This window comes from Silene latifolia, chromosome 6 (assembly GCF_048544455.1).
Source record: "Silene latifolia isolate original U9 population chromosome 6, ASM4854445v1, whole genome shotgun sequence".
Lineage (NCBI taxonomy): Eukaryota > Viridiplantae > Streptophyta > Magnoliopsida > Caryophyllales > Caryophyllaceae > Silene > Silene latifolia.
In genome coordinates this window covers 86,145,250-86,217,338 of record NC_133531.1, presented here as the reverse complement: position 1 = coordinate 86,217,338, position 72,089 = coordinate 86,145,250, and the positions used below count along the sequence as shown (strand labels likewise).

The window sequence follows — 72,089 nt, the reverse complement described above, 5'->3', positions numbered from 1 at the left end:
ATTATAATATGTAAGAACATGCTCAATTTTATGCTAAATCGCCTTTTAATTAGCCAATATCGTATATTACTCGGTTTTTACGGATTTGCGTGATTTCAACATTTTATAATCACAAAAATACATAAACTCATATTTATGCATAAGTTAATTACCCTAACCTCTTAGGACTCAAAATTTAGTCTTCACTAATAATTTGACCATAATTAACCCATATTTTATAAATTGTTCATAAATGGACCAAAAATTACAAAAATAAGCTATTAAACTTCAAATAAATCACAAAATTTCAAATAAATTCAAATTTTGAAATTTAAACTCATGAACATTCTGGAAAATTTCCATGACACTCATAATGTTCAAAATCTTAGGTTAAAAATTTCGAAAATTTACCGGAAAAACAATGTTGCGGTTTATCGATTTTTAATAAAATAATCATAAAAACATGGAAAAATTACTTTCACTAACTTTTCAATTTTAGATCTGAAAAATATAATAAAATGCAACATTAGACGTTTTTCCTAAGTCATAGATTATGTTTTATTAATTTTCCACTAATAATGTCACTATTTATGCTATTTTTCTTCAAAAATCCATAAATCATGCAAAAGACTTCTTTATAGCAAATTATTTTACACACATCTTGTAAAATTGCATGTGACAACATATTAATTTTATATGACCAGATTCGAAATTTAACTCATATTAACCTATTTTTCACCTAAATCCGAATTTAATAATGAAAAATTCATTTTTCGAGCATAACAAGTCCAAAAATTATGAAAATTTACAGGTTATCTCAAAATAATATATGTAACAACATATCCAAAAATCAACTGAAAATTCGAAGTATAGCTAATTTTAGACCAAAAATGACATTTTTACTCATAAAATCACATTTAAATGCCATTATTGTATAATATGAACAATAAAAATCCGAAAAATTAACCAAAATATCCTAAAACATTTTAGGATCAGAAATATTAACATGCATGGATTAATTTCGTGATATCTCATAATAACACAAATTTTACAAGTTTTATTTGTTATTCTTATAACTCGGAAAAACTATTAACCGATTTGCATGCAAACAACCGTGGCGCTCTGATACCGATTGAAGGAAAAGTATATCTTTATACATACTAACATACTCATATATGTCGAAATTAATTTGTCATAAAATTAAATACGAATTTTATGCATGCAAACAATATAATAAAATAGAGAAGAAATCATATCCTTACATTGAAATTTCGGTTCAAATGGGCACAAAAGAAATCTCCTTTTCTTTTGTTCTTGAGCTTTCCTTTAATGGAAGAACAAGATCCAAGTATAGGATCTCTCCTTAGGAATAATACCCAAAGCTAACTCTCAATCTAATTAATATTATTTGAGCTAGTATAATATTAATCTTGTGAAAAATTGAACCAAAAATATTTGGTTTTAGGTTCTCAAAACCGGTTGAGAGAAGAGGAGAGGAAGAGGAATTATTTTATCTCTCTAAAATAATTATATCAAGTGAATGAATAAATTATCTCACACACTATTCCATATAGTGAATGATAAAAATAATAAGTAAAAGAACCCTTGTTCTTTCCAAGGGAAAACCGGGTAGGGTGAAGGGAGATGGCCAATGCATGGTCTTTGTGTTCTTACACAAAAGACACTAGGTGTGCATGCCTAAATTAGAGAAATAATGATGAATTCCACTAATCTAAATTAACACAATATGTTAATTATGCCCAATATTTCGGTCCACATTGTAATATGGATTCCATATTATTTTTGTCAAATGTCAATATGTCACATGTCACATGTAACATAAATTGTTTATGTATTTTTAACATATTAAAAATCAACGTATTAATAAAAATACGTCATATACAACAATCAACTTAGTAATTCAAAATTACTTGTACCAAAATATTTCACCAGTTTATAAATCGTATTTATAATAATTCATTCAAATTCAATTGTTTCTTTAAACAATAATTTCATCCGAGTAATGATACAATTCGATTACTCAGACCGTATCTCATTTAATCACATTTCAATTTGATACGTAAATTTTACTTCCAAAATCGTCCGTCAATTTTTCGTAAATTTAATTAACTCGTAACATTATACGATTAATTAAATGATCAATTAAGAGTATTGCCCTATAGGTATGACCTAGGGGGTCAACTGATCACCACCGTCGCACGACATTAATGTCAAACTCTAGTCAGCCAATCATTACCGATATATGTTGACCAGTTGACAGTATAAATACTTCCCAATTGTATTCTTTAAAATGAGATTTAATAATGATATTTAAATCATACGATCGCACTATTGTTGAGGACACATTTCCCAACACCACCATCCCTCATTTTCCTTATCTTATCTACCCAAAATCTCACATCATCATCTTTCAAAAACCCCCATCACAAAATCAACCCAAAACCCTAGCTTTTCCAATTAAAAATGATGAACCTAAAAGGAAAAGGCAAGAAGTCCGTTGAGACCGCACTCAAGAAGCGCAAGGGCAATTCTTCATCCTCCCAAAGAGAGGCAAGAGGCCATCGCAATGTGATGATAGGAGGGGTGGAACAACTCGAATACTTCCCAGAGGTGATCTTCACTTGCAATGAACTTCGCCAAAAATTCATCACATTGCTAGGTAAACATTATGAGCCAACTCAATTCATTGATACCAATGTTTTAGAGGTCCTAGGTATAAGGTATCAAACTGAAATGTTCTTTGATGGAATGGGTCTCGAAAAGCTATTATATGCCCATGAGGAAACCTACCTTAGCCTTAACTTATAGTTCTTGTGTAGTCTCCGCATCGTCACAAATATTCGGAGAACTGTTTGTATGGAATTCTGACTATGCAATCAAGACCATAGGTTAACACTTGATCAATTTGCAAATGTCTTTGGTCTTCATGTGCCAACGAAAAACACCGACAAACCCGCTGACTTCAATGTTATCCACATTTGGAGAGCTATCTCTGGGAGGGACCTCATTCATTTGAAACAATTCTATACCTTCGCAATTCAACATCCGGTGATTCGAATCACCGAACGCTTCATTGCCGGCACTATGAATGGGAGATTCGAACAAGATAGGTGCACTCTCCTAGACTTGACCTTTTTAGAGTCTTATCTAAATGTTCAAGGGACAAGGCCTTATAATTTTAACATGCCCCTTGAGATGCTCACAAGGTTCTTTGATTATGCTCAAGGAAATTCCCACATTAAGACCTTCGTGATGGGAGGCCTAGTCACAATGTTGGCTAATGATCTTTGTCTCGGGTTTAACTTTCATGGGACTTATGTAAAGCTCGAAGGGAGCACCTTGATTTATGAGGATGCCATCTTCAATCACCACCGGTGGTGTACCTACACTCAAACTGGGAGTGTGGAATGGTTTACAAAAGGGTGCTCTTCTATTGTCCTCACGGGGTGAAATGTACCAATTACCGAGCCACGATTGAGTCGGTACTCGCCTACCCCGAGCTACCTCCTCGACATTGAGATCCACCCCAACCCACCTCAAAGAGAAGAAGCACCTCGCCAACCTCAACAACCTCGTGGGATTCCGGTAAGGGGTAATGCACCACCATCTTATGTACCCATTCCACCCTACCCCACTCCTTATGTGCCATTCAAACCACAAGTTCCCAATGCTCCGGATGTGAATGATTTGATGAGCCTTATACAACGGGTCGATCTTGGAGTACACCGAGGACAAGAGGACAATTACTTGGCCCTCTACCTCAATACTACCAAATGGCACAACAAGGGTATATCGACCCTTCCTCTTTAGAATTTGCTTGGAATACTTAAGTCGTTTGCTGGAGGGAGTTCAGAGAATTAAGGGGTTTAAATATCATCTCCTCTGTACTAGAATTGGACTTATACACTTGTGCTTTGCTGATGATCTAGTGGTGTTCTGCAGAGGAGATCTGACATCTATAACATTGGTGTTAAGAGCCTTTGAGACTTTTTCTAGATCTTCAGGCCTGAAGATGAATGAAGAGAAATCAAACTTGTATGGTAATGGCATCTCTGAAACTCTTATGGTTCAGATTGAACATGCTACTAGTATGAAAAGAGGAGATATCCCTTTTAGATACTTGGGGTGAATATTATTCCAAAGAGATTGGGGATTATGTGTAACACCCCCATACTCCGAGTGCCTTACCAGGACCACTCAGGTATGAAGACATCACCATCTCGGTCGCCCGAGGTATGATAATCAAATAGACAAAACAGAAACAACATTTATTGTAAATAGTTTAATGAATAAGTACAATCCTCGAAACCAAACTGAAAGTACAATACATTATTCCAAACTATCTGTTCTCAACTGAAATGTAAATAAATGCTAAGCTACAGCGGAAGACTCTATCGTCATGTCGTGGCCATCCCAGCTATCCCAGTACTCATCTCTATACCTGCTCAATATCTGCTCACCATCCCCGAATGGATCACCGCAGGTTTTACAAAACAACACCGGGGTCAGTACTAATCACACAATCAATATAAACAGCAATAACAAGACAAACATACAGCTGAACTGTCACACACACACACACACACACACACACACACCACCAACTCCCATCATCTCAATACTGACTCTCCACTAGACCAGCCCTGCCAGTGGGGGACCGCAGCCGTTCCCACCTAAGCCCCGCTCATCGTACGAGCGATAACCCTGTCCATTAATGTGCACATCCCCTTTCGTGGCGGGTTCCACGAAGGGCGAAACTAGGGCGTGAGATCACTCCCGCAAGTGACCCCACTCAGCCGAGAACGCATCTCGAGAGCCATAGAAACCAATCACAATCACAATCACAATCACAATCACAATCACAATCATCATATTAAACAACTAATACAGCACATCACCAATATCCCATTATGGGACTAATACGAGTAGAAATCCTACCCGAAAGCACAACACGCAGACGGTATCTACAGCTGTATCAAAACGGCTCCTCTACGAATTCTCCTCCTACCATACAACACATAGATGCTACCATTCAAATACTACTCATAAAAACCCCCAATTCCTAAATTAGGGTTTCATCAATCTTAACAAAACATTATATAAATTATATTAAAAGCTTACCCTCGACGCAAGGAATCCAACGACACGAACTACGATACGAACCGACCGTCTGAACTCCGGGAATTGTCAAGAACGCGATTAGGAAGAAGAACTAGTTGCTTTCTCTCTTAAACAGGTTTTAGGTTTTGTAAAAAGTGATTTAAAACAATTACGAATATGTTTAAATACCTTAATCGCGTAATTAACAAAACCCGAGAAAACTCCCCCGTAAAACCGGACACTCGATCGAGTACCCAAGGTACTCGATCGAGTACCCCCCTACTCGATTGAGTGCCCCAGCTACTCGATCGAGTACCCAACAGGTCAGAAACTATTTTGTTCCGCACTTGCCCATACTCGACAGAGTAAGGGCTACTCGATAGAGTACCCCCAAGACATATAAATACGGAGTATTACAGTCTTCCCTCCTTAAAAGGAACTTCGTCCCCGAAGTTCAAACCACTACTAAAACAAAGGTACTCCAAAACGTTCCCGACTCAACACCCAAAACAAAACTCAACATAAAACACGCTACTTAGCCACTCATCCCGACAACCTACCGACGCAACATACAAAAAGGTGTATAAAACTCTTAAAAACTGCTCGCGATCATCTCCTACCCCCCTAAAAGAAACAAGGTTACGTCCCCGTAACCATACATACCTGATCAAAAAGGAAGGGGTAACGCTCTTTCATGATACCCTCTGCCTCCCATGTAGCTTCCTCGGTCTCGTGGTTAGACCAAAGGATCTTGAGCAAAACTGTCTCACCACCCCTAGTCTTTCTAACCTTTCGGTCTAGGATCTGCTTAGGTACCTCAAGATATGATAAAGACTCATCAAGCTCTAAGTTCTCTGCCTCCAACACATGTGACGGGTCACTCACATACTTCCGCAGCTGCGATACATGAAACACATTATGCACTCTCTCTAATGCAGCTGGTAATGCCAGACGATAAGCAACTTCCCCGACTCGCTCTAAGATCTCATAAGGCCCTATAAACTTCTGACTTAGCTTGCCTTTCTTCCCAAATCTCATAACTCCACGCATCGGAGACACTTTCAGAAGAACCTTGTCCCCAACTTGAAACTCTATGTCCCGACGATGTAGGTCTGCATAACTCTTTTGTCGATCCTGGGCTGCTCTCATCCGTTCCCTGATCATCTTAATCTGTTCCACCATCTCATGTACCATCTCTGGTCCTAAAACCACTTTGCCTCGGCAAAGACTATCGTCCCAACAGATTGGACTCCTACATCTCCTCCCATACAAAGCCTCAAACGGTGCCATACCAATACTAGTGTGATAGCTGTTATTGTAAGAAAACTCTATCAAGTCCAACCTCTGCTCCCAGCTACCACCAAAATCCATCACACAAGCTCGCAACATATCCTCAAGGGTCTTGATTGTTCTCTCGATCTACGCCCATCCGTCGCGGGATGAAAAGTCAGTACTCATCTTCGATTCGTTCCCAACGATTCCCGCAACTCCTTCCAAAACCTCGATATAAACCTCGCATCTCCGTCGGACACTATGTCCTTAGGGACTCCATGTAACTTCAAAGACGTTCTTTGGATAGGCCATAGCCAATTGTGCCTTAGTCCATGTATCTTTCATTGGAACAAAGTGAGTGACTTGGTCGACGATCCACTATCACCCAAATCATATTGTTACCTTGTTGACTCTTAGGCAAACCCACAATGAAATCCATGGAAATGGATTCCCACTTCCACTCCGGCACCTCCAAAGACCGAACCTTACCTTGTGGTCTTCTCTGTTCCCCTTTAACTCTCGGCATGTCAAACAATGGGACACAAACTCAAATTTGTCTCTTTCTTCATCCCATGCCACCAAAACGTTTTCTTCAAATCTTTGTAAAGCTTGTCTCCACCGGATGAATCAATATGGTGTGCAATGCGCTTCTGTCATGATTGTCTTTTTCAACTCCTCGTCATTAGGAACACACCACCTACCATCAAACCTCAAACTACCATCTGTATGAATAGAAAAGCGGGACACTGTCCCTTTCTCTACTCCAGCTCTCCACTCCACTATCTTAGGATCCAAAGCCCGCTTATCCCGAATGTCATCATAAAACTCAAGTCATCTTGTCATATCACCCATGGCATCTCCTTTCCGCATCATATGTATCCCAAAGCTCGCTACCTCATCCCTCACCTCATCAAAGATAGAGCCAGTACACGAGAATGTACACTCTTTCTACTCAAAGCATCAGCTACAACATTGGCTTTCCCTTCATGGTAGATGATTTCCATGTCATAATCGCCAATCAACTCCATACACCTCCTCTGTCTCATGTTCAGCTCCTGCTGCGTGAAGATGTACTTGAGACTCTTGTGATCAGAAAATACCTTAAAGATTGCTCCATAAAGGTAATGTCTCCAAATCTTGAGAGCAAACACCACTGCACCCAACTCCAGATCATGAGTAGGGTAGTTCTCCTCATAAGGCTTCAACTGCCTAGAAGCATAGGCAATCACTTTACCATTCTGCATCAACACACATCCCAACCCACTCTTCGAGGCATCCGTATAAACCTCGAAATTCTCGCTCCCTTCAGGCAATGCGAGGACAGGAGCTGTGGTCAAACGCTCCTTTAATGTTTGGAACGCCGTCTCACAACTCTCATCCCAACGAAACCTGTTCTCTTTCCTCATCAACGCCGTCATCGGTCTAGCTATCTTGGAGAAATCTTTCACGAACCGTCTGTAGTATCCAAACTAAACCCAAGAAACTCCTAACCTCAAAGAACATTCTTTGGTGCTTCCCACTTTGTCACTGCCTCAATCTTCGCCGGATCCACAGCTACCCCATCTTTAGAGATTACATGCCCCAGAAAAGCAACTTTCTCCAACCAGAAATCACACTTGGACAGCTTAGCATACAACTCATGATCCCTCAAAGTCTGCAACACGATCCTCAGATGCTCCTCATGCTCCTCCTTAGTCTTAGAGTAGACTAAGATATCATCGATAAACACCACCACGAACTGGTCCAAGAACTGTCTGAAGATCCTATTCATCAAATCCATAAACACTGCCGGCGCATTAGACAACCCAAACGGCATCACCACATACTCATAATGGCCATACCTCGACGTGAAAGCTGTCTTCGGTATGTCCACATCTCTAATCTTCACCTGATGGTACCCGACCTCAAATCAATCTTAGAAAAGACTGTTGCACCACTCAACCGATCAAACAGGTCATCTATCCTTGGCAAAGGATACTTGTTCTTTATCGTCACACGGTTCGGCTCCGGTAATCTATGCACAACCTCAAACTCCCATCTTTCTTCTTCACGAAAAGAACCGGTGCTCCCCAAGGCGATACACTTGGTCTAATGTATCCCTTCTCTATCAAATCATCCAACTGCTTCCTAAGCTCCTCCATCTCCTTAGGACCCATACGGTACGGTGCCTTAGAGATTGGCCCCGTCCCTGGCTTCAACTCAACGGTGAAATCTATCTCCCTCTTCGGTGGCAACCCCGGAATCTCCTTTGGAAAAACATCTGCAAACTCTCCCACCACCGGTATCTCGTCAATCACGGGCTCTCTATCCGGTCATCTCTCACATGGCACAAAATCGGAGGACATCCCTTCCTCGGATACGACTTCAAGGTGACAAATTTAATCAACTTAACTTTGGGTTTGACTAGAAACCCACGGTAAGACACACTAACACCCTTAGGGCCTCTTAGGGACACTTTCTTTTGATGACAGTCTATCTTAGCTTTATACTTTCCTAATCAATCCATCCCAACTATCATCTCAAAACCATTAAAAGGAAACTCTAGCAAGTCTACATGGAAATCGACTTGCCCAACTATCAAAGATACATCTCTAAACAACCTCCCACACGATACGGACTCACCCGAAGGTATGAAAACTTGCTCCCTAACGGACTCATATACTCTCAAACCCAATTGTTTTACATGACTCGAAGACACAAACGATCGAGAAGCCCCGAATCAAACAAAACAAACGTAGGAATACCATTAACAAGGAATGTACCGTGATAACGTGCGCATCCTCCTCACCGCCTTCTTGTCCATCATGAACAACTTGCCATCGGTCTTCCGCCCACCTCCCGGACAAGATCTTGGCTGATGCGGTCGGCTTAGCACCCGACCCCTGATTGTTGTTGTTGTTGTTCGTCGGTGTCTTCTGATAAGAATTACCGCCGTTGCGGTTGCCTCCACTCTGGTAGCTCGACCTCCCGGTTTGGCCATGACCCAGTGGTGCATTTGCTCGCAAAGATCCATGCGGGTCTCGAAAAGATCCTGGTGCACTCGTGCACTCATGTCTCTTGTGGCCTACGCCACCACAACCAAAGCAGTCACTCCCCAGCTATTGCTCACACTCCCACGGCCTCTCCCAAAGGAAGTTCCAGCACTAAACCCGGACCCAGAAGAAAACCCCTTAGATTGATTGTGGTTGCCTTTCTTGAAATTAGATTGGCCACCACCCTCGCTCTCAGACTTCCTCTTCTCTCCACCTGACCTCTCCTGAGCCATCTCCACTAGTCTCTCAGCTCTCCCACCCTCTCATACGCTTCCTTTACATCAGTAAGGACTCCCACGGGTAACTTATCCATAATTTTCGTGGTTAGTCCTCTCTCAAACCTCAAAGCCGATTCTCCTCACTCAAACCCATATCCTCGGATATCTAGATTTCTCATTGAACTGCTGTAGTACTCGACCACGGACATCTCGGCGATCATCTTAAACTTGTCGAACTCCTCTCTCAACTTACTCCTCACATGTTCTCGCACGAACTCCTTCCTCACACCCTACTACGAAACTCCTCCCAAGTTATAGCAGGTAACCCCTGGTTGGTATATATCTCCTTGGCACTCACTTTCACCGAATCCCACCACTTGCCAGCTGCCTCCCTCGGATAGAATGCGGCTGATCCACTCTCATCTCATCGGGACAAATGAACTAAATCTAGTATGTTCTCCATCTCCCTCAGCCAACTATCAAGAAGGTTAGGCTCCTCAACTCCCTTGTACTCCTTCGGGTTAAACCTCGCAATATAGAGGCTGACTTTAGCATGGTCAACCTCCTTCTCCTTACTCTTATCCTTGTCCTCATTCACTCTCTTCAGGGTCTCAGTGAGAGCATCCTGGTGCTCTAACATCTTGACGATGTCGTCCGTAGTCATAAGCTCAGCTCTCGCATACAAAGCATTTCTCTTGGGCGGCATCTTGAAGCTATATAAGAAAGGGTAAACATAAACACACGTACTAAACCCCAAAACACGAAAACGCGCTGCCCAGAACCTACTCGATCGAGTATCCAAACCCACTCGATCGAGTAACGGGCTACTCGATCGAGTGCCCCCATGTACTCGATCGAGTACCCAAACTCCAGAACCAAACAGGCCTTCTGATCTCTAACCCACTCGATCGAGTATCTAGGCTTCTCAATCGAGTGACCCCATACTCGATCGAGTGCCCCTAGATACTCGATCGAGTGCCCCAAAACGCGATTCTGGACTCAAAATCGCCAAAAACCTACCCGATCGAGTCAGCCTCACTCGATCAAGTACCACCAAAACGTAAGAGCTACCCGTATATTACGTCATATACTAACATGCTAACTTTATAAATCACATTATATCATAACAATCATGCTATTAATTGCCACGTTGTAAAACATTCCATCATGCTATCATTTCATCAACAATGTCTATATATATATAACATCACTTTTCTTTTATCTCATCAACTTCCAATTCGAACATCCAACCATCAACACATTCCATCACATTGTTACGCAAGTTACTAAGCACACACATGACTCAACACACACATTTTCCCCCATGTGACCGGTTCAAAGTTGTAGGGCGACCCCCGCGACTTTAGGACGTCTCCCAAGCCTTTGCACTAGCTCCTACAACTTCTACCCCGGGTTCTTTTTAATTGACTCCCTATGTTCATTAAGTTCATTGGTTACAGGTTTCAGGATCGTCGCTCTGATACCATTTGTAACACCCCCATACTCCGAGTGCCTTACCAGGACCACTCAGGTATGAAGACATCACCATCTCGGTCGCCCGAGGTATGATAATCAAATAGACAAAACAGAAACAACATTTATTGTAAATAGTTTAATGAATAAGTACAATCCTCGAAACCAAACTGAAAGTACAATACATTATTCCAAACTATCTGTTCTCAACTGAAATGTAAATAAATGCTAAGCTACAGCGGAAGACTCTATCGTCATGTCGTGGCCATCCCAGCTATCCCAGTACTCATCTCTATACTTGCTCAATATCTGCTCACCATCCCCGAATGGATCACCGCAGGTTTTACAAAACAACACCGGGGTCAGTACTAATCACACAATCAATATAAACAGCAATAACAAGACAAACATACAGCTGAACTGTCACACACACACACACACCACCAACTCCCATCATCTCAATCTGACCGTCCACCGACTGGACCGCCACCAGTGGGGGACCGCAGCCGTTCCCACCTAAGCCCCGCTCATCGTACGAGCGATAACCCTGTCCATTAATGTGCACATCCCCTTTCGTGGCGGGTTCCACGAAGGGCGAAACTAGGGCGTGAGATCACTCCCGCAAGTGACCCCACTCAGCCGAGAACGCATCTCGAGAGCCATAGAAACCAATCACAATCACAATCACAATCACAATCATCATATTAAACAACTAATACAGCACATCACCAATATCCCATTATGGGACTAATACGAGTAGAAATCCTACCTGAAAGCACAACACGCAGACGGTATCTACAAACTTTGTATCAAAACGGCTCCTCTACGAATTCTCCTCCTACCATACAACACATAGATGCTACCATTCAAATACTACTCATAAAAACCCCCAATTCCTAAATTAGGGTTTCATCAATCTTAACAAAACATTATATAAATTATATTAAAAGCTTACCCTCGACGCAAGGAATCCAACGACACGAACTACGATACGAACCGACCGTCTGAACTCCGGGAATTGTCAAGAACGCGATTAGGAAGAAGAACTAGTTGCTTTCTCTCTTAAACAGGTTTTAGGTTTTGTAAAAAGTGATTTAAAACAATTACGAATATGTTTAAATACCTTAATCGCGTAATTAACAAAACCCGAGAAAACTCCCCCGTAAAATCGGACACTCGATCGAGTACCCAAGGTACTCGATCGAGTACCCCCCTACTCGATCGAGTGCCCCAGCTACTCGATCGAGTACCCAACAGGTCAGAAACTATTTTGTTCCGCACTTGCCCATACTCGACAGAGTAAGGGCTACTCGATAGAGTACCCCCAAGACATATAAATACGGAGTATTACATTATGAACTGTCAGCTGCTAATTGACAAGGTGACTGAGAGAATCAGGGCTGTGGGAAGCAAGAAACTTTCTTATGCTGGCAGAGTTACTCTTATCAAAGCTGTACTTAGCACATTGCATAATTATTGGTCACGTATTTTTATCCTCCCTAAGGCTGTGCTGAATAAGATTGATGCCTTATGTAGAGCGTTTCTTTGGCATGGAAATGATGCTAAGAAAAGCCCTACTCTGATGGCTTGGGATAAATTATGTAAGTCAAAGAAAAATGGTGGCTTGGGACTTATCATGGCATACATGATTGATCCTATGGCTGATGCATAAGGAGCGCGACTCATGCGGTCGACCCCTTCTGGTGTCTTGGGTGACTGAGACTTGCTCAAATGCATCCCAGAAGTCATTGGAAGGTTTCCCTTCTTGGAGTTGGTCCTACTGAACCTTTCAAGAATCTTATCTAAATAACACTCCTGACTCAGTGATAACATCCATCGTGATCTATCTCGATAGATACGGATTCCCAATATGCGTTGTGCCTCACCCAGATCTTTCATCTGGAAATGGTTCTTCAACCATCCTTTTACCGAAGATAAGAGAGGAATGTCATTCCCAATCAAGAGTATGTCATCGACATACAATATCAAGAAAACAATCTTGCTCCCACTCGACTTGACATATAAGCATGGTTCCTCGACGGATCGAGTGAAACCATACTCTTTTATCACCTGGTCGAAACGATGATTCCAACTCCGAGAAGCTTGCTTAAGTCCATAAATGGAACGTTTAAGCTTGCACACTTTCTTAGGATTTTCAGGATCTATGAAACCTTCGGGTTGTACCATGTACAATTCCTCCTCCAAATAACCGTTTAAGAAAGCGGTTTTCACATCCATCTGCCAAATTTCATAGTCATGAAAAGCGGCAATCGCTAAGATTATCCGAATGGAACGCAGCATAACTACGGGTGCAAAAATTTCATCATAATGCAATCCGTGCACTTGAGTGAAACCTTTTGCCACTAGTCGTGCCTTATAGGTATCTGGTTGCCCTTCTACAGAATGCTTTATTTTGTAAAGCCATTTGCACTGAAGAGGTCGTACCTTGTTAGGTAAATCAACAAGATCCCATACGTCATTCTCATACATGGAGTCCATCTCGGATCGCATGGCGTCAAGCCATAGCTTAGAGTCAGAACAGGTCATGGCACCTTTATAGGTAGCGGGTTCATTACTCTCTAGGAGCAAAACGTCATTTTCCTCGACCATACCAATGTATCGGTCTGGAGGATTAGAGACTCTACCCGACCTCCTAGGTTCCTGAGGAATATTAACCGTATCATTAGTTGAAGGAACATCTTCCTCCATCTGTTCCTCGGTTGTTGGTTCTTGAACCTCCGACAACTCGAAGGTTCTATTACTTGACTTGTTCTTGAGAAATTCTTTCTCTAAGAACTTTTCACTAGCCGCAACAAAAACTCGATGTTCGGTAGGCGAATAGAAGTAATGACCAAACATTCCTTTTGGATAACCAATAAAGTATGTCTTGACCGATGGCGGGCCAAGCTTATCCTCGTGTTTCCACTTGACATAAGCCTCGCAGCCCCAAACCCGAATAAAGGACAAGTTAGGGACCGTTCCCTTCCATATTTCATACGGAGTCTTGTCGACAGCTTTAGACGGACTTCGGTTAAGTATAAGAGCAGCTGACAAAAGAGCAAAACCCCATAATGAATCAGGTACTACCGTGTGACTCATCATGGATCGAACCATATCAAGTAGTGTTCGATTTCTCCGTTCGGACACACCATTTAATTGAGGTGTTCCAGTGGAGTTAATCGCAAAACTATTCCACAGTCTTTAAGGTGTTGATCAAACTCATTTGAAAGATATTCGCCACCACGATCTGAACGGAGTGCTTTAACCTTTCTTCCCAGTTGGTTCTCAACCTTATTCTGGTATTCCTTGAATTTTTCAAAAGACTCACTTTTATGCTTCATTAAGTAGACATATCCGTATCTACTCAAATCATCCGTGAAAGTGATAAAATATCTATAGCCGTCTCTTGCGGTGATTGACATAGGTCCATATACATCAGTATGTATGAGTCCTAATAGGTCATTAGTGCGCATTCCAATACCTTTGAAGGAAATTCGAGTCATTTTGCCGATAAGACATGATTCACACGTGCCAAATGATGAGAAATCAAATGTAGAGATAGTCCCACTCTCAATGAGTTTCTTTACACGTTTTTCATTTATGTGTCCCATTCGACAATGCCATAGATAAGTTTGATCTTTGTCACCAACCTTTAATTTCTTATTATTCACATGTAATATCTATGTGGTTTGATCTAAGATATAAATTCCATTCATGGAAACTGCTTTGCCATAAACCATTTCATTAAAAGAGAAAATACAGCTATTGTCCTTTATTGAAAATGAAAAACCGTCTTTATCAAGTACGGAAACAGAAATAATATTCTTAGATAAACTGGGTACATAGTAACAGTTATATAAATATAACTCAAAACCACTCGGGAGCTGGATTACGTATGTTCCCATTGAGAATGCAGCAACTCTTGCTCCATTGCTGACTCGCAGGTCCACATCACCCTTTACGAGGGGTGTGATGTTTTTTAGGCCCTGCAAATGATTACACAGATGAGAACCACAACCAGTATCAAGTACCCAAGTTCCGAAACTTGCATGGTTAATCTCAATCATATGAATATAAGATGACATACCAACAGGAGTGACGCGGCCTGCTTTTATGTCCTCACGGTACACGGGACAGTTCCTCCTCCAATGCCCAGTCTTGTGACAATGGTGGCACTCAACATTACCGTCCTTGATCTTTGCCTTGCCTTGTGAGCCACTAGTCTCACCAGGCCCACTCTTACCGTTTCCTGACTTCTTAAACTTTGGCTTTCCTACAGTTAGGTCGCCGTGAGCTTTGCCCTTACCCTTATTCTTGTTGGAAATCATGAGAACATCTTGCTTCATACTCCCACTCAATGTCATATCCTTCTCGGTGCATGCGAGAAGTGAGTGTAACTCATGAGGACTTTTCTTCATGTCATTCATGTAGTAATTTGCCCTGAAAAGGGCAAAACCATCATGAAGTGAATGAAGCATACGGTCAATGACTATGCTCTCACTGATTTTGCAATCAAGTGCCTCCAGTTTCTCGACATTCTCAATCATGTTAAGAATGTGTGGGCTAACCGGTTGGCCGTTCTGGAGTTTCGCCTCAAAGAAGCGACAGGTATGCTCATAAGTAACGAATCTCGGTGCTTTTGAGAACTCATTAGTGAGCGTGGTGAAAATCTTGTTTGCACCTTGGGCAATGAAGCGTCTTTGCAAATTGGTTTCCATTGCAAAAATGAGTACGTTCTTTATCGCACCTGCTTCCATGACGAAGTCACTATAAGCAAGTGACTCGTTAGCTCTTGCATTGGGGCCTGGGTTTGGCGGTATTGGCTCAGTCAAGTACTTGAGCTTACCGTCAGCAATGGCAGTATTCCTCAATGATGCCTCCCGATCCATAAAGTTGGACCCGTCATTCTTCAATCGTGTGGACTGATTCATGTGGTCCATGAAAGTTTTGAGCCAGGACTCGCGTGCAAGTGTGGCACTTGGCATAGGGATATCATTATTTCCGACCATTTGTTGTAAGCGATATTATCAATATAAAACGAATTCTACACTGCGAAAAGAAGAAGAAAAACATAATAAGCATACTCATCGTTATGATTTAAGTCTAATGCAAAACTTTTATAATGCGTAGACTCAAGCACTTATACAATTGACCTCCCTCAAGAATTATATAAATGATCCCAAGACTCAATTATCTGTAAATTGATAAGCCAACCTCTTGGCTAATTCTACTGTTAGAATTCTTGGTTGATAAATTTCTGTAAATTCTATCTATAGTCCATCATAATCTCGAGAAACTCTTCGGATTATAATGTTGAGGTAAAATAACTCAACACAAACTACTTACCCAACGTAGAAGGGGTCATATGGAGAGTAAGGTCCTATATGCCTACCGACGAAGAAGGGATTCATAGTTGTTTGGCCTATAAAGACTAGTCTCAATTTTAGTTTTAGAGGAAGATCCCATCAACTTTGTTTTAATACATTTTAAGCGAACTAATATCTAGCATGCGAGAATGAATAAACTAAGATGATGGCTTAAAAAGTGTGACATATTTATGTCCATGATAACTAACATCCAAACTATATGAGTCAATTTTCATGCATATAAGTAGGTGGTTTGGTTTAGGCGGAATATGATGCACTAATTATCATGCGAAGAAAAGCAACAAGAATGGAAAAACGTAAAACAAAAACAAAGTCCTAGTGTGGCCTATCTACCAAAATGAACATAAATACAACTTTGGAATCCTTCCTAGGACCCGAGAAGCTTGTCTTGATGTTCCATCTTGGTCCATGTAGCGGGAGTGAGCAATCCAATCTCCATCTTTAGTCTTCTCAAAATTACAATTAATAAATTACAAAATAAACCTATTTACATTCTAATTTCAAAAACATAATATAAAGAAAACCAGAGGAGATTCGAGATCTCAAAATTACATCAAGATTATGTTTCCATCATTACGAAAACATAATCAACTAAGGCCACACTAGGTAATACAAAATTACAACCGATTGCAAAAATACGTAAATAAACCATTCAACAATTCATACAACTAAATAAAAATGCATCAACATTAAATTAATCATTCAAGACATAATTCCTTAATTATGTAGAGTAATTTATCCAAACCACCTATTTTAAAATGATCAAAATTATGTGACAATTCCTCAATTACTCACAATCATTCTAATCTTAATACACATTAACTTGTAATATGAATTAATCTAATATTATTTTAAACCACTTTAAAATAATTGGGTATCTAAAATTTGTGAACTTTTTCACAACAAACAACCATACATTATAGATTTAATGTATAATAATTAATGGCCAAAACAAAAAAAAAATTATTTTAAAATGCTCTCGGCATTGTACCCTAAAAACAAAAACAGTTTTTTTTTATTGCTTGCGGCATTTTGCCCGAGATTTCGAAAAAAGCAGTTTTTTTTTCCACGAAAATAACCCTTTTTATGTGAACAATTTGTTTAATGTTGCTACTATAACAAGATTGACATAATCATCAATGTTTAATTTAAACATGGATCCAAACTAGATGATTCAATTTAACCTCTTAAAATGAATATCTAAATTATGATTAAATCGATTATCTGAATATTTGATTCATCACAATTGATTAGAACATTATTAAATTAATGAATCATGATTCTTAAACAACAATTTAACACCATGTATGCCAAAACTATATAGCAAAAACAAATGAACATCATCAATCAAAACAATTTCCATTTACATTTCAATTTAATACTTATTAAATCAAAACATCTACAAATTTATCATATTATCATCTTAACATATTAAAACAACAATATCAATAAATCAAAATAGAAACAAGGCATCAAAAAAACAAAAAAAAATCTCGGCAAGAAAAAAAATTGTGCGGCCGAAAGTTTTTTTTTCTTTCAAATTTTTTTTTTTTGTTTTAATCCATTTATGAAAATCATATAAAATAATTTTGTGGCCTATGCTCTGATACCACTTGTGGGAAATCTCGGTATATCTCATCAAGAAAATTTGGATTATAATGAAATTATGAAATATGAAATACGAGTCATAAACGAAATTGCATAAACAAAAGAATGGAGATTAGAATTAACCTTCGGTCCTAGCAAATTTGGCCTAAGAACAAATATCGAGATCGATATTCTCCTAATCGTTGTACCCAAGATGCTCCGAGAAATGCCTTTCTTTTTGCTAGAAAGAGAACCCCAATTGCTAATGATTTTAGGGTTTTTGTGATGAGAGTTTTAGGTCAAAAATCAAGTGAGAAAAATGATCCCCTCTATCCTCTTTTAACCGTGCAAAAGGGAGAGGAATAGGGAAGATATTTTTTTTTCTCCTTTTTTTTCTTCAAACCGTGAATCCCAAAATAAGGAGAAAAATCTTCTTATTTTAGGTTGGTTTTATATTGTATAAAATGTGTATAATTATCAATTGTCATTTATGTCATCACGTATTTAATAAGTCCACACACAACAGTTTGTAGTCGATTTATTAATACCGGTCTATCTTTATTTATTATGACAATTTCGTATAATATATACATTAACTATAAATATCGCATATTTATAATTTGCTAATTAAATATAACCGTTTATGTTTAATTACGAATTAACATCTTAATTCGTTTAAGCTAACATTATATACATTAGTTAAATATAACAGTTTATATTCAATTTATGAATTAACAATTAATTCGTCTCAGCTGATATTATTTAATTGTATTAAATAATCGTCTCATCATCACATTGACTAACTTTTTAGTCAAATACATGGACTAACCTTTTAGTCATATAAGGCATCAATGTGATTATATTTTCATATAATCACATCTCTCAAACACATCCTTTAGGTGTGACTTTTAGGGACCAGTTGATCACCGCCATCAGTATGATAATAACGTCAAACTTCTAGCAAGCCAACCGTTATTAGTAAACGTTAATCAACTGATAAAATACTAAGTATACCCTGTGAACCTATAAGAGCTTTATACAAGTTATCACACTAACTGTGGAGGACACTAGCTCCAACAAAATCTTCATAGTTGGAACATAGTTGATATTGGGAAGTATGTCTGGTGGGTTGAAGCTAAAGCTAACCATCTTTGGGTCCGTTGGGTTCATGCCATCTATATAAAACAGCAGGTGTGGCAAGATTATGTTCCTCCTTCTTCCTCTAGCTGGGCTTGGCATAAGATTTGTTGGGTGAAGACCTTGTTGAAACCGTTCTTGTTTAATGAGCAATGGAGAGGAAACAATCCTCATTACAAAATTAAGTTAGGCTATTCTTGGTTGGTTGATGAGGGTATGCCGGTTGGATGGCATCCCTGGGTGAGTAATAGGATGCTATTGCCAAAGCATTCTTTCTTCATCTGGTTAACTACTCAGAATAGACTTTTGACTCAGGACCGTCTGCTCAAAATGAAGATCATCCAGGAGAACAGGTGCTTTTTGTGCGGTGGTGAAGAGGAATGCATTGAGCATCTTTTCTTTGCTTGTATGTTTAGTAGGAAATGTTTGGCTTTGCTTAATACTTGGTTGCAGGTGGACATCCCTCTGAACGCAGTGATTAACTGGTGAGTGCAGAGGAAGATGAAGTCGTTACTGATAAAGCATATTATTGGAGCTGCATTAGCAAGCATGATGTATCACATTTGGCATTGTAGGAATCAGAGTCGAGTTGATCAGTTTGTTCCTAGGCCTAAGAGAGTTTTTCAAATTGTAAGAACTGACTTGTTAGCTAGAGTTAGAAGCAGAAATGATCTGATTAAGAGTAGTATAGCTAGAGATTGGATTGATACTAGCTTAAGTCGCGTAATATGATGAGGGTGTAACTCGTGTATGTGTATGTTGGAAAATTGGCATTAATATATAACTTACCTTTTCCCCAAAAAAAAAGGGTATATCGACCCTAGAGGCCCTCATCCATCTTGGGCTCAACCGCACCTTTTGTTCCTTAATCAAGGGAACCAAGACGGGAACTTCGACGGCCAAGGTGGAGGATTCTATGGCCAAGGAGGAGGGTATGACCAAGGAGGTTCTAGCGGGTATGGATACCGCAGTGATGATGATGATGACGAGTGAGAGATGCCTACCACACCACCCCCAATTGTATGATACCCCTTATTTCCCTATCTCTTATGTATAGTTACATTGCATTTTAAATTACTTTGCATTTAGATTACTCCTCACCTGCATTTGTATTATATTTCATATCTCATTCACATTAGTTAGTTCATATAGTATAGTTGCATTGTAATACATCTCACATGATTCATGTAGTTAGTTGCATATAGATTAGAATTCATGCATAGTCACTAATGACCAATCCTATACCTTTCTAAACTAAAAATAGTGCTTAAATCGATTTGGGGAGGTTTGATCATAGGTGACCATAGCTTGATAGAAAACATGCATCATTTAGTGTAGTTTAGATTGCATTCATTTGTTATATATGACATATAGAATTGCATCTAGTTAGAGCATGCATTCATTCATATCATATCATTGCATTTGTACTTCAATTTCCTTAAAACTCTAAAAATCCAAAAACATGTACTTTCCTTTTTCATTCCTATTCCTACATGTACATTGAGGACAATGTCCAAAATAAAGTAGGAGATGGGAATTTATATTCCAAAATGTATAAAAAATGAAAAATTTCGAAAAATCCCAAAAATATGTTCTTTAATTTCATTAAAACAAAACCCATAAAAATTTGAAAAATTCAAAAAACACAAAAACATGTTCATTTCCTTTGTAGTGTAGTCTTGTATATATTGTGTTTGTTTATCCTTTTTCACATTGATCGACTACGCCACATCCGAGACATGAGGATATAGAAGACCGCATGGTATGATCTTTCCAATCTCCTTTTTCCTCTTTATGTTAATGACTATGTGGCTTCATTTTGATTGATGCGGTATAAGCAATGTGATTATAGGATTGCATCTAGATTATTTGGCATACTAGTTGGTAGAAGCATATGCATTTGATTTGTATATATGTTAGTTACATCATGCCATGTAGTTTGCATGGTTAGAATTTTTTGTGACAATGTCTAGTTGAGACTCTTGACAAGTGTATATAAGGCCCTTGTAGATAATTTTTCTCCATGAGACTTTGTTTGCTAGAATACTCTCAAGACACCCTAGGATGTATCATACTAGTATCTTTTGACCCATGAACTAAGACCTAGTCAAGAGTACCTTGTGGTATGATAACTCCTTGGTTACCGTTTATTCCAAGGTGACCCTTGAAACCATGCAACCATCCTTCACCATCTATCACATTTTTGTCATCAAAAAGGGAATGGGCACAAAAAATGTTCAAATTTGAGTTCAAGCATTGAAATGAAAGTCAAAAGGTTTGCAATTTGCATCAAAAGAAAAGAGGAGTAACAAAAATGAAAACTCCTATGCTTCAAAAATAAGCACCCTCACTACAAATGGGGTAACTTTGAAAATGCTCAAAAGAAAATGCAATCGGGTCAGTCGTGTTTGACATGACTAAAGTCGGGTCGAGTCCTATCTGGTTTGGGATATTGGGTCATATCGAGTCACCCAACTCTTAAGCGTAGAGTCGAGTTCGGTGAGGTCGTTATCTCCCATAGTGATAATAATGAACAATCGTATTTGTGATTTCCTTGTTAAACACATAATAAATTCTAAAACTACCCGTTTCCACATTAGTAATTAAACTGAGGCGTGTAAAAAATAACGACAATAAGCGGATTTACTTGCGATACATTTTTTTACCAATCTGGCACTTGCACTTCACTTTTTTTACCAATTTGTCGCATGTATAGTTTTTTTTACCAATATGTCACATACTTGCTACTTTTTTTACCAATATGGTCATTTGACCTTTTTTATAAATCAATTAGTTAAACGATCAATGTTCCATTCATGTTTGTCCATAAAAGAGAACAACGTATTTTAATCATGGTCGATATAAATTTATTTGTTGTCCACTGTGTTGGGTGCCATATGATGTTTTTTTTTTTTTTTTCGGTCGGTTGGTGCCATCACCATTAATTAGAATTTATATGTTATTGTCTAAATACAACTTAGAACTGACCCAATAAACTTCTTCGGAAATCCCATCTTATTGAGGGTAACTTCCATGTAAATCCCAATCCATTGTACGATTCTACCATAGGCTTTAATGATGACAATGACCTCTATGTAGCAAAATATTGCGAATTGTATATGATGCCACTATATCCATTTTAGATGTAAATTGTGGGTTCGTGTTACACGGTGGGTATGCAACGTATCATAATGAGCTACCCTCATCTGTTATAGCACTTATATAGGTGCATATAAATTATGAATGACATTAAGTTCACTTAAGGCACATGTCATAAACGAACCCATCAATTTCACGGAAAATTAGACTAGTTTTAATGTTAAAAGGTAAATAAATTACAAGTACATTCCTCCTCTAACCTCTATATTCTCGTCATACTCTCACAAAACCTATTCGTTCATTTCGTCGAAAACCTTACCACATTTGATGATGCAAAGTCCGTTACTGATGCAGGTCGTACGCTTCTCTAGTCACAGTCAAAAATTACAGGAGAACTAGGGCGAAATGTAGGCTTCACTGCCACAGTAACGAAGCTATTAGACTATAGCTGAAGCAAAACACCTTTTCCCGATAGCTTTGAGGCCTGTCACTTGCCAACCACAACCCTCCTCGTACTGTTCGACCTGTCAGCACACCATATGTTAAGCCATAGTGATTAGTTGCTCAATTACCCGCATAGCTCGGTAGGAAGAACAACCCTTAAGAATTAAGATAAACATACAGCACCGGGCTTTAACATGCACAACTAAAGATGTACATGAATAGCAAAAATGGTTATGAAAAATCTCGCCAAGAAGAGAGTCAGTCAATCAACTAGCAGCAGCGCCAACTTTAGGCTAGTGCCCCAGAGGGGTTTTGGGCCCAGCAATTTCTGGACTTCTCTCTCAACTACTACTCTCTCCATTGCAATCATTTGACCTTTAATAAAAATACCGCTTACAAAGAACAAAAAATGCAAGCAATTAACTGGGACAGAGAAAGTACTTAGCTAAAGATTGTATAGCTCACTGCTTTTTTTTTACTCAATATAGAAAGGTAAACTATTCACCAAAAATGAAAAATATAGGAAGGTACCAAGAGTCCAAGACTACCAATTATTCCCTACCTGAATTTATCTAAACCTAAAAGACCCAGATTAAAAAGACACAAATCACAATTATTGTATAAAAATGACCTCATATCCTTTAATTTCAAACTCCACCACTACAAGAAGGAGAAAGTACCTTGTCTACAATGTTCTGACTGTGATCCAATCCTCCAATCACATATATGTTGTTGTTTAGAACTGCAGCGGCAGCGTATCCCCTTTGATAATTCATTGGTGCATCAATCATCCACGTCCCAAGTCGAGGATCATATACTTCAACACTTTCCACCATTGCACTTCCATCAAAACCCCCAACTGCATACCTATCAGACAGGTTTAATCATTTAATAGCCATTGACTAGAACTGACGAGCAAAATTCATGTTTGTTGTCAGGCTTCACTAGACTTCTTCCCTTTTCTAAGAGGTTAGTGATAACATAGTAAATGTGTTTGGATGAAGGAATTCAAGGGAAAGAGACTAGCAATTTCCCATAGATAGAATTCGAAATGGGCCTGGCCATACGGGAAGGGGGAGAGAGAGAGTACCCGCTTCACAAGCCAAGGAAAATCCATTTTTCCTACAACCAATTGGAAACAGAAGGAGAACCCCTAGGCCTTATACAGCGAGCAAAAACTCTACTCCTCACATGTCAGTTTCTTACATTCCAACATTACTTGGTTTTATAAAGTAGTAAACTCCTTTTCATTTTGTTAATATCGAAAACTCAAATTATAAACTCAAATGAGGTGGTAGTCAATTCTCAGCATAAACGACAAAGATCACCAATAATCTTAAACATTACACCATCATACTCTAATCGAAAATAATTCCGTAAGAAAGTATATTATGAGGACACTAAAGGGAACATGAGAGAACGACATATTAACAAAAAAAAAAAAAAAAAAAAAAAAAAGAATACTCCCCCATCCCAGTTTATTCGTCTAACTTTCAAAATTCCCTCACATATTTCGAATACTAAGATTAACCAGGACAGGTACAGTGGGAATATGCATTAAGCCATTAACAACTAGTTTGCCGAAAATAACCACCATCTATTTTTTTTTTATACAAGTCATTTGCACATTTCAAGACGCTCACTTTTCTTTCATTATCTATCAAAATACAGGAGTAAATTTATGAAATGTATACTCATGAAAGAACATATGGTAAGAAATTTAATATTTTCATGACATAACTATTATTTTTAATTAAACTATTATTTTTGTAAAAAGTAGTGTCTCAAAAAACGAAAACACTTCATGCATAAAAAAACAGAGGGAATATTAACAAGAGCGTGTCACAAGTTCTAAATCCAATCAATTAAAATTATAAGAAAAAAAATTGCTTACAGTTTTTCATTGAGCACAACCATCGCATGACATCCCCTCTTTGAATTCATGCTTCCAAGTCTGCTCCAAGAATGTTCTCTAGGGTCAAATCTTTCAGCAGAACTGAAATGAAAAGTGGCAAGTCAGGTATTTTTCTTAGCTTCCATTTCATGTATTTTCCTTTGGCGTTTTTCAGATTTTAAGCTGTTATTTTCCACCAACAGAAATATAAGTCATATTTGTTGGATTATTCCTTAGCCTTCTATCCCATGCACAAGTTTCGAAATTAGCGAGAGCCTTTGAGGCATTGGGTTAACCTCAATGTTGTTGATGTTGATGGGTAGGTCTTGATAGTAACTTCTATCTTGTTAAAAATTTCAAAAATTTCGAGGCACTGAGTTCCCAAATATTAAATACTTAATTCTTCACATCCTTGTGTCATGGAAAAAGTTCTGCACAATCAGGTTACTCTCTCTAGAAGGTTTTTTCATATCAATGTTTTATCCAATGTGCTATAAAATTGATTTGAACAATCGATATTGCTAAATTGAGTATGTATGTTATCTATGCTTTTTACCAATGTATATTGATGTCATGTAATAAAAGGTGGGAGAGCAAAGAACATGGACAAAAAGATTATAGACATCTTTCCCAAAAACCATAGAACATTGGTAAAAGCTACCCTAACAATACACATCATAACTGCAGAATGACGATGAAACCAGCAGGGAAACAATACATCTACACGAGGGGCGCTTCAAAATTTGAAACTAAAGGCTCACAAAAATATCATTGTTATTAGTTATATTATTATGTTGATAATTAATAGGACAGTTGAATGATTATGAGTACAGCTTGATGGCTTACAATACAGTTGGTGCATAAAGGAGATTGTTTATGCTGATGATTAATGATACAATTACTTGTCACCATTGATCATTTTTTTAATAACGGAACTAACAATATTTTCAACAAAACAAAGAATAATCAAAACTGGCACTGGAAAGAAACCAACAAGAGAAGATTTGTAATTTACGCACAGACCCCATTTGCTTTTGATCCCACCGGAGAGTTAGTGCAAAAAAAAACGAAAATTATTGCAAGTGAGCAGTTTCCTCAATGCATGTTAAAGCATCCTTTTATCAGATTTTTTTTATCTAATTGAGAAGTTGAGCTTGAGAAATTTTGAATAGAATAAATTAGAAAAGCTAAATCCATGAACTTGAGGGCTACTCCACTACTGCAAAACTTATCAGTTATCATGGGAAAGTCGGATAAGCATATCTGTATAAGGAAATGCAAGCCGAGTACAATAGGCATGAAAGAATACTGAAAAGAAGTTCATCACATATTAATCAGGCTCGTGTACGGGGTGGCGAATAAGAGTACATATCCAAGTTCCAAGTTGGACTCGCCGAGACAAAAATTTCGAGACACGGAAACTCTATCCTAACATAAGGGTAAAGGTACAGGGTGTCGGAACATGCTTTCAAGACAAACATATAAAAACTATTCCTCATTTTCATTGATTTCTTGCACTTACTTTTTCTTGGTCAATTTCTTTGATTTCTTCTACTCAACTCTTTTTTGGTATTTCATTTCTCTCACATTCATGTGGTCGACCTACTTTATCTTCTCTCTACTTTTGTATAGTGCTTTTCTTATCTTAAGAAAGATAGTCATTTTCAAGTGGTACGGTGTTAAAAAAAATGAAGTATCTTATATGTAGAGTTTTAACGTGAAATAGAGATATGTTTGACGCATATGCTTAAAAAGGCTAAAATCAAATAGTCCCTCTGAGTTGGGATTTTGCTCCCTTGTTCCTTATTGGGTTGAGTTGACTTTTGTTCCGTATTTCCATGTGGTAAAGTTTTTAACATGTAATAAGATTAAAATACATCTTTCATTTTCACTACTAACAGCCATTACCACTCAATTAATCACATGAACACCAATAACCTCACCCATTCCCCATCCACAACACAATCCAGACGACGATCAAACCCTCTCTCCACCATCCACAACCCAAACCAGCCCACAACCACCAAAACTGACACGCCCTTCCCTTCAAGAAAACCACCATGTCTGGCCGCAATGACGGGGGAGGGGGTCGTCGAGGACGGGGAGAGGGTGGAGAAGGTAGTGGGTTAAGTTGGGGTTGTGACACAGTGGCTGTGGGTGGTGATGTGCTAATTTGGGTGGGTGGGGTGTCGGTGAGGTGGGCTAGTTGGCAGGGGTAACGTTTGAGGTTGGGGCCGAGGTTGATGTTGTTGGAGGTTTGGGGATGGCATGAGAGGGACTTAGGTTGGGGGCTTGGGGTTGGGGCTGATATGCGTGGATGTAATGGTTATGGGGTTGGTGGGTGGTGAGTGGTATATTACTTAAGGTGAGGGTAGAATGGTGAATCAATCACAATTTTACCCATTCCTTATTTTTAGAGCCAAAGTAAAAGGGAACAAAACCTAACTCGGCAGGAGTCTATTATATAATGGTCTATTTCTCCACTTTTGCCATGCAAACCTCGCTATTAATCTCAGCAGAAGTGTCAGATAAGGATTTCATACTCCTATCCTTCCTGGCGGACATGGGCATAACCTCAAAAAGGAGTAGAAACAACACAGGATCTAAGTCCAGTGAAGCTAACACAGGTTATGAAGAGATTAGCTCCTGTAGATGTTTCATCACCATGCAATAAGGCAGCCGTTGAGGCGCACCGCACACATCAATGGGGTAGTAATGGAAAACCATAAAGGCATTACCTCAAGTAATCTTTCCCGTCAAAGCCACCAGCAGCATAAAGAGCACCGTTAAGCTCAACTGCGGCAAGAGCAAACCTCTACACAAAAAATGAATTTGCATAAATTTGACAACAAAATTAATAAATATGAAGTATGAACAGATATACACATTGTTATTTACTTGAGAAATCAAAGGATGCCAGCGAGTTCAAATTCAAAAACTGTCCTCAATATACTAAGGGGCCGGTTGGTTCGCATTAGGGAAAGGGAAGGGGAAAGGCAATCGGAAAGGGAAACAAGTGGAAAGGAATGCGATTAACCACAACTTTCCTAATTGTTTGGTCCGTTCATCAAAGGAAATAACACAAACTACAACCACCACTCAATTCAACCACAACTATCAAAAACAGCCAAGACTACACCCCCACCCTCGTCGGTCGACGTCACCAGCGACCCTGCCCCCATCGCCGACGTCCACCTCAATTTCAATATTGTGCTCCACCGTCCAGCCGTTCTCTATTCCATATTGTGCTCCGCCAACGTCCACCTCAGGTAATGGAATCCCATTCCCTTGGGAGTTGAGGGGTAAGGAGTTAGAGGGATTTGGGGGTAAGGGAGGGAATTCTATTTCCTTTGTTTGTGTCAAACAAACACAAACAAAGGGATCATTAACTTTGTTTCCCTTTCCCTTTCCTTTAGACCCCTAACCAAACAGCCCCTAAGTGGTGGCAAGTGGCAACTGAAAAGAGAAAGTGCAGTTTCAACAAGTTCACCTTTTGCAACATTGATCTAGCACATATCCATCTCCCAACATCGAGATCAAGCATTTCGACATCAGAAAAGCAATCAACTCCATTCCCACCACCCAATGCATATATTTTGTCATGCAATGTAAGTGAAGCTAAGCTCCCCTTCTTCTTGCTCAAACATGGGAGTGAAGTCCAAACATTATTTACAGGATTGTAGCATTCAGCTGCAAAGAAACACAGCCATATCAAGAGCTACTAACATAACAAATCAAAAAACATTAAGACATTACCCCAGCGCCAGCTCTCAGAGCTACTAACATGACAATACAGACCTTACCCTTGTGTTGGTTAACAAAAAGAGACTGGTTTGGAGACCCATAATAAATTAAAAAAATTAAAAAAAATTAAAAAAAAAAAAAAAAAAAAGGAAAGAAAAGACAAAGGGATCGGTAAACACCTCCTACCTGTATCATACCACAAATCCTCATGTCCACCAGGACCACCCCCAATTACATAAATTTCACCATTAAATCTCGTCACAGAAGCATACGAGCGAACTGAGTGCATAGGGCACAGAGGTTTAATAATATCTTTTGATGGATAATAGGATTCTAGAGATGCCAGCCATGATTTCCCATCATGACCTCCTGCTAAATATATAAAATCATCTGCGTCCAGTGGCTGGTCACTGCCCGACTCCATATGCACCACCGTCCCATCATCATAACTTTGTGAAAGATTAACTGATTCTAACTTGACCTGTGAAAATCACAATGAACCATGTACAAGAAAGAAAAGAAATTGTCCATAAATGCGAGATACCAAAAGGAATATCAATAAGTGAGCAAGAAAACGACATATTAGAATACAAAGGAGGGTGATTTACCAGCTTTTGCTCCAGTTGTCCCATCTTATCAATGGATTCTTTCTTAAATGCCTTCAGCTCTTGAACTTCTAGCATCAACTGTAAAATAGCAAAGAGCCAAACTATATAGACTCGTGGTGATAAGGTATGTACAAATCATGACATCAGATAAATCTTGTCTAACAACCTGAGTTATAATGGACTGATAATCTGGTGGCAATAAAGTGCTATCCTTGACATTATCATCTTCAACACTTTGTTTTTCTTGTGAACCACCAGCCTCAAAATGCATCGTATTGCCATTTAAAGGCTCATAAACTTGGGTTTCTGAAATAGAGTCTAACGGTTTAAAATTCACAGCCAACTTTTGTAACTTTTCATATATCAGCTCCATGTCATTCTTACCAATTACTTCCATATCATCGCTTAGGCAATGGTGCTTTTCCCCATTAGATATAGAGGGGTCTGTAAGAATCAAATGCTCATTTGAATCATCATCAAAGTTAGGAGTAACAATTGCATCAGATGACATGGTACCATCACTCTCTCCATTTAGCAATCTTAATTGTCGTGGATTTAACATCTTCCGATTCCCTGTATTTTTTATCACAGACGAAGATGGTGCAAGCACTTGCATTGAGAACAAGGCGATCAACTTGCTGGCTTGAACATGATCTAGCTCAAACCGGAAATGGTTTGGAGTATAGTAATTTTCTTTAATTATTGGTGAAAACTGATTCTCTAGCAAAGGGCGGCAATTCTTCAGGGTGTGTATAAGAACCTGTATCAATTAATATGACAACTGAGGGTGGAAAGCTTCATTGAACCTAATTACACGTCAGTCTGCAGCAAATGAAATGGTTAATATTAAACAGCTAGCAAACCTACAGTACCTGAGCAGGAAATGCAGTTCGCTCTGAACCATCTCTAGTCCAACCATATGGATCAATATTCATCTGACCAGTACTAGCAGCCTCATAAATTCCATGAAGTGCCCTTTTCGAGTAGTTGAATAGAAACATTGGCAAGCCAAGATCAATATTCTTTACATACGTGAAGTGTTGAGAAGGTAAACCTGTTAAGAGATCAAGGGATAACACATTAACTGTCAACAAAAGTAATAGAGCAGTCTTAATAGAATGTACAGCCCAAGATATGTTACTTGTAAAGGTAAGTATCAAATAATCAAAAGGAGTTTATACAAGTGAAAGGCGTTTCAGATACAAGATCATAAAGCATTTGGGAATAAAATTGCAAGATTAAGACACGAATTTAAAAAAGGAAAAGTTAAATGGTAGCCTGGTAGGTAAAGAGATAAATAGGCATAATTCTTCAAAGCTATAGACGAGTAAAGTAATGACACACCAAAAAGCTGCTTAGAGAGACATTCGTTAATGGTTTTATCGTTGCAGCCAAATATGACACCGCCTAGATCAGCCTTATCCAAATTTCTAAATAGACTTGGAGTAGAGTTCAGCGTTCTCTTCCGATTACCCATTCTGTAAGCCAAACAACATTAAGCTCAAGTCAGTGAATTGAAAGAGCAAATGATAAACAATACGCGGAACAGAAAGTAAGCAGACAATCTTGCTGTAGTAGGCTGAAACTGTGAAGCAGTGTGATAAATAACCTTGTCTTGACTCGTCTAAAAGATGGTCATAAAATTTTATAGCGGGAAATATCATACTAAACCCAGATTCACAGTGGACAACTGAAAAGGTAAAAATAAGGAATAAAGCCAAGAGGCACCTGAGTTCACAAAATCGAGAGGTTGGTTCTAAACGTTCCTTCAAGGTTAGGGACATCAAAATGGTAAATGAGATTAAAGAGAGACAATTTGAAGAAATCATCCTAGATAAGAAACTCTTTTTCTGACACAACCCCCTTTTCTTTCATTTTGCCAATCTCAAAATCCACCACCTGAGAACTAGTGATCCTGTGGTATGTCAAGCCCCAACCACACCCCTAAAAAATAATACTAAACTCCCTTCCACTTTGATTTTTCCACTTTTCTAATATAATATGTGAGGAGTATTTTAATAAAGTGGGAAGATCAAAGTGGAGTGGAGGTTAGTAATAAAATAAAAAAGATGTAGAAATTGAGACTCATACTCTGACAAGAAAAATAAAATCATTGTAAATGCATGATAAAAAGCAACAAAAATTAAGGAAAACGGCAAAGCTATGAAATCCATCCACATAATGGATTTGAAAGGGAACTTAAAAAAGAACACTCTAAAGCAAAAAAATGCAATCCATGTTCCGAAAGCTAAGAGATAATCAAGGTAAATGACAAAGCTAGTGACTCTTGCTACCACCAATCCACCGCAATTTCCCACTTGTTTGGTGGTTTTGAACTATAATGAAGGTGTTTGGTCAACTTAATTCTATTGTCCAGTAACATTTACCTGATACAGATCGAATTGTTTCATCAGCCTATGTGACTTGTCTACATTTCAAATATCATAGACGATTACATCTATATATCATATAAAGTTATAAACCACGCTATAAAATCATATACAAAGCCTTTGGTGGGTAAACAGTAATGTACTATACAAAGGATAGCAATGAAGCCTGTGGGATGCTGTGATTTGCCATCAATTATACTGTGATTGCCAGGCGTTGTCTTCTCTATTAAGAAGGCATTACATCTCCATTGAGAAAGAAATACTCAGCAGATCTAACTCAAAACCATCTCACTACCAAGTGCTACCTATTATTATCATATTTTCATTAGAATTTTTCTCCTTACAAAATATGAAAATGAGGAGTTGAAAAGGGAAGGCTTGGCAAAGGAAGCTAGCATGACAGAGGATGCCCATAAACAAGTCTCAGAAACCACAAGAATTCCTCTCCACTATAAGAAATCCACCAAATTTAATATTCACCCCAAGAGGCCCACCAAACTCTTTGGGAAGTTGAAGGCTTCAACTGTGATGACCTTGCTCAAGGAAGTGCGCGAGAATAATTCTATGTTACATAAACTGAACTTTCGAGAGCATAGAATTGTCTAGCAATTTGAGATACAAGCACCGATTTGTTTTAGTGGTTAGATTTAGTTACTGATATATCCATATACTTGTCATTAAGTGTCAGTTCTTACCTTGTTAATTCGTAGTGATAATTTTGATTCAACTGCTAAATTATAAGCATAAACGCTCAATGACATGTATATAAAGAAGTTTCTATAAATCTTTAACTATATGTACACCTATATTGACTGCTATATGTAACAACCGAGCAAAAAGAATACGTATCCTGAATAGTAAGACAAATTTATGTCCTCAAAAAATCAAATTTTGAAAGATTTTACACTAATGCACCTCCTTGAATAGGGGAATCGTGAATTTATATTTCCACTTTCCAAACAGTTTGATGGAAATGGAGTTTGGTGGATTTCTTAGAGTAGAGAGTGGTTCTTTTGGTATGGGGTTGTTTCTGCATCATCTGCCATATGGTAGCTTCCTTTTGCCACACATTCAGTTTTTACATTGCCCTCTTTTCGATTTTTCATCTCGCCCTCTTCTGCATCAATTGTGATTTTTATGTCCATCTACCATTGTCGTAATGCTTCAGCAAACAATAAAAGACCCAAGTCCAGAAAAGAAAAAAAAGCTAATCAAACTTGAACTATCATTTTAACTTAAAAGAGAAAAAACAGAAAGCAAAATTCCAATAATTTATGCAATGATGCAGGATTCTATTTATTTAAGGATTGTTCATGAAAATGCAATAGATTGGAAATAATTGGTAATATAAGAACATTCACTCAAGAAAACTACACACATATATACTCTCTTTCCGTCCTACTCATTTGTTTATCTTTGATTAAAATACCTTCGGAAAGAACAAAAAGGTAAACAAATGAGTGAGACCAGGAATTAATAAGAAAATAGGAACACAAAACAAAAAGTAACGCAGCAATTTCCAAATTACAACCGAAATTAAGAAATTCATCAACATAAATGTAATATTCTGAATGTAAAATCATCAATAAGAAAAACAGCAGAAATCCAGAACAGAAAATTCGCTAAAAATATAATGTAAATTATTGGTCTGCAAACAATGTAAGACGACTAAGGAAAATGCAGGACTCATACTCGACAAAATATATGAAAAAAAAAACATAAAATTCCATAACAATCAGAGGTAAAACAGAAGTTTAGAAAAGCACAAAAAACATAAGACAAAGGAGGAAGATAGAGGAAGATAGAGGAAGAAGTTTACATGCGTGTGGAAATGGTGGAGAATCGCGTAATGTTGCAGAGATAGTGACTGAAAATTCTCTGAGGTCACGCCATCATCTATGCCGTCTCGGCAAATGCACTTTCTTCTAATTTTAATTTTTAAGTGGGCAAGTGGAGAAAGCCGGAAAGGGTAGTGAGAAGTTATAAGCTGACTATATGGGCTGCCCTTTTTTTTATCTAGGAGTACACATTTTTTTTTTTATCTTTTACCCTAGTCTTAAATTTGTGCAAGTTGTACGGTTTGTCTTTTCAATTTCCAACTTATCATGTGTATATTGGGTACATGATAAAAAAACTCTTTTATTTATAGTTGATTTTTCTTAAGATGATTATATTCGTTTTAAAGAATGACAGTATAAAACGGGTTAAATAACACTCACTTTTATAAATGCGATAAAATTTTACAAATTTCATTGCATTTTATTTGTATCTTATCTTATGTGTGATATTTGGCCTATGTTGAATAGTCTCATTAAAAACTCATGATTCACAAGCAACGGGAATGATTTTGCATTAAAAGCAAAGAACATCCTTCAAATATGAAGTTGGCATTAGATTTATTATTACATCGGTTTGTCTAAGTAAAGAAAATCATGATAAATGTAAGTATTAAATTATTTATAAAACATTTAGTAAAGAAATTTTTGATTTTTTTTTTACTTTATTTAGAATTACAAAGGTACACGTTAAAAAATCCATTATTATATAATCAAAAATAAAAAAAATTGACCAGAGTAGTTTGCACGAGTTTAATGAATACAATTACCATATATCATTAAATTCTATAATAATGCTTTTTTATACATCATCAAAGATATATTACAAATATAGTTAGCTAATATAATACTCCTATTTATGATATTTCTACTACATTGTTAAAGTTATATTACATATATAATTAACTAACATAATACTACTGATACTAGAGATATATTACAAGCCACGGGTCACAAGTCTAAATCACAGGATACAGGTAATAGGTCGCGGGTCTAAGCAATGAGTTCATAATAGAGTTTTGAGTTAAGGTCCCAATACGTAAATTTTTTACACAAAAAAAATCAACTAAATTTACTTTACAAGTATTTTAGACAAAAAAAATGACGTGAAAAAATCCAATTGATACAAATCAATGTAAAATTTGACAGAAGAGATTATGTAGATGATCAAATTACCCTCAAAATATTTTCAATATAAAAATGTAAACAATAAAATGAGACCCCATAAATGGAATAGGTAAACAAAGAGGAAGGAGTAATAAATAAACAATTAGTCTCCCTTGTGACGGAGTATATCCGTCACAAGGTGAAGACGGGCCAAATCAATACCATATTGAGTAATATGGATACTAGTGGGACATGTCTGCCTATTATTAATATATTAAAGTCTTGGGAAAGCAAACAAAAAAATAGAAAAAAATTGGGGAGTACCCAATATTTCGTCTGGTGTCAGGGATATTATTATACCTCACCCTCTCCCATCACTCTCACATCCATTTTTATATTTTTTATCACTCTTTCTCTATCATCTACAATAATTGTCCTTTTTCCATTTCAGTCGCCATTTTAGCAGTCTTTAAGCTTCGACATCTCCGTCATCAGCTTCATCTCTTCAACATTTGAACTTCGATGGGCAAGAAACAAATGGCGAGAAGAACACCCCCGAAGAAAAATATGGAAGGTATGATATTATTGCATTTGTTGAATGTTGTTTATTGTTCAATGTCAGCAGGTCGATTAGGTAAAAAAAATGGTCTTTATTGTTCAATGTTGTTGATTAACCATGCATGCATGAGTAGATGTGATCAATGGAGTTAACAGAAAATGTTGATTTTTAATTACTAAAGAATGGTGACATTAGCAGATCTGGTTTTGTAACTGTTGTTTAGGTTGCAATAATGTCAGGTGAAGTACCATTCTGTTAAATGGAGTCAGTTTTATTTAGTAAAGACTGGTGACATTAATGTAATTAAAATGGGTAAAACGAGGTCAGAATTGGTTTTGTAACTGGTGTTTAGGTTGAAATAATGTCAGTTGATGTCACATTTTGTTAAAGAAATTATTTTGGTTGATAAAATTGATAATACCAATATTCATGGATATGTAGATGAGAATAAAAGAAAAGGGAAGCAGACGATGCAGAAGGGTAAAGAGAAGGTGAAATGTGGTATTTCTGTTAGAGAGCCACTGGAAAGGGATGAAAGGGAAAAAAGTGATGAATCAGAGGACATTTCAGAGGAAACTGAAACGAGTGATGAGAAGGACGGGGAAGCCAAATGGTGAGGGGAAGGCGATGTGCGACGAGGAGAGGGAAGACAAATGTAAGGAGGAGAAGCGGTGTCGAATCAAGATGGTGGCTTAGCAGATATGCTGAGTAAAGTCGTCAAAATGGCAGCTGCTCTTGGTGCAAAGAAGATGACTAAAGAAGACACAAGCACGGTAGATGGTAAGCTGTTAGTGATTTGTCTGAGAAATATGACCATTTGTAGACGTGGGCCCACCTGCACGCCCAGTCGATATGTGGACGTACATCGGTCTTTTGAAAGCCACGCTCGACGGCGTAAGAATATGCTTTCGACCGGATCGTTTTAGATCGGTCGGTTTCGTCTCGGCAAGGGTCTCGAAACGATTAGAGATGTTCGGAGTTGCCACCAAGCATTTGTGGGATGATTGGAACCCGTTCGAATCCACTTTATACCTCGGTCAAACAAAGCACAAAGCAGTGTTTGACATAGGTACTAAAGATAAGGAATCGTCCCTCTTTAGCATCCTATCTCTAGAATGATTCTCGTACGCCCTGGATAAGGTTGTCCACTATCCAAAGTTTCTAAGTAAGAGGTGAAGGTACGTATTGGGAAGCCCTTTAATCGGGACACCAATGCGCCGCCATGATAGCGCCTCTCTTGATCGATCTTGGTTGGTTGAATGCAAAAGTTGATAAAACGGTTTAAATGCATGAATGCGCATCCAATAGTTTAAACCTAACATGTGAGAGCTTTCTAAGTCGGTTGATTTAATCCAAGTATCAAGTATAAGATGTCGAGTTGGATTTACGGTTGATTTGCATGCAAGACGGAAATTAAACATCCATTTACCAAATTAGGTTTATGGCGCATAACGTGATCCATTTGTCTTAGTAAGGCATTTTGCAAATACGGTTTTTGAATGAGCAAATTAGTCGTCTGATCCCTCCTATATCCGGGTTAGCCGGAGTCGGGATCGTCCTAGACCAATGCTGGAAGGGGGACAGACCCTGCATCAAGCAGCCAAAATAGGTGCGAGCCTATTGGCGATGTAAGGGGGTCTCTCCTGGTTTGAAAATAGGAAAAGAAGTGGCCTGTTTAGGCGCGGGTCAGTCAACGGTATATGACGTGTTCTGACCATTGAAAAACGTTTATAAAACGTGTTGAAAGATGGGTATTTGAACCCTTTTTGGTTTGAAAGGACCGTTTAGGCCGTATTTGTGTTGATTTGAAGAACGAGACTTGAATAATCGTCATTGTTTTGACGGTATTCGATGTCGGGTTCGACTTTGTAAGCTTGACATGAATAGTTTTGAAAATGAATATGAACTAATTGTTTTAAGTTCATTTGAATATAATTAATCGATACTCATCATCGTACTCGGGTTAAAATCCGACATGGTATGTAGAACCAAGGATGACTTTGTGTTGGTGACTAATATATTTGTTTTGAAAATGTAAAGAAATGATGAAAGGCTTTAAAATACCTTCCAAAATGTAAAGAAATGAAATAAAAGGTTTTAAAATACCTTTTAAATGTAATTAACCAAATATTATCACCGAAACACGGATTAAACCGTCATGGTATTAAGAACCAAGGGTGAAAAATGTTTTATGGTTAAAACTTGTAGAAAATGGTTTGAAAATACTTGGAATGGTAAAAACCGATTACAAATATGAAAATGAAAATAGAGGAAAAGAAGAGACCAAACACGGATTGGACTTAAGGCTGGGCAGGGTGCTTTAGGCGCGAGCCTACGTGCTACGTAAGTAGCCTCTGCCTCAACCAAAAAGTCCGGTTTTGGCTCATTCTTCCCATATTTTAGGCCATGTTATGCATGATTTAGCATGTTATAGTCATGAAACAAGTAAAGACATGATAAAAAAGGATTTTTACACCCTCATACTTACATGCTTGGCTTATGGCGAGAAACCGACGTAAGTGTATCAACTCGTTTGGTAGGAAAAGACTCGGTTTAAAACCGTTTTAGTAAGTAAAAAGAGTGTTTTGTTAAGTTTAGTGGTGGTGTAGTGGTCGAAATGGTCGGTCAAGTGAATTAATTCACGATGACGGTACCCAACAATGTGTAAGGCTTGTGTTTATGATCGGTAGGTCGTAAACACGTGTCGGATTATGACTTAGGAAGTCGAGTCTAGAATTTTATGTAATACTCCGTATTTATGAGTCTTTGGGTACTCTATCGAGTAGGCCTTACTCTGTCGAGTAAGGGTGAGTTGCGTTTTAAAATAGTTTCTGACCTGTTGGGTACTCGATCGAGTAAGGGGGCACTCGATCGAGTACCTTAGCTACTCGATCGAGTAGCTCGGTTAGCGAGTGATAATTCGACGGGTTTTGTTAATAACACGGATTAATATATAAATCTTTCCGTCACTTTCATAATACACTTTTACAAACCTAATAACATTAAAAGGGAGATTCAAGTTACGTTCTTCGCATTCATCCGTGTTGTTGACAAATCCGGAGCTTGAGAGGCCTGGATTCCATCGTTCTTTATACCTTTGTGATCCTTGCGTCGAGGGTAAGATCTACATACCAATTTTATAGTATTTCGTCAAGTTTCGTTAAACCCTAATTTTGGGATTGGGGGTTTTGTGTTAGTTTTGTGATTGTTAGTAATTATGTGATTATATGTTAGGAGGAGGATTCGTAGAAAAGGATTTGTGATATAGCTGTTGAGACCGTCTGATTGTGTTGCTGTTCCAGGTAGGATTTCCTACTCAGTATTAGTCCCATAATGGGATATTGGTTGATGTGTTGTGTTTGGTTGTTTGATATAGTAATTGTATTGTGATTGTGGTTGTGATCGTTGTCTATGGTTCGCGAGGCGTGGCCTCGGCTGAGTGGGGTCACTTGCGGGAGTGGCTTCACGCCCTAGTTTCGCCCTCTGTGGAACCCGCCACGGGAGGGGATGTGCACATTAATGGACAGGGTTATCGCTCATTATGAGGAGCGGGGATTTGGTGGGTGCGGCTCAGCGGTCCCCATCGGGCGGTGGTCCAAAGGAATGTCGGTGGTTGAGATTGTTGGAATTGGTGTGGTTGTGTGTGTGACGGTTAAGCTGTCTGTTTATCTTATTGTTGATATATATTGAGTTGTGTGATTAGTACTGACCCCGTTTAATAGTTTTAAAAACTGTGGTGATCCATTCGGGGTGGTGAGCGATTATTGAGCGGGTATGATGTGATGCGTATGGGATAGCCGGATGAGTCATCACGTGGCGCTTAGAAGTCTTCCGCCGTTTGTGTCGACGATGTTTTATAGCTTTGATAGTTTTAGCAGTAGACCGTCTGAGGATCTTGTATTTCTTTTTATCAGTTTGGTATTGCTATGTAATCACTTTAAACTTTATTTACTTTTAAAGTTGTTTCGTTATTGTCTTATGAATATCATGCCTCGGGTAACCGAGATGGTGGCATCCTTATACCTGAGTGGTCTTGGTAAGGCACTTGGAGTATGGGGGTGTTACATTTTAAGGGAGAAAAGAGGGGGCGGACACTCGCGTAACCTTCAAATGGTTTCATTTGAGGGGTATTTATAGGAAAATGAATGGTTGTGTGAGTTTTGAGCGACGTGGCCACCTGGGCTGCTCAAAGAGGCGCACGTCTTCGAGGTGTCTTGTCGCTTTCACACAAATGCAATCATGATTTGTTCTATCCTAGGATTTGTATGCACATGTTTGGTACTTGACCATGCATGATCCCGGGAAATATTAACATGGAAGCATTTGAATGGTTTTGTCTTTTGTGTTTGACTCGGTTTGACTCGTTGTTGGAGTCGGGATTTGAATTTTGAGTCGGTTTTTGGTCCGGTGTCGATTTTGACTCTAGTGAGTGTCATTGCGACCCCGTAGTCATGCATTAAACACTCTAGGTACGTTGAAATGTTTATTTTCGAAATTGTTTTAAGTTTTCCGACGTAAAGTTGTACACAAACTGTCGATCAAACGCCGCGATTCCAAAGCATGTTGTAGTCCGATAATCATCGGGTGTTTGTTGGAGTCTCAGCAGATAATGGGTATCTACAAAGCCCCCACTTTAACTGGGGCTTGGACAGGACGAAAGTCAAAGTAGAGCCTCGAGGTCAATCGAAGATTTCAACCTGGAGACCCAAGCGACGTCAAGGCGGCTCGAAAGGATTCGGGCCAAGGACCGGCCATCGGGAAGGGCGACGCCAATGCGACGCGAGGGTACGAGCCAAGGACCTGTCGTCGGGAACAGTTTAGAGTCTGTCGACTATCCGTGCGGGTCGTTTAAAGTCCGTTAGACTACGTACAAAGGCTCGCCAGCCATAAGAAGGAGTCATACCTGAGGCATCTTCGGATATGTCCTCGCGTGTTTGCGGACAAAGGCTCGCGAGCTTGATAACGAGTCGCACTCGAGGCATCTTCGGGATACGTCCTTGGGTTGTATCTTGCTTGCGGACAAAGGCTCGCCAGCTGTGCTGCGGACATGAAGGGGCTCGCCCGCCGCGGTGCGTTGTAAGGCTCGCCAACCATGGTGCGTACATGAGGAGGACTCGCCAGCCGCGATGCGTTGTAAGGCTCACCAGCCATGGTGTGTATATGAGGAGGGCTCGCCAGCCGCGGTGCGTTGTAAGGCTCGCAAGCCATGATGCGTATATGAGGAGGGCTCGCCAACCGCGGTGCGTATATGAGGAGGGCTCGCCAGCCACGATGCGTTTTAAGGCTCGCCAGCCATGCTGCGTATATGAGGAGGGCTCGCCAGCCGCGGTGCGTTGTAAGGCTCGCCAGCCATGGTGCGTACATGAGGAGGGCTCGCCAGCCGCGGTGCGTAGTAAGGCTCGCAAGCCATGGTGCGTACATGAGGAGGGCTCGCCAGCCGTGGTGCGTTGTAAGGCTCGCCAGCCATGGTGCGTATATGAGGAGGTCTCACCAGCCGCGGTGCGTTGTAAGGCTCGTCAGCCATGGTGGGGTCGGTTGATCGACCGTGAGAATAGCCGCGTTGGATGGGCTTGTTTTGAAATAGCGGACTCTTGATGCCACCGTGGAAATAGTGAATTTTGAATTTCACTATTATTGTTTTTGAAGTGACGGTTTATGTTGCCGCCGTCGATATTTGAAGGAATAGTGAATTTGAATTTTCACTATTTGTTTTTGAAGGGACGGTTTATGTTGCCGCCGTTAACATTTGAAGAAATAGTGAATTTGAATTTCACTATTATGTTTTTTTGAAGTGATGGTTTATGTTGCCGCCGTTGACATTTGAAGGAATAGTGAATTTGAATTTTCACTATTATGTTTTGAAATGACGGTTTTAATTGCCGTCTGTTTTGTGTGGATTTTGCGCAAGGCGAAATCAGGTCAGGGTAGAGTTGTGTAAGGTTAACTAGCTCTAGATAGTTTATTGGTCAGGTCGTCAGGGTACAATAATAAGCTGTAAATGAAATAACAACAACAATAATAAGACAAGTAATTTTGTACGTGGAAAACCCTTGAATGGGAAAAACCACGGGCACCAAGCCAGGAGAGGATTTCACTATGTAATTTGGGAGAATAATTGTATGACAATAACAATGTTTTATATTTCTCTATGTAATGCGTATGCTTCTTCTTGTGCGTGAATGAGATGTCTCCAATATCTCCAAAGTGTTCCTTATATAGGCTTCCATCTTGAACGGCTGCTTGATATGATATTAAATACGGATTATTCTCCATTATTGCCTGTAATAATGACTAATTATTCCCCCCTTGATTACTGCATTTACTGCGAGATCTTCATACTTTAATGTTGCGTATATAATTCCTTTATAACACGCGTATATGGTCTAATATCGTCCTGATATTTTGACCGTTGTCCTCTCCCTAGCCTGGCGCCTATCTTCATGTGCCCCGATAGCCTGGCACCACTGACACCTGACAAAGGCTTAGATGAGATCTTGATCGGGAAGGTCTGCAGATTTCCAGGCCTAACAATTGCCCCTTATCTCCTTATTTGCGATGTGCCACGACGAAAAATGAGGAGATAACTTTATTTTTAGGAAGATTACCCAATGGTTAAGTTTTGCCTAGTCGGTTTCACTGAACGGCTATTTTACTGCGATTGATGCGCGTGTGATATTTTGCTGCGACTTCCTTAATGATTATCCACTTCCTTTGCATAACAAACCCTAATCTTCTTCATTATAAATACCTGCGTGCTTCATTAAGTTGAACTCACCAAAGCAATTTCTTCTCATTTTCTCTCTTTAATAATCTTTCTCTTCAGTTCTCTTAATTTCCAACTTCTTCAATCTTTAATCAATTCTTCACAATCTTTCAATAATGGTCGCAAAGAAGAAGTCTACCAGGGCGGCGGTTCTTTGCAACTCCTTCTCCTCGAATCCAGGAAACTTCTTCAAACTTTGCCTACTTCTTCGCCGCTCCATCTCCCACAATCAATAAGCCGAGTGATTCTCCATTGGAGATGATCTCAATATTCCATGGTGATTTTCAATTCAAGCCTCGAAGGCTTTAAATGAGGATCGAGTCTCCCGCAAACCGTTTGAAGCCTGAGTTTGAGAAGATTTTGAAGGATAAGGGGATCATCCTGCGATCTTGTCCTGGATCCCGAGAATTCTCCCATCGGGCTGACTGGGCTTGTCCTGGTTGGTTCTCAGTATTCATGATCGGGCTTTCAGGCGGTGTAAGCTTCCTTTTTCTCCTCTTATGGTTGATGTTATTAAGGAGATCGGTGTTCCATCTTATCATTCAATGCCAATGGTGTGGAAGGTTGTATGTTCCATTGAGAATCTCTGTAAAAATCAACATTATTTCTTTTTTCTCTTGACGACTTGAAGACTTGTTATGCTGTTAAAACAAACAATCCTGGCCGTATAAGTTTTAAGGTCGGGCGTCTACTACTCCTCTTCTCCGAGTAATTTGGACAGCGGCCTTGATAAAGGCTGTCTGCTTGGTACATGTTTGTCGGACCAATTCAGTGGGTCCCGACTTGGCGTATTTAAATCATGAGGCTGCGTTCTTTGGTGAGTCTTTTGGTTTCTTTCTTTGTCCTGCATGTTTTATTTGTTAGTGAAAAATAAAATGAAAATTATAATAAGTCATACCTCTTATGTGTGCGAGTTGATGACTGGTTATGAAAACCGAGTATCCCACTCCCAATGTTTCGCTTTCCTCGCTATTCCTCCTTTGGAGAGGTCCTGCCTCTCTGTTGTGGGTTGGTCACCTTCCTCGTTTGTTTGAAGGTGATGGTCTGCCAGGGCGGCTAAACCTTCAGGGGTTGCTAGTGCTACTACCTCAGGCAGTAAGTCTATCTTAGTCTCTCTTTTCTTTTTACTTTAGTTTCCTGATAATGTTTGGTTTATATTGCTAATATAGTATTTCGTGTTGCAGCCACCAGGTCATCTATTCGCCTTGCCAGGTTTGGTATGGCTGACCTTTCAGCGAGGCTGGCTAAGATCAAGGAGGAAGGTTCCCAGGGAAGCGGGGATGTTGAGCCTGTTATTGACTTGACTGAACAGTCTGATCTGCCAAAGTCACTGCTGTACCTGCTGCCCCTACTGAAACAAGTTCAGCAGCTCAAAAAAGGAAAATTGAAGATGTTGATGTTTATGCCCCGGTCAGAGAAGTGAGAGCCAGGGTGGACAATATGGAGGCTGCTAGGGTGAAGATCAGGGACTACGCTGCTTCTAAATCAGATGTCATGCTCACCCTTGACCCTGTTGAGACTCGCTACTCGGCGGTTGCTTGATGGATCATTCAGTCAGCCTCTTGGCTGGTGCCTTGGCTGCCGTAAGGGAGGTAGGTTGGAACAATTTCTATGTGTGTTTTGTTTTGGTAGTTTTCTATTATTAGGGTAAGTTACTCATACTTTTCTCTTTGTTTTTGATCAGGGTGCTGCGACCTGTCTCCATAATGCCTATCAGGCTACTTCTTTGGTAGCCAGAATTGATCTGATGAGATCAGATTATGATAGGCTAAAGTCTGAGCTGGATTTTGCACGAGCTGACCTGGCTGCTAAAGCTGCTGACTTGACAAGGGTGCAGGCTGAGAGGGATGCTGCTAAGACTGAGGCAGTTTCGAGCAAGCGGCTGTTGCAGGAGGCCTTGGACAGAAATGAGGAGCTCACCCAAGAGAGGGATGACTTGGAGTTCAAGCTGGATGATGCTTCCCTCTACTTCTATATCAAAGGAAGGGCGGCTGCTATGTCGGAGCCTGTCAAGGCCAGGGCGGCTGCTATTTTGGCACCTTTGCCCCAGGGGGTAAAGGTTTTTATTAATATAGGCATGACGGCCTTCTTTTGGCTTATTCTACTTTTGATATTCCTTTGTGAGTTTCATCCTGTTGGGCCTGTCAAACATTCTGTTTGAATAACTTGCACATTATTTTCGTTTTATTTTGTTATTCATGAGTAATTCAACCAAGTATAGTTTTTTGCTATAATGGTTGAAGGGGTGGGAAAACCGGCCTGTCAGGAGGGCTTATGTCCCCCCTGGGCCGGAGGGCTTGGTATTCGGTTTGTCAAGAGGGCATTTTAGACTAAGTGTTTGGGAGAGAACACCCTTACACCTGTCTTTCGTCGCGTCCGGGCCATTGTGTCCGTGGCGAAAACCTAGTCAGTCGACAATTATTTCATGCCTGATTGGTCCCGACTCTTTATCATCATCTGTGGCGATTACCAACTCGTCGAGCACGATTAAGTACAAAATTTTTGTTTCAGGAATGTATAGTAGAGTAGCCCTCAATCCTGAATATTTATGCATATAATCTTTTATCATGTATAATTGTTCAGGATTCAAAAAGTAAATAGATAGGTTAGTTGAACAGATATAAAATACAGACAAGGCATGTAAAACATGTAGTTCATCACATAGCACGTTAGGTTGAGTAGTGATTGAATTTATACCTGATTGTAGCCTGATCTTTTACATATGGAATAATTTTAAATGAGTTACATTCCAGGATCTTGGGATCATTTCCCCTTCTAGCGTTTGGAGCCTGTATGCTCCTTGTCCAACAATTGAATCAATTAAGTAAGGGCCTTCCCATGTGGGAGCCAGTTTGCTGCCGATTTTTCTTTTTTATTTGGGAATACTTTGCGTGGACAAGGTCTCCTTCTTTAAAGACCCGACCGACGTTTTTATTGTAAGTCCTGGCGATCGCTTGTTGATATGATGCCATCCCGATTTTGGCGTCTCTTAATTCTTCCGTCAGACCACCAAGTTGTCTTGCATCGTCTTTGTTTGCTTCAACGTTGTTCAGGTTGCATCCGGATGCTTTGTACTGCATTTCCGCGGAATGACGACTTCACAACCATACACCAGGGAGTAAGGTGTTTGGCCTGTTGCGATTTTGGAGTTGTCCTGTCTCGCCCATAGTACTAATGGAAGTTCTTGACCCATCCGCCTCGTCTTCTTTTTTAGCTTCTTTTTAGGCGACTTATGACTACCTTATTGCTAGATTCAACCTGGCCATTAGCTTTTGGATATCCAAGGGTTGATGTTACCAAGTTGATATTCCATTCTTGGCAAAATGCTTGGGTCCTTTTCCCCACGAATTGAGTTCCGTTATCGCATACTATTTCGATGGGACACCATATCTCGCAAATGATGTTTGTCCTGATGAAGGATATTACTTCTTTTTCGATTACTTGCACGAAAGAGTCGCCTCAATCCATTTGGAGAAGTAATCAGTCATAGCTAACATGAATACTTTTTGTCCTGGAGCTACGGGCAGTTTTCCCACAATATCCATGCCCCACTTTATGAATGGCCAGGGCGCGGAAAAAGAATGGAGGAGTTCAGATGGTTGATTTATGATTGGTACATAAATTTGGCAGGCTTCGCATTTTGAAGAGTATTCCAGACAGTCAGCCCTCAGTGTGGGCCAGTAGTAACCTGTCCTGAGAACTTTGCTTGCCAGGCTCTTTCCTCCTTTGTGGTTGCCACAGTGTCCATCGTGTATTTCTTGAAGTACTAGTTTGGCTTCGTCAGGCTCCAAACATCTCAGGTAGGGTCCAGCCTGCGATCTCTTGAACAGAGTGTTATTGATGATAGCATAAGTTGAGGCTCTAATTTTAAAAGCCCTTGCCTCATGTTTGCCCTGAGGCAGTATTCCTCGGAGAAACCAGTCATAATAGGGTTTAGTCCAAGAATTATTGTCCTGATTGACAGGACTGACCTGTTCAGGTTTGCTGATGGCTGGCTCTAATAAGTGCACAATGGGTATTTTGTCGAAAACAGTGGGGGTGAAATTTGAACCTAGGCTGGCCAGAGCATCAGCCTGGGTATTCGGGTCTCTTGATATTTGATCTATGTCAAATAAAGCAAATTTAGCGGTAAGGTTTTTTGCATATTCTAAATACGAAATCATTTTTGCATCCTTAGCCGTATAAATTCCCTTTATTTGATTAACAATTAAGAGTGAATCAGTTTTTACCTTTAGGGTTTGAACACCGAGGTCTAGACATACCTTTAAGCCTGCTATAAGAGTTTCATATTCTGCTTCATTGTTGGTAGCTTTGAACTTACAGCTTATAGCCTGAGCTATCACGTCTCCCTGTGGTGATTTAAGTACTAACCCTAACCCGATTCCCCTGGCGTTGGATGACCCATCTATGAATAGGGTCCATTCTTGGTCTGGGGTTTTATTTTCTAGTTGGTTGACCTCTTTTATCAGGCCTGGTTCCAGGTTAGGGCTAAAGTCAGCCACAAAAAGTCTGCTAGGGCCTGCGATTTGATCGCGCCCGGTTCAAAGGAGATGTCGTATGTTCTAATCTGTACTGACCATTTGGCCATCCTGCCTGAAAGTTCAGGTTTACGCAGGACAGATTTTATGGGCAGATTGGTCCCGACTATAATGGGGTGACTTTCAAAATAGGGTCGCAATTTAGTACATGACATAATTAAAGCTAAGACATATTTTTCAAGTAGTCCATACCTCAACTCAAAGATCTAGCAGGCTTTTACTTACATAGTAGATGGATGTTGCTTGTGACCGTCGTGTTCTTTCACCAGATCACTGACATGATCTTTGTGTCGATGTGATGTATAGGTATATCGACAAAGGCTCTCCCTTTTCTCGCTTAGCCGATGAAGTGGGAGATGATAAATAGGATTTTAGATCCTGAAAAGTTGTCTCATGCTCATCTCCCACCGGAATTGTTTATTTTTCCTGAGGAGGTTATAGAATGTTTTGCATCTCTCAAAGGATCTTGATATGAAACGGTTCAGGGCAGCTATCCTACTGGCTGTCAATTTTTGGATATCCTTAACAGACTTGGGTGACCGTAGTTCCGGGATAGCCTTTATCCTGCTTCAGGGCTAGCTTCTATGCCTCTCTTTTTGACCATATATCCAAGAAATTTGCCTGCAGAGAGACTCCAAAGTGGCATTTTGCGGGTTCACTTCATGTTGTATTTTTCTAATATCTCAAATGCTATTTCTAAATGCTTCACATGATCTTCCGCATTCTTGGATTTCACCACCATGTCGTCTATGTATACTTCCATGATGTCACCTATCCTGGTCTTTAAACATCATGTTGACCCGGCGCTGGTATCGTTGCCCCGCATTCTTCAGCCGAAAGGCATGACAAGATGTCACTGATATGCCTCGATGCCTCGTAATGAATGCGACTCTCTGGTCGAAAGGTGCATCTTTATTTGATTGAATCCACCGGAAGCATCCATGAATGTCGGCATTTCGTGGCTCTTTGTGGCGTCTACCATGGCATCGATATGAGGCGGGGGGAATGGATCTTTAGGACAGGCTTTGTTCAGGTCAGTGTAGTCTAAACAGACTCTCCACTTCCCATTCTTTTTCTGCACAACAACTACGTTAGCCAGCCACTCAGGGTACATTACTTCCCTGATCATCCTCATATCCAAGAGTTTCTCTACTTCCTCGTTTATTATGGTATTTCTTTCAGCTGCAAATTTGCGCCTTTTCTGCTATACAGGCTTAAAAGATGGGTCAACATTGAGCTTATGAGTAATTATATCAGCGCTAATTTCAGTCATGTCAAAATGTGACCAAGCAAACCAAGATGATTTATTTTTAAGGAATTTTACCAGTCCAGGGCTCGACACTATCCGTGCGTCGATCCTATCAAAACATACCTGTCAGGGTACTCAGGGTCTAGGATTACCTGATCTGTTTCCATTCTGGGAGGTGCCACATAAGTGCTCCTGAAAGGGTACTGTAATTGCTATGCCAGGGACTTACCTGCCTTGGAAGGCTTCAAGTCTGTTGTGCAGCATTCCTGGGCTGTCTTGTGATCCCCTTTGATTGTGGCTATGCCCAGTCTGTTGGTATCTTGATGCACTGGTGATAGGTTGATGGTACGGCCTTGACATTGTGAATCCAGGGTCTGCCCAGGATAGCATTGTAGGATGACAGGCAGTCAAGGACTCCAAATTTCTCATAAGATGAGACTCCTTCCACGTAGGTTGGGAGGTGGATTTCTCCTAGAGTGCTCCTGGTTTCACCACTGAATCCTACTAGGACGCTGGATTTCTTGATGATTTGGTCCTCGTTGATTTTCATGGCTTTTAGTACGTCAAGCATGATCAGGTTCACTGAGCTGCCTCCATCTACCAGGATCCTTCTTACTGTGGCTGTTCCAATCTGCATAGAAATTACCAGGCCATCATGATGAATATCAGGGATGCCCACTAGGTCAAAATCATTGAAAGTGATTGTTGGGACATGATCCGGCTTGCAGGGCGATACAGTCCTTGGCGTCCTGGCTATCTTTTTTGCTGCTGAACTTGTCAGGCCACAAATCTCTGAACCGCCAGATATGAAATTTACTTCATAGATTGGTGGTGGTGGAGGGAGACTACTGTCCTGCTTATGCTTCTGATTCTCTTTATCCTGGTTTGCGTTCATGCCTTTTGTCTTGATCAGGTCTTTCAGGTATCCTAATTTTAGCAGGTAGGCCACTTCCTTCCTCAGGGTAAAACAATCATCCGTGGTGTGTCCAATATTCATGTGAAATTTGCACCATTTTGAATTGTCTCTTCTGGGATTTGGATTTTCTGACTTCCTGGGCCATCTAACAGCTGATCCCATGTTGTCAAGTCTCCGGATCAATCCTGCAATATCAACACTGAAGTTATGTTCGGATATAGGTGGATAAACTTTAACCTTACCTTGATACTCATGAGCCAGGTTGACTTCTGACTGATCTGGCCTGGAATATGGAGTAGGTCTATAGTTGTTTCCTTTGTTGCTCTTCCTACTGCTTCTTTCATGATCCTTTGGTCTACTGGGTGATCTAAGTTTATAGCTTTTATCTTCTTCCACTGATGAAAGCAAGAGTCTTGCTCAAACATCTTCGAAGGTGTGGCGGGGATACTTACCGAGTTCACCGTATAATAAGTCACTATATGGTAGTAACCCCTGTCTGAATGCCTCCACTTTGTTTCAATGTCACACCTGGGTATGGATACTTTCTCCTTGTTGAATCTTGCAAGAAATGTCCGAGAGTTTCATCGAGGCTTACGTGTAACTCGGTAAAGATCAACTGGATCGTTTCTCCAACTCCCCGCTACTCGCGAATCTGCTGGTTGAAGTCTGTTGACCAGGTTGGCAAAGGAATAGATGCTCCCGGTTGGCGGTTGATGTACCATTGCGAGCGAGGGCCAGTCGGTCATTCCAAATCCCTTGCACATGCAAACTTGTCGAACTCGGGGAATAGATGCAATGCAACATTTTCTGCTTGTAAAGAGCCACGTGATTTTGTGGATCCGTGGTTCCATCATAGACCCTCATGGATGGATTTGTGAACTTCTTGGGTAGGTCTACTTTTGCTATTTCGTCTATGAAAGGCGAATCAGCATAGCTGTCAGGGGCAGTTTCTTCCATGCTGACAGGTACTCCAGGTATCTTATCGAATTTTTCATTGAGTTTCTTGATCTCCTGAACCACTGCCATCATGATGGCTGCTGCGGATTTATTAGGTTTCTCCTTATCATCTTTTGGTTCATCATCACCATCAACATTGATGGATTTAGGAATACTTGGGCTCCCAAAATTGGAAAAATCAATATTTTTAATGATTGATGAAAATGGGGTTCCTGGTTGGAATCTAGAGCCTGCCCCTTGGGTCTTCTCTAATTTTTGCTTTAGAGCTGACTCAGATTCTTTCAATTGCAGGATTTCTGCTTCAGTTTGGGCTACTTTTTCTTTCAGGCTTTCCAACTCAGCGATTTTTTGGAGAGCTGCATTCAATTGTTCTTCAACGGTGGGTTCGGCCATTTTTGTAGGTTTTTTGAATTTTTGTAAGATAGGAAAGAAGGATTTAAAGAGCTAGATGCCCCACGGTGGGCGCCAATTGTTTTGTGTGGATTTTGCGCAAGGCGAAATCAGGTCAGGGTAGAGTTATGTAAGGTTAACTAGCTCTAGATAGTTTATTGGTCAGGTCGTCAGGGTACAATAATAAGCTGTAAATGAAATAACAACAACAATAATAAGACAAGTAATTTTGTACGTGGAAAACCCTTGAATGGGAAAAAATCACGGGCACCAAGCCAGGAGAGGATTTCACTATGTAATTTGGGAGAATAATTATATGACAATAACAATGTTTTATATTTCTCTATGTAATGCGTATGCTTCTTCTTGTGTGTGAATGAGATGTCTCCAATATCTCCAAAGTGTTCCTTATATAGGCTTCCATCTTGAACGACTGCTTGATATGATATTAAATACGGATTATTCTCCATTATTACCTGTAATAATGACTAATTATTCCTCCCTTGATTACTCCATTTACTGCGAGATCTTCATACTTTAATGTTGCGTATATAATTCCTTTATAACACGCGTATATGGTCTAATATCGTCCTGATATTTTGACCGTTGTCCTCTCCCTGGCCTGGCGCCTATCTTCATGTGCCCTGATAGCCTGACACCCTGACAACCTGACAGTCAGGCTTAGATGAGATACTGATCAGGAAGGTCTGCGGATTTCCAGGCCTAACACCGTCGTCTGAATTTTGAAGAAATAGTGAATTTTGAATTTTCACTATTATTTTAAAATGACGGTTTTAATTGTCGTCGTCGAAGATTTAAGGTTTGTTATGGGAAATTGGGCCAAAGCCCAAAGTTTCGCTGAATGAAGCAGGGAGTACCCCATTGAGGCGCGAGCTACTTGGCGAGGTAAGGGGGCTTCCCTATTTTTCTATAAAGGACGCGAGAATGGCTTGCTCCTCATTCTCACTTCGTCTTCTTCATCCTCTCGACAAAACCCAAACAAAATCGCTATTATTGGTCTTCTTGCTTGCTCGAGTTCGTGCCATCATCAACATGTCATCTCAAGGTATATATTTCCTCTTGAATCCATTTGAATTTGTTGGTCTTTTTGATTGAATTAGGGCGAAATTTGATACCCTTAAAATCGATTTGGGCGTTTTTTATTGAGCCTATTTCGAGTGAAATTGATGATTGCATTAGGTTAGAAACCTGTTTAGGAGTATAGGGGTGCTTTTAGTTTGCATTTTGGTCCCCGTTTATGTCCCTTATGGTCGAAAAACGTGAGTGAGGCGAAGGAACCGTCTCATTTCACAATGCCAAGTTTATTTGCTTGGGTAATGGGTCCCACTAGGTTGTATTGTAGTCGGGAAAGACTGTGTTTGCCATTTTGGACCTTTGTTGGGTATTGTGGGCAAAATGGGAATTTTTGCCTTCTGTGACGGTCTTATGACTGACAAAATAAGCGTCCGTCTGGGCTTGAATTGAGTCAGTTTGTTTTGAAACGGACCTTATTGGTAGTTTAGGTCGATTTGAGACGTGATAAAATCACGTTGCCTCGTTGTGGTCGCATTTTGAAATTTTGCCTGTTTGTGCTCAAATTGGCGTAGAAATTGCCTTTTCGAGCTGTAGAAAGATACCCCATTGCATCGGGAATGTAGTTTTGTTTGTTGGTGGACCTTGTGCGGGTCCTGAGGTGCCGTTTTTGTTGTGGTTGTTGTTTTGACTCGTCTTTTGCTTGAAAAGAAGGGCGAGTCGTTTTTTTGTGCGTTTATTGTAAATTATTTTGTTTGGTTGGGTTTGGGCGGGATTGCCCTTGTTCTGCTTTGCAAGTTTTATTTGGATTTGTCCATTTTATGCCGTCGTAATGCCGAAATTTTGGCTGACGTTCTTTGATTGCCTTTGGTTGTAGGAGATCGTCTGGGACCCACAGAGTCTGTCGTTGAGGTCTTGGAGGAGGAGGATGATCTGGGAGGAGCAGAAGCGACCGAGGAGGCTGCTGGAGCCGAGGTGGTGGTAGAGCATGCTTCCGTAGAGGAGGGGAGGCGCCGGACGTGGCTGACTTGTCCTTTTCATTGTGGCTCATAGACAGGATGGCTGATGATTGGGGGTCAACACCGGGGTGGTGCGCTGATCGAGGCCATTTCGTGTTCACAATTAAGTATATGTGGTCGTTGGTCAATGGTCGATACAAAACACAATTTATACTTCACAAACAACTCTACAATTAGTAAAGAGGCAAGTAAAGGTCGGATCCCAAGGGACGGGTATTGAAATGAGAATTCTATTGTAACTAGTAGTGTCTAGGGGTGTCACAAGTTGGGTTGGTGTAGAAGGTCACTAAACTAAAATAACAATGAAAATAAACTAGCAAGATGAATAAAATAAGGGGTGTAAACAATTGATTAAAGGCACTAGGGTGTCATAGGTTCATAGGGGAATCATGGGATATGATCATACAAACATGTTCTCAAATTATAAGCAAGCAATTATTGTTGTGATGGATTGAGTTGGGTTATGTCTTACAATCCTAGGAAAGTTTGGGTCCCGGAGCCGAATCGATTAGATTGTACAACACCTACAAGTCGACTTAATCTTTCCTACTCAACACATGCATGGTCTAACAAGACTCGAGTTGGGTTATGTCTTACAAGTCTCATTGAAAAGATAGGAGATGATAGTAAATGCAAGGATTCATAGGTTTAGCATTTCATCAAATATAACATGTGCATGTATTAAGATCAAAACAAGCAAGCAAATAAGATATGAAAGCATATTGATTTAAGCATGAATTATCCCCCATGTTGGTTTCCCCTAATCACCCATTAACCCTAGCTAAGAGACTAGTCACTCATTATCATGTTGATCATGCTAGCAAGGTTGTCAATCATACTAACAATATGAAACATGATGAATAAATGAAAGTAATTAACAATAATTAAAAAGGGATTAAGAGATTATACCTACTAATGATTCCAAAATAATAATGCAAAGAATAATAGAAGAACTTGATGATTGATGGAAGTTGTCAATCTCCCAATAAACCCAATAATCTTCTAATTACCCAAAATAAAGGAAGAACAAGAGAGAGATTAAAGAACTAAAACTTGGATTAAAACTTGATTAATACTTGATTACAATATTGAAGAGAGATTTGATTGATATTAACTACTCTAAATATTGATAAGAAGAACATGCTCCTCTAATTAGCCTAATGGGGTATTTATAGTGAAAATTAGGGAGGATGCATTAGGGTTAACTAAGGGCTAAACTAGTAATTACACTTTTTAAGTTGAGCAAGGAGGACCCGGTATTTTTTGAGAGAAGGGCTTCTCTTTTCGTAGCTTGAAGAATGAAATCCGTCTTTGTGCGGAATCTGCGGATTAGAGTCGGGACGGCCGGATTTGGCTGTGCAATCCGAGCGGATTCAGGAGAGGGACGCTCGGATTGTTGAGGGGAATCCGAGCGGATTCCAAGGAGGCACGCTTCGGATTGTCTTTGGTGGGCCGGACAAGGATTGTCCGCAATCCGTTCGGATTGTTGGTCAGCTTCAATTCTTCTTCTTTTCTTCCCTTTTCTTCATAAATTCCTTGGGGATTTCCTTGGGGACGCAAGGATCCTTTCTCAACATTGTTCTTCTACTATAATATGTACAAAGGCCTTCTAGTCTTGTCTCTTCTTGATGCTTGGTCATTGAATACAATCAATTTAGCCTCGTTTTGCCATGAAAATGCAAGATTCTTACTCCTTTCCTACCAAGGGATCAAAATCTCAAAGAATATGCAAAACAAAGAACTAAAGATAAGAGATGACCCAAATAGGCACTAAAAAGCATGGAAACAATGGTAATTCGGGGGCTAAATATGCGCCAATTATGGTCACATCAAATATCCCCAAACCGAACCTTTGCTCGTCCCGAGTAAAGAGGTGACAAAGACTAGGACCAAAACTAACCTATCCTAATAATAATAGCCGATATGAGACAATTAGCGGGTCTCACTCCGCCCCTTCAACTCACAACAAGACAACCATGAGGTAGGATGCCTTCTTGCAAGGCAAGGTGGGTCTTGCCAAAATGGCGACACATCCAAACATTAAAGCACATAAAATCACATAATGGATGCATCTACAAAAAGAATAGCCACTTTCCTCATCTAAGTGGCGGAAATTACCTACAAGGGAAGCAATTCAAGGGTACACAATCCTTCATAGATGCAATTTATTCAAACTACTAAGCCTAGAAGGATACCAATAAATCACCTCCAAGTTGTGTCAAGCTAGGGTACCTTTGTCCTCAATCGTTAAATGCTTTCGTCAAGAATAGGCTCCCTATGGTGTTAGAAACACTGGAGGATCGCGAAATTCCCCCTCTTGCCTAGACAAGAAGAAGGGTCGTCCCCTCTCTACCATGCACAAAAATGGATACGATGGATGAAGGGATTAATAGATATTTGAGTTTCATTTTGGGAGTTTGCTTTTGTTTTTGTTTTTCCCCCCAATTTCATGTGGCATTTGACATTTGAGAACACTTTCTTGCCATTTCTTTTTTATTTTTGGCATTTCAATACTTGACAACTTTTTTGCATTTCTTTTTGAACATTTTCAAAGTCACCCCAATTAGTAACGAGGGTGCCTTGTATTTGAAGCTTTTGGAGTCTATTTTTGCTCCTCTTTTCATTTGATGCAATTTTGCAAACTTTCTTTCATTTTTCATTTCATTGAACTCAAATTGATTTCTTTTTGTGCCCATTCCCTTTGATGACAAAAATATGGTAGAACATGGATGATGGATGTATGGGTGCATGGTTTCAAGGGTCACCTTGGAATAAACGGTAGCCAAGGAGTTATCACACCACAAGGTACTCTTGACTAGGCCTTAAACCATGGGTCAAAGGATACTAGCATGACACATCCTAGGGTGTTTTACAAGCATTCTAACAAGCAAAGTCTTAAGAATAAAAAGCATCTACTAGGGGCTATATACACTTGTCAAGCTTCCCAAATAGACGGTTTCGCAAAATTTTTCTAACATGCAAACTACATGCCATGATGCAACTAACATATAAACATCCTAATGCAAATGTTTCTACCAACTAATATGTCATATAAACTAAATGCAAGTCCTAAGTTCACATTGTTTTTACCGCATCAATCAAAATAAAGCCACATAGTCATTAACATAAAGAGGAAAAAGGAGATTGGAAAGATCATACCATGCGGTCTTCAATATCGTCATGTCTCGGATGTGGCGTAGTCAATCAAAGTGAACAAGGATAAAACAAACACAATATATACAAGACAATATATACAAAGGAAATGAACTTGTTTTTGGGTTTTCAATTTTTCAAATTTTTATGGTTTTTGAAAATTTTCAATTTTTATGGGTTTTTGAATAAAAGTTAAGTGTTAGAATTCCCATCCCCACACTAATATGGGCATTGTCCTCAATGGCCAAAATGATGGAAATTATGCAAAGATGATGCATGATTTCTATACTAAATGCAATTCTATACTAAGCTATACTACATGATGCATGGTTTTTGTTATGACGGAGAGGATAATTTAGATTACCTCCCGTTGTGTATGCATCAACTTCCCCAAACCAAATGAGACACTATTACTAATGTCAAAGCATTGGGGTAGTTCATGCACACACTATGCTATGCATGAAACTAGATTGTCATTTTGGATTTTACAAATGGGAACAATAAAGAACACCTCAATGGAACCGAGGTGTGAGTCCTTTGATGTTGCTAGGACTAAACCAACAAATGATCAAGATGAAATAAAGTACAAAGAAACAAGATACAAAGTTCTTTTCATGAAAAATAAAGATAAAGAGGAGAGATGAGAAAACTTCACTTGAACTAAGGTGGGTGCCTCTTGCCCGCTCCACCTAGCTATGAAGTAGTCTCCTAGATATCGGCATCATCTCCTTCTATATCGCTATCCCAAATATCCTTTGAAGCATCACTTAAACTTGGATCCATGAATTCATCTTCACTCTCAAGCTTCACCGTATCACCTCCACAAGAATCCCCACTCTCTTCCCCTTTGCGACCGTTCGCCCCTTCATTAGCCTTCTCCGAGTTAGGAAAGAGTAATTCCATTTGAGCCCATGAGGGGAAAGCTCCTTCCTCACTAATCCGTCCTTTTTGAGCCATCTCAAAGTATTGGGGGTAAAGAGCATAATAAGTGTCCACGGAGGTCTCATATTGACGGTAGTGTAAATCTTGCAAAATTCCCGTGACAAAGTCGTCACAGGGGAGGATGAAGGGATTCGGATGGTTATATGGTTGGTAGGGAAAGGGGTAAGGGGGCACTTTTATCTTCTCATTTTGAGTTTGTTGTTCTTGTTGTGGTGGTGGATTTTGTGGAGATGGAGTTTGCCTTGTTTGACTTGGGATGAGGTAGGAGGGCATTGTGGACAAGCTTCCTCTTCTTGGGGAGACCCGAGGTAGATCGTGCATTGGGAGATAGAGTGGATCGCTCCCTTTTGTCAACCACTTTATCCTCTTATCAACCCCCTCAAGGGTTATCCAATGGTGTTGGACGACAAGTAGATCTTCATTAATTCTTGTTCCCCCCGTAAGTGGAGTGTACTCATTGTTCTCATTGAACCTTGGGTTGAAGTGCTTTGCAAGTCTAGTTATGAGTCCACCATTCACTATGTGCTTCATTCCATCATCATCCCCATTTCTAAACCTTGCCCACTTCTCTAGCAAAACTAGAGGTGCATTGAAGTGATACCTATCTCTCCCTTGAATGTTGAGGTATGATTCCATAAAAACAAGGTCCAATTGGTTGACAATGGCCGGATCACGGCGGGCGAAAAGAGTCCCCGAAAGAAATCGATATGTAAGCCTCAAGATCGGGTTTTGGATGTGAAAAGCAAGACACTCTTTGGTAAGAATGAAATCCCGGCCCGTCATGGCCCTCCACAATGGTGCAACACTATACTTTTTGGGCTTTGATGTTCGGGTAGGCGAAACATCAAGTCCGAACACATTGGCAAACTCGACAAGGGTCATCATCCTAGAAACATTTTCTAACCGAAACTCTATGCATATCACTTTGTTTACGGTTGTAATCTTCAAAAAGCTTAAGAATTCTAGCACAAGGGACCGATAGGTTGGCTCATACATGCGAAAGAGAGTCGAAAGACCAAAAACCTCAAAGAGTGCTTCTACTTGGTGAAAGATTCCAAGCTTTCTTAAGGTATCATGGCAAAGAAATTTAGTGGGAAGAATATTCTTACTTAAGAGTCGATGGAAGACCAATCGCTGCACATCATCAAGGAATTCCACATTCGAGAAATCGTCGAGCCTTTTGAGGTCTACAATCTCTACATGTTCCCTTCTAATGGTGTTGAGATGTGAGGTAGAGGAACTTCCCACCATCCTTGGTCTTCTTGCACTTCGAAAGGAGGATCTCCTTGGTGCCATTCTTGCTTCTTTTGTTGGGTTCTTTTGAATTGAAGATTTGCTAAGGATGTTCCTTGTTGATTGAGTGTTGAAAACCCTAGAAAATTGGGGGTTTTTGATTTTGAGGGTAAAGAGAGTGAATTGGATATGTATGGGAGTCATAAGGAGGTGGGTTTTATAGGGTAAGTGGAAGGAATAGTGATGTGGCATTATATGGGTGGTGGGGTGTATATTAATTGGAAAAAGTCGGGTCGAGAAATAGTGGGAGGAGACGAGCGGATTCGGAGGGAAGACGCTCGGATTCCTCCTTCACGAGACGGGCGGATTCTGGGCAATACGCCCGGATTCTGCCACAGAGTGAAGTTCCAAAATTTTTGTCGCCACAAGACGGGCGTCCCGAGCGAGAGACGCTCGGATTCTTCAAGGGTTGGACGGGCGTCTTATTGAGAAGACGGGCGGATTCTTCGACAGAGATTTTTCTTGAAATGCACAGGCGGAGAGACGAGCGTCTTTCCACAAATCCGGCCGGATTCAACCAGACGGGCGTCTTCTTCCATAGGACGCTCGGATTTTCAAACAGCCCAGAAACCTTCAATTTTTTGACACAGCTGGACGTGCGGTTTCTCTCCCAGACGTTCGGATTCAGCCAAGACGACCGGATTTTTGAGAACCCGCTCGGATTCTGGCTGCGAGCTTTGACTTTTTCTTCTTTCTTTCAATGCATCCCCACACTTAGGAATTTGCTCCATCCTTCATTCAAAAACTTGTTAGTAACCCTCCCTCACTTACGCTCATGAAAAGAGTTTATGACAATTATTAAAATAAAAGCAATTAAATAATAAATACATGTTAGAGGGTTAGTATATTTACAAATGGTGGTTTAGGGAGGACTCCACCAAACTCTCCCTTAGATGGTCCTTTCAAGGGGGAGGAGGCCCGAGGTTGGTAGCCTCGACCTCTCCAACAAATGCTCCTTCATAGTATGGCTTCAACCTTTGACCATTTACCTTGAACTTGCTTCCATCTTCCGCCTTGAGTTCGAAATCTCCATATTTTCCAACTTCGGTTATCACATAGGGACCCATCCATCTAGAGTTCAATTTTCCCGGAAAGAGTCGGTAGCGGGAGTTGAATAGAAGGACTTTGTCTCCCTTGTGCAAGGCCTTTTGTCGAATTCTCTTATCATGAAGCAATTTTGTTCTTTCTTTGTAAATCTTTGCATTCTCATAAGATTGTAGTCGGAATTCCTCCAACTCTTGGATTTGGATCATCCTCTTTTGACCGCTCAATTTGAGATCAAGATTGAGTGCTCGGATTGCCCAATAAGCTTTGTACTCCAATTCGATTGGCAAATGACATGCTTTTCCATATACAAGCTTGTATGGGGAGGCACCAATGGGAGTCTTATAGGCCGTCCTATAAGCCCAAAGAGCATCATCAAGCTCTGTGCTCCAATCTTTCCGAGTCTTGTTCACAACTTTTTCAAGAATTTGCTTGATCTCTCTATTTGAAATTTCCACTTGACCGCTTGTTTGAGGATGATATCCCAAGCCGGTTCGATGTTGAACACCATATTTGGTCAAAAGGGATGCAAGCTTCTTCTCATGGAAATGTGTTCCTCCATCACTAATGATAGCTCTAGGAACTCCAAATCGTGGGAAAATGATCTTCTTGAAAAGCTTGGTGACCGTTTTCGCATCATCATTTGGGGTGGCAATTGCCTCTACCCACTTTGAAACATAATCGACGGCCACAAGGATATACTTGTTCCCATTGGATGTCACAAAGGGTCCTTGGTAGTCGATTCCCCAAACATCGAAAATCTCCACCTATAGAATGCCCCTTTGTGGCATTTCGTTTCTCCAAGATATATTGCCCGTTCTTTGACAAGCATCATAATGAATGATGAATTCCCTTGTATCTTGAAACATTGTGGGCCAATAGAAGCCCGATTGGAGGATTTTTGCAACGGTTCTTCTTGCTCCATGGTGCCCACCGTAGGGTGATGAATGACATCCTTCCAAGATTCCTTGGATTTCCCATTGAGGGATGCATCTCCGGTAGAGCCCATCACTACACTCCTTGTAGAGGTTTGGGTCATCCCAAAAGTACCTCTTCACTTCGAATAGGAATCTCTTCCTTTGGTTGTGGTTCAAGTTTGGAGGGAGCACTTTTCCAACAATATAGTTAGCATAATCGGCAAACCATGGGGTGATGTGCCTTTCAAGTTGAGTTTGAATAGCCATCAAAATATCGTCGGGGAATGAGTCATTGATCGGGGTTTCTCCGTTTTCATCATGAAACCGGATTCTTGACAAGTGATCCGCTACTACATTCTCGGCTCCTTTCTTGTCTCTTATTTCCAAGTCAAATTCTTGAAGAAGCAAAATCCATCTCAACAATCTTGGTTTTGCCTCCTTCTTTATCAAGAGATGTCGAAGAGCACGGTGATCCGAAAATACAATCACCTTGGATCCAAGTAAGTAGGAACGGAATTTATCCAAAGCATAAACAATGGCAAGAAGCTCCTTTTCGGTTGTATCATAATTCACTTGAGAGGGATCGAGGGTCTTGCTTATGTAATAGATGGCATGAAGAGCTCTCCCTACCCGTTGGCCAAGAACCGCTCCAACGGCGTAGTTACTGCATCACACATAATCTCGAAAGGTAACTCCAATTCGGGAGTTGAATGATTGGTGCCAAGATTAATGCTTCTTTGATTCTATTAAAAGCTTCAACACACTCATCAGTAAATTGGAATTGGGCATCTTTAAGTAAAAGTTGAGTGAGGGGTTTTGCTATTTTCGAAAAATCCTTTATAAAACGACGATAAAAACCCGCGTGACCGAGAAAACTTCTCACCCCTCTAACATTCACTGGAGGTGGGAATTTCTCTATCACCTCAACTTTAGCTTTATCGACCTCGATGCCCTTTTCCGAAATTAAATGACCCAAAATAATTCCTTCATTGACCATGAAGTGACACTTTTCCCAATTCAAAACAAGGCTAACATCTTCACATTTTTGCAATACAAGAGAAAGATTATGCAAGCATGAGTCAAAGTCCTTTCCATAAACACTAAAATCATCCATAAAAACTTCCATTATGGTCTCTAGGTAATCGGAGAAGACACTCATCATGCATCTTTGGAAAGTAGCGGGGGCATTACATAATCCAAAAGGCATCCTTCTATATGCAAAAGTGCCATAAGGGCAAGTGAAGGTGGTCTTATGTTGGTCATCCGGGTGTATAGAGATTTGGAAGAATCTCGAATACCCGTCAAGGTAACAAAAGAATTTGTTAGAGGCTAACCTCTCAAGCATTTGGTCAATGAATGGTAAGGGGAAGTGATCTTTTCTTGTTGCGGAGTTCAATTTCCGGTAGTCAATGCACATACGCCAACCGGTGATCATCCTTGTGGGTATTAATTCATTCTTTTCATTTGTCACTACCGTAGTACCTCCTTTCTTAGGTACCACTTGGACGGGGCTAACCCACAAAGAATCCGATATGGGATATATGATTCCCGCATCAAGTAATTTCATGACTTCTCCTTTGACAACTTCTTGCATGTGGGGGTTCAATCTTCTTTGGGGTTGAATGGTAGGTCTATGGTCGTCCTCTAGATGAATCCTATGCATGCAAAAGTTGGGACTTATCCCCTTAAGGTCATCTAGACTATAACCTATAGCCTTCTCATGTTGTTTTAACACATCAAGCAACTTTCCCAATTGGTTATCATCAAGTCTATCATTAACAATCACGGGTTTGGTCTTTGATTCATCAAGGTAAGCATATTTCAAATTTGGGGAAGGGGTTTTAAAGTAGGAGTTTGTACCTCACTTTCCTCCTTTGGAGTTTCATTGAGGATTTGCTCCATCTCCATTAAACATTCCATTCTCATAGCATACTCATCTTCACTTTCATCAACCTCATCATATTCGAATTCCATGATGGGTTCCTCTTGCTCTTGAGTTTGTAGAATATCCTCTAGGATGGATTGCTCATCCTCTACGGGTTGACATGCTTCTACTAGAATATTATGCACCAACTCGGATTGTGCATGGGTAAGTTCCTTGTTAGCTAGAGCGGCCTCGAAGAGATCCACCTCCAACTCCCAATACATGCTCTTAGCCTTACTTGCTTCTAAGGCCTCTAATGCTTGCATGGGATCCTTGAAGTAAGGGATACTCAAGTGGTCCTCTATAAAACAGTCTATGAAATCCATCTCGCAAAATATCAAACAACTCGAAAAGTGATTAGAACAAACCTTGAGGATTTTTATTTCCCCAAGGTGAAAAAGACACAACTAATAACAATAAAAGAAATCTTAAATCAATTAAACACCGTCCCCGGCAACGGCGCCATTTTTGATCGAGGCCATTTCGTGTTCAAAATTAAGTATATGTGGTCGTTGGTCAATGGTCGATACAAAACACAATTTATACTTCACAAACAACTCTACAATTAGTAAAGAGGCAAGTAAAGGTCGGATCCCAGGGGACGGGTATTTAAATGAGAATTCTATTGTAACTAGTAGTGTCTAGGGGTGTCACAAATTGGGTTGGTGTAGAAGGTCACTAAACTAAAATAACAATGAAAATAAACTAGCAAGATGAATAAAATAAGGGGTGTAAACAATTGATTAAAGGCACTAGGGTGTCATAGGTTCATAGGGGAATCATGGGATATGATCATACAAACATGTTCTCAAATTATAAGCAAGCAATTATTGTTGTGATGGATTGAGTTGGGTTATGTCTTACAATCCTAGGAAAGTTTGGGTCCCGGAGCCGAATCGATTAGATTGTACAACACCTACAAGTCGACTTAATCTTTCCTACTCAACACATGCATGGTCTAACAAGACTCGAGTTGGGTTATGTCTTACAAGTCTCATTGAAAAGATAGGAGATGATAGTAAATGCAAGGATTCATAGGCTTAGCATTTCATCAAATATAACATGTGCATGTATTAAGATCAAAACAACCAAGCAAGTAAGATATGAAAGCATATTGATTTAAGCATGAATCATCCCCCATGTTGGTTTCCCCTAATCACCCATTAACCCTAGCTAAGAGACTACTCACTCATTATCATGCTGATCATGCTAGCAAGGTTGTCAATCATACTAACAATATGAAACATGATGAATAAATGAAAGTAATTAACAATAATTAAAAATGGATTAAGAGATTATACCTACTAATGATTCCAAAATAATAATGCAAAGAATAATAGAAGAACTTGATGATTGATGGAAGGTTGTCAATCTCCCAATAAACCCAATAATCTTCTAATTACCCAAAATAAAGGAAGAACAAGAGAGAGATTAAAGAACTAAAACTTGGATTAAAACTTGATTAATACTTGATTACAATATTGAAGAGAGATTTGATTGATATTAACTACTCTAAATATTGATAAGAAGAACATGCTCCTCTAATTAGCCTAATGGGGTATTTATAGTGAAAATTAGGGAGGATGCATTAGGGTTAACTAAGGGCTAAACTAGTAATTACACTTTTTAAGTTGAGCAAGGAGGACCCGGTATTTTCTGAGAGAAGGGCTTCTCTTTTCGTAGCTTGAAGAATGAAATCCGTCTTTGTCACGGGAATCCGTGCGGATTAGAGTCGGACGGCCGGATTTGGGCTGTGCAATCCGAGCGGATTCAGGAGAGGGACGCTCGGATTGTTGTAGGGGAATCCGAGCGGATTCCAAGGAGGGACGCTCGGATTGTCTTTGGCTGGACGGGCGGATTATCCGCAATCCGTTCGGATTGTTGGTCAGCTTCAATTCTTTTTCTTTTCTTCCCTTTTCTTCATAAATTCCTTGGGGATTTCCTTGGGGACGCAAGGATCCTTTTTCAACATTGTTCTTCTACTATAATATGTACAAAGGCCTTCTAGTCTTGTCTCTTCTTGATGCTTGGTCATTGAATACAATCAATTTAGCCTCGTTTTGCCATGAAAATGCAAGATTCTTACTCCTTTCCTACCAAGGGATCAAAATCTCAAAGAATATGCATAACAAAGAACTAAAGATAAGAAATGACCCAAATAGGCACTAAAAAGCATGGAAACAATGGTAATTCGGGGGCTAAATATGCGCCAATTATGGTAACATCATGCGCCGCATCATGGTTCTTGGCCTCCTTATCATCCAAAGTCTGCCAGACACTGTCTTCTTTTTTGTCGTGGAGTAGGAGCGAGGTATTACCGTCGTGGTAACCACCTCTGCTTCCGTTGTTACTCCCTTGTTTCCCGTGTTGCTCCTTTTATTTTCTGATCGAGAGGATAAGGAGTGCTTAGTTCGGTAAGTGGCAGATAGCCCCCAGTTTGTTGTTTTAGGCCAGCGTCTGTATGATAGATCTCCGTACTAACTCCTGTTTGTATGGTCAATCGTTTGTATCAAACGTGTGTCGATGTATTTTGCGTGAGGCAGTTTGTATATATGTGTTTTTGGATTATGGTTTATTTTGTGATTTTGGCTTTTTTGTGTTGTGTTTCGGAGGACGCTGTCGGCTGTCAATTCCCCTTTTGCTTCGCACTAGTTCCTGCATCGTTAGTGTAGAAAACAGGCAACATGTAGCACATATGCAAACACGTAGAAAGTATTTCAAAGCAAAAATAATCACGGTGACTCAAAGTTAAAATTGAAATTCGAAATTTGAAATGATATTTTCAAAATTCCGTGACAAGTCGTCACGTTTGGACTTTTCAAAAGGATTGATTTGAAAATTCGAGCAATTAACTCGTGTCTTGAATTAAATTGGGTCGAAATTGTAGAAATTGATTTGTGACTCGAAAAAATTCAAACTCAAACCGCCAGGGGTGAATTTTAGAATAGATTTTTTTGAGTGTATTTGATTTTTGATTTTTTGTGAGATCAAGACTCGGATTTGTGAGTGCTTGAATTTTTGAGGAAAACTGATGTCGTGTTATCAATTTTTGATTTTATTTTTTGCTGGAAAAAGTGCGAAAAAGCGAAAAATTTTCGGAATTTCGATTGACATGGAAACGATCCGTCGCAGATCGGGGCGACTAGCCCTTCCCCTTTAAAAAAATAAAGAAAAATCCGTATGTTTAAAGCTGCGTCATGGAAACCGTGTCGGATTTCGTAAAACGCGAAAATAAGGAAATGTGAGAAAACACAAAATGTCCTGGACCATCCCGAAGAGGCGCGAGCATTCCGGCGGGAGGTTTGAGGTGTGTTTAGGTATTTTTACCCAAGTCGATTAATTAGGGTCAATGTAGTCTTACTCGTTGGTTGAGTGTATGTTTGTTCGTATGTCAATAAGTAAATAGAAAAATAAAGTTCGTAATGTAAATTAACACGCGAGATTTGGTGACGCGGAAAACCCAACGTGGGAACAACCGCGGGAGGGACGGTACCCTGCCAAGTATTGCACTATAGGAGGATGATTACAATTATGGCACAAAGCTAATCCTGCTGGCCCTAGGCGTCAGGCCTGCAAGATCTTGGACGAACGTATATTATATGTTGAGATGTGATCTTGAGTGTTGATGTATAAATGCGGGTGCTCAATGAATGTCTTCTTGATTTGATTCCTTGGCTATTTATAGGGTAAGAACCCTAGATATGTCCAACCTCGAATATGGAAAGGGAATATAATTTCCATAAGGACTCTTTCCAAACCCGGACTCCCTTGCCAATTCTCCCTGATCTCCCTAATTTCTCCCTAACTTCTCCCTGACACTTCTTTCCTTAATGCGGACGCCTCCTATGATGGGCTCCTAATCTTCCTTGAGCCCGTTTCCTCTTTCTCCAACCGTGGGCTTCCTTCCTCCTCATTACTTCTTTCATAGCCTTTACTTTATTAAGTGGGCCTTCTTTATTGTGCTATTTTTAGCTCAAACAGTTTGCCCCAAATTTCTTGTGAAGTACGCTTTCAAGTATCGAGCAAGGAATTTTACGTAACCAAATGCCAAAAAACCCTACGCCGTCTTTTTTACTCCTCCCCATGCAATCCATCACTTCAGCCGCCCTTCTCCTCTTTTCTCGCACCCAACTCCCTCTCTCCTCTTTATAACTCCAACGTCCATCTTCCACTCTCATTAATCACTTCAAATCATTTCAAAAATACTTCTCCTTTCTTAAACCCTCAACCTTCCTTCTCTTCATCCTTTGCCGGCTCCACTGTTCATCTTCCCCGTCTTCTTTATCAGGTAATCTTTCCTCCTTCCTTCTTTAATTTTCACTTTCTCTCTCCACCATGGGCAAAACTCGTCAATCCTCCACACCTTCTGATCGTAATCTCGACCCCACTTTTCCTTCTCGGGGACTTTTTAAGCACCCCCACGACTGTGATTCTGCTTTAACTCCGGCCGACATTCCCACGATCAAGAATCTACTTGGTCTTGGTGACGGGGTGGATATCGCTATCCCTGAACCGGGACAAAAAGCTGACGCCCTTTGTCCGGGGTGGGTTAGTTTCTACCTGTACCCGTTTAGATATGGCCTCCGTTTTCCTTTCCCTTAACTCATTTAAGACTTCATCTTCACCAACAATTTCGCCATGGCACAAATTTCTGCTGCCATTTGGAGATTTCTTCTCTATTCTCTGGCCGCTGGTCAGAGTACTGGTAAATCTGTCACTCTGGGCGACCTAGCCCATATGTACAACATCAGATCCTTGGGCAGGGGTCAATTCTCATTCCGGGGCCGTGGAGAGGCTCCCTTCAGACACGTGTCAAAATCCCATGATGAGAAATGGTTTGAGGACTTCTTCTACGTGAGGAAGGACTCCATCCAGCCTCCTGCTGACTACATTTTCGAGAAATGGGTTCTAACTTCAAGTAAGTAGTCTTCCTGTCACCTGATTTATTTTATCTCGCTGCTTACTAGCTTACTTCATCGTCTTCGTGCAGGCCCCTGTAACCTTACCCGTATTGGCGCCAAGATCCCTGCCTGCAGCAAGTTGTTCAGCATCTCTGAATCTGAGAGAAAGTTCCCAGACCTGCTTCCTGGTTTTTCACCTGCTTCCTCCTCCAATCCTCCTCAGTCAGTTCACAGCATGTCTTCTGGTAAGACTTCTGCAACCACTTTTTCATTTGCATGCTGTTTCTGCTGACGTTTTAAGCATTCTGTCGTCTGAGGCTATATATGCTCGCAGGTTCAAAAGTTGATCAGTTGAAAATCATCCTCCAAAGTGCCAAAAGAAAGAGACCTTCTGCAAGCCCTGATGTGGCCTCTGCCTCCAAGAGGAGTGCTCCTGCTGCCTCCTTTCAGACTCCTCCCACAGTTTCCAGTTCTGCCGTTCGTGAACCCTTGGAGGTCAACCAGTTATCTCGCCATCCGCCTACTCCTTCTGCCAGTCCTCGGGCTTCATCTAGCGGAGGCATTATTGCTCATTTCCCAGAGGGCTTTGGGAATGTGGACAAGGTGCCCTACTGGCCGGAGATTGATCAGCTGCTCTTTCCTCCTGTTGAGGAAACGTTTTCGGAGTTCTCCCCAGAGGAGATGGCTGAAAATGACGTGCACAACGCCTTCATGGTAAATATTCTTCATTTTCTACCTGTCTGTCTGTCTGCTTTACTTAGATTCTGCCTCCTGACTTCCTTGCTGACTCTTATTTTTTCCTGCCCCAGACTCTCCAGTCTGCACTCTACAACAGGAAGATGATCAATATAGTGCAGACGACCAGCCGTGCTACCAGCGCCAAGAACCAGGAGCTGAAGGAGACTGTTGCTGATCTGGCACAGCAGCGGATCGATCTGAAGGAGCGTGTGGTGGAGCTGAAGACTGAGCTTGCTGTCACCAAGAAGAAGCTGAAAGAGGGGGCTGATCAGCTGGCGCGTACTCAGGCGGTGTGCAATACTTTCTCTGACTCCCTCAAGCGCTCTGATGAGAAGATCAGTGAGCTGATCTCCCTGGCCACCAACGTTGTTGCCTATGCTACCTGGCGGGGAAAGATCAGCGGGATGCGTGCTGCCCTCGAAGAGGCTCCTACCCAGCAGGCTATAGAGGAAGAGGAGAAGCAGCTGGAGATGCTCTACCCCACCCAACCTGATCTGAGTGTGCTGATGCCTGAAGTTGGGGAGGTGAATTCTCCTGCACTGGCTGAGCAAGCTGCTGGGGATGGAGCTGGGATGTCCCAGGATGCTGCTTACGGAGCTCGGGGAGCTATGGCAGCTGAGGATGCACAGTGGTGCGTACACGAAACGGGGTCGGCGAGCGCAGAGGAGGTGCCAGAGGTGGAGGTCATTAATGTGACCGATAATTAAGTTTTTTGTGTTTTGATGAACTTTTGGTAGTCTGGCCCAGAGGTGACAGACTTTGTAATTTTTTTAAAACTCTTTCTGTGGTTGCTCCGCCAAGGTGGCGGTTAAATTTGGGCCGTACTTTTGGCCATACTTTGAAAATGCCCCTTGTCATAGTTTGACAAGGCTTTAGCTTATATATTGTGTGCTTGTTGTTTACTTTCCCTATTTTTAGGAAATTTGCCGTGTCAGCCTGTTTGACTGATTTATGCGACTCATGTCATCCTGAGAAGGCTGACGTTATGACTCAAATAGGCCCGTGTCGACCTGGTGGGTCGATTTAGGCGTATCTTGCAATGTAAGGAGGAGTGGCCGTGTCAACCTAGGAGGCTGATTTAGACCCGGCTGGTCGATCTGAAAAGGTGATCCAGGACTAAGCTAGGCTGTGTCACCGATGGTGATTTAGGCGTATGCATCTTGATTTTGGACTACTTAGCCTTGTTCATGACGCAAGGTGTGTTCATCTCGTTTAAAGCCGACAGGGGCGTCATTGAGGCAAGTTTATAGTCATTCTAAGACCGATGGAGACGCTGCAGGATTCTGGTAGCGCAGATATCCTTACGTTCCATGTTCGTGTGCATGCATGATGGGGTAGCTGGATAAGCGTATTCAACTGTCAACCAGGCTCCCTTTCGTATGTTCCACAGTCCGCCTGGTAAGGGTGCTCCTCGTGGAGAAAATAGGTTAGGCATGTTGGAGTGCCATGTGCCTTGTCACCCCGCGTTGGCAGTTGACAGTCCTGCTAGACATCCTTTCAAAGTACCATAGATACCAGAATTCAAAGTGGTGTACTTAGAGAAGCCTGAAAATAAGAGAATCTATTAAAATGATGTGAAGTACCTGTCGCCATCTCATGGGGTACCAGAGCAATTGTGGTCCCAGGACGCTGCCAGACCACACCATCTAATAGTAGTTTAAAATCTTAAAATAACTAGAGACACCAGAAATAAAAGTGAAATTGGCAGTATGCCTACTACCGGATTTTATTTTAATTTTTAAAAGACGGTTTGGCTTTTCATAGTACATCATTCTAAAAGCTAGAGTCTACTTATTATTAAAAGTAATATCTCTTCAGGTGAAGTATGTTCCATGGGCGTTGTATGATTTGACCGTCCATAGTCATCAGTCTGTATGCGCCATGGCCAACAACTCCTTCTACCTGGTATGGTCCTTCCCATTTGTAGGCGAATTTGCCTGCTTTTCGATTCTTGTTGTTTTGAAACACCTCTCGGAGAATCAGGTCTCCTACCTCCAAGAGCCTGACTTTCACATTCTTGTTATAACTCCTGGCCACAGATTGTTTGTAGGCAGCCAGACGGATTTTTGCGCTTGCTCGCAGCTCGTCAATTGTGTCCAGGCTTCTGGCCGTCTCTGCATTGTTTAGTTCCCCTGTCATATTTTCATACCTGTGAGTGGGGACTAGAACTTCTGACGGAATGACTGCTTCTGCGCCAAACACCAGGCTGAAGGGTGTTTGGCCTGTTGCTATCTTTGGTGTCGTTACGTCGACCATAACACACTAGTGGCAATTCATCTGCCCACTTTCCTCCTAACTCCCGTAACCTCCTTCTTAGATTGTTCATGATGATTTTGTTCTTTGGATTCACTTGCCCGTTGGACTTTGGAGTCCTAGGTGCTGACTTTTTTAAGGTGATGTTCCACCTGGCACAGTATCCCTCGGTATCGTTTGAAATGAATTGTGAGCCATTGTCACATATGATTTCTGATGGGATACCAAATCTGCAAATGATGTTTCGTTTTATGAATGAAATGACCTGTTTGTCCTTTACCTCCGTGAATGCTTCTGCCTCTATCCACTTGGAGAAGTAATCTGTCATTGCTAGCATCCAGGTTCTATTTCCTGTGGCCCGTGGTAGAGGGCCTACTATATCCATGCCCCATGCCATGAATGGCCAGGGGGAAATGATAGGGTGCAGGGGTTCTGCTGGCTGATGGATCATTGGTGCTGAGCGGTGGCAGGCGTCACATTTTCGTGCGTATTCTGCTGCATCTACCTTCATCGTAGGCCAATAGTATCCCTGTCTGAGGGCTTTATTTGCCAGACTCCTGCCCCCTGCATGGTTTCCACATTCGCCACTGTGGAGAGTATGCAACACAGTCTGTGCTTCTTCCTTGCCCAGGCACCGTAGGTAGGGGCCTGCTAGCGATTTTCTGGACAATGTATCATCAATAAGTATGAATCTGGAGGCCTTCACTCTGAAAGCTCTCACTTCTTTCTTGTCATCTGGTAGCTTGTTATAGCGCAGCCAGTCTAGGTAAGGTGTGCGCCGATCGTCACGCTGATCGGCTATTTGGTCCGTCGCTGTTTGGTGGGAGCTCTCACCTTCCTCTCAGAATCGCTCGGATTTCTTTCTCGCTCTGTGGATCCTCCAGTTCACCTCTGTCTATTTCGTCCGTCTTCTGAATAGACGGTTTCATCATGTGTGCTATTGGAATGCTGGATAGCTCTGTTGGTTTAAATGTTGCCCCCAGGGTTGCTAGGGCGTCTGCTTCCACGTTCTGATCTCTAGGGATCTGCTTAAGCTTGCAAGTTTCGAATTTCTGTTTTAACTTCTTTGCTACTTTTAGGTATGCAATCATCTTCGAATCTCTGGATATAAACTCATCATTCATGTGGTTGACTATTAATAGAGAGTCACTGGATATGAGCAGGTGTCTGATCCCTAATTCCAAAGATAGCTTTATTCCTAATATCAAGGCCTCATACTCTGTTTCATTGTTGGTTGCCTTGAATTCACATCTTACTGCTTGCGCTACCAGGTCTCCCTGTGGTGACCGCAGGATTAATCCTACGCCTGCCCCCCTTTGGTTGGAGGCTCCGTCAATATGCATCTGCCAGACTTCTGCCTCATTGCTTCCTTCTAAGGTGAGGATCTCTGTATCTGCTAGATTCTGGATGGTAAGACTGAAGTCTGATACGAAGTCGGCCAATGCTTGTGATTTAATTGCTGTTCTGGGGTCATATTGGATGTCGTACCCACTGAGGTGTACAGACCATTTCGATATTCTGCCTGACAGTTCAGGCTTCCTCATGATAGCTTTTAGCGGGTAGTTGGTCACGACATGTATGATGTGGGACTCAAAATAGGGGCACAGTTTGCGAGATGATACTACCAATGCTAGTACTAGCTTTTCAAGGGATATGTACCTGGTCTCTGCCGGCAGCAGAGACTTGCTTACGTAGTATACTGGCTTCTGCTCCCTTTGTTGCTCTCTAACCAGGACAACACTCACTGCTACCTCTGTGACGGCTAGGTATAGGAATAGTGGTTCTCCTGGCTCCGGCCAGTGATAGCGCGGCCGGTCTTGAGGTAATGCTTGACTCTCAAGGCTTGCTCGTGCTCGAGGTCCATTCAAACTTCTGGCTTTTCCTTAGTACGTCGTAAAACAGCCTGCATTTATCTGAAGATCTTGAAATGAACCTGTTCAGGGCTGCTACCTTCCCGGCTAGTCTTTGAACATCCTTAGGCTTCTCAGGTGACTCCAGCTGTAAGATGGCTTTGATCTGCTCGAGGCTGGCCTCTATCCCTCTTTGAGTTACGATATAGCCCAATAATTTGCCAGAAGATACTCCGAAGGTGCATTTAGATGGGTTTAGCTTCATTTTGTATTCCCTGAGGGTGCTGAATGTTTCAGCCAGATGCCGCATGTGATCTTTGGCCTTCTCTGATTTCACCACCATGTCATCAATATACACCTTCATTGTTCTTCCTATCTATTCTTTGAACATTCTGTTAACCAGCCTTTGATATGTGGAACCTGCATTCTTTAGGCCGAATGGCATGACGTTGTAGCAATATATTCCTCTTTCAGACATAAATGCCGTCTTCTCTTGATCTACAGGATCCATCTTGATCTGATTGTATCCACTCCATGCGTCCAGGAATGTTAACATCTCATGTCCAGCTATTGCGTCTACCATTGCATCAATATGAGGCAGCGGGAATGGATCTTTAGGGCATGCTTTGTTGAGATCGGTGAAGTCCACACATACTCTCCACTTCCCATTCTTCTTCGGCACCACCACTACGTTAGACAGCCACTCTGGATATTTTACTTCTCTTATTTTCTTCGCTGCCAACAGGCTATCTACTTCCTGGTTGATCACTTTGTTTCTTTCCGCTGCAAACGTCCTTCTTCTCTGTTGGTGATCGAGTCCATTTGGTGTTCACAATTAAGCATATGTGGTCGTTGGTCAATGGTCGATACAAAACACAATTTATACTCCACAAAAAACTCTACAATTAGTAAAGAGGTAAGTAAAGGTCGGATCCCAAGGGACGGGTATTGAAATGAGAATTCTATTGTAGCTAGTAGTGTCTAAGGGGTGTCACAAATGGGGTTGATGTAGAAGGTTACTAAACTAAAATAACAATGAAAGTAAACTAACAAGGTAAATAAAATAAGGGGTGTAAACAATTGATTAAAGGCACTAGGGTGTTATGGGTTCATAGGGGATTCATGGGATATGATCATACAAACATGTTCTCAATTTATAAGCAAGCAATTATTGTTGTGATGGATTGAGTTGGGTTATATCTTACAATCCTAGGAAAGTTTGGGTCCCGGAGCCGAATCGATTAGATTGTACAACACCTACAAGTCGACTTAATCTTTCCTACTCAACACATGCATGGTCTAACAAGACTCGAGTTGGGTTATG

The 72,089-nt window shown here is 40.5% G+C and overlaps 1 protein-coding gene across 3 annotated transcripts; it reads right to left on the bottom strand.

The window, feature by feature from the left end:
* Nucleotides 1-22,480: 22,480 nt before the first annotated feature.
* LOC141586966 (uncharacterized) lies at nt 22,481-33,347 on the bottom strand. Of its 3 annotated transcripts, none has more exons than XM_074408373.1 (12): nt 33,205-33,347; nt 30,340-30,473; nt 29,868-30,049; nt 29,380-29,755; nt 29,162-29,301; nt 28,996-29,073; nt 28,574-28,868; nt 28,134-28,333; nt 27,382-27,458; nt 24,644-24,745; nt 23,430-23,616; nt 22,481-22,829 (listed from the first exon to the last, which is right to left on the bottom strand). In XM_074408373.1, exons 2-12 carry the CDS (start codon nt 30,470-30,472, stop codon nt 22,743-22,745), a joined length of 1,857 nt encoding a protein of 618 aa, XP_074264474.1. In that variant the 5' UTR covers nt 30,473; nt 33,205-33,347; the 3' UTR covers nt 22,481-22,742. The 3 variants fall into 3 exon arrangements, with proteins under 3 accessions (XP_074264474.1, XP_074264475.1, XP_074264473.1); XM_074408374.1 differs by lacking the exon at nt 33,205-33,347 and adding an exon at nt 31,534-31,552; XM_074408372.1 differs by lacking the exon at nt 33,205-33,347 and adding an exon at nt 30,724-30,844.
* Between the last annotated feature and the right edge of the window lie 38,742 nt (nt 33,348-72,089).

What these genes read in the sequence shown, in the direction of transcription:
- LOC141586966 (XM_074408372.1), bottom strand. Translation starts at nt 30,824, where the DNA reads ATGATTTCTTCAAATTGTCTCTCTTTAATCTCATTTACCATTTTGATG. An exon ending in TCTCTCTAAGCAGCTTTTTG is followed by an intron (nt 30,050 to 30,339) that starts GTGTGTCATTAC and finishes ATCTCTTAACAG; the next exon opens with GTTTACCTTCTCAACACTTC. An exon ending in ATCAGTCCATTATAACTCAG is followed by an intron (nt 29,074 to 29,161) that starts GTTGTTAGACAA and finishes GCTATTTTACAG; the next exon opens with TTGATGCTAGAAGTTCAAGA.